This window comes from Humulus lupulus, chromosome 2 (genome assembly GCF_963169125.1).
Source record: "Humulus lupulus chromosome 2, drHumLupu1.1, whole genome shotgun sequence".
NCBI classification, from domain to species: Eukaryota; Viridiplantae; Streptophyta; class Magnoliopsida; order Rosales; family Cannabaceae; genus Humulus; species Humulus lupulus.
The window spans coordinates 169,659,026-169,731,114 of record NC_084794.1 but is presented as its reverse complement, the minus strand read 5'-3'; the positions used below and the strand labels follow the sequence as shown (position 1 = coordinate 169,731,114).

Below are 72,089 nucleotides of genomic sequence, written 5' to 3'. Positions count from 1 at the left end.
ACAGCATCATGTTTTCTTAGGATCAATTTTCCGCCTTATATTTCTCTGGCAGAATTTGTGGAAATGCTGTTATTTGGTGAGAGAAGTGCCAAAGAAAACTACCAAAGAGGCTCAAATAAACAGAAAGCTCCTATTCTATAATTCGGAAACTTCCTTATCGGTTTTACCAAGGAATCGTATCCTTTTGTGCTCATTTAAATACAGCATGTATGCTCATTTTTCCATTTTTAATGTGAATATTCCATACTTATTTGGACTGTTTTATCTTTGCCAATATAGTTTTTTATACTTGATTTTTTATTAACTTGGTGATGATGAATCTTTAAAGAGCAGCCAGTTGTATACTCGTCCATATTTGTTTTTCCTAACTACTACTTGGGGCTTATATAGTTTTACATTATTGAAGACGTTTCTTGCTTCTTTTCACGGGGTTTTAAGCTTGTGCTGCCTTAATCTTATCAGATATACTAAATTCTTTGAAGCCCAACTCTTCTGATTCAATTCTTCTTCTTGAGAGTATCTTTGGCTTATCTGGTACATTGGCAGGTTCTAGCAGAGAACCCTGCTATCAAAATATTGGTCCTTCTCCCTCAGATACTTCTGTATGCCTGTAAGCAGCATACAACACTTTGGATCTCAACTAAATCATGCATTTTATCTGTGATGATTTTATTGTAGCATATTCTACCTTTTGGCTGGTTATTAAAGATTTGTGTTCCTCAGTTGTTTTTTTTTTTTTTGTTCTTTTCACTTTGAAGCATAAGCATTTTCTTGATTTCTATTATGGGGTAATTGAGGCTGGCTGCTCAACAGGATGTTATCAGGGTCTGGATAAATGTATCTTGATTGTGGCTTTTGTTTTTCTTTGGATCAGAAAAGGATAAATTTTTTCTATCCGCTGTCTTAGTTTTTTGTTTGTCTTTGATTTCCAGGTATCACTCACTAACTAAGTTGCTCAAGATTCTTATTCGCAGAGCTCAGAATTGCCAGCACTTGAATTTATTGAATAAACATTGTGTTGTTCCAACATATGACCAAAATGAGATAGAAAGTTCTGAAGACTCCTTTAAGGTTAGAGGCATGCATTTATTTTTCTGATACATGCGATAACTATTTTTTTCCATGACCACTTTTCATATTTTTTATTAGATTAAAGTGATTTTGTGTCATAGAAGGAAAAGAAAAAAGAAAAAAAAAAGTATCCTTGCAGATGCCAAGACAATCTTATCATGTGTAATTTATTTTACTCTTGATAATTCTTATTATTTAATCATCACTGTTCTGCCACAAAAGGAAAAAAAGAAACACTTCATTATGACTTTTGGTTTCAGGAGAGTGAGTCTAAGAACAAGGTACTGAAGAAATCTCATGATCAGAGCAAAAATTCTCTGGAAGCCAATGATCCCAGAGCAATTAAATCTTATTGCCTGAAAAGTCAGGTGGTTTCATTTGTATGGGCTGCTTGTAGGAGTATCATACCTCCTGAATTGCTAGGAACTCCAACTAATTGGAGAATATTAAGGAGAAACATTTCAAAATTTATTCAGCTTCGGAAATTTGAAAGATTTTCTCTAAAACAATGTATGCATAAACTGAAAACATCAGCCTTTCCTTATTTTTTCAATGATCATTCTTTATGCCTTCTGAGTAATCAGGTGCTACAACATGGGGAGGGCCAAATGTTAGAGACTAGTAGATCCAGTGAATTGAATGAAGCTACTTACAGGATTAGAAATTTTTTTTTAGAAAGCTGGATTTATTGGTTCTTTTCATATGTAGTTGTGCCTTTGTTGCAAGCTAATTTCTACGTCACTGAAAGTGAATGTGGGAAACAGGATTTGTTTTACTATAAGAAGTCAGTTTGGGAGAAGGTGAAAAAGATGGCCACTAATTGTTTGAAAGATCAGAACTATGTTGACTTGGACAATGCAACAACTAGAGATATTATAAAGTGTAGAAGATTTGGTTTCTCAAAGCTTAGATTTCTTCCCAAAGAAAATAGAATAAGGTTGCTTGCAAATCTAAAAGCACCGTCAAGAATGCCACAGCAGGAGACTTGCTGGAAAAATAAATCTTCCAGAATCAGTAAAAGGATGCGGTTGGTTCAAAAGACATTTGGTTTTCACCATTTCAAGTCTGTTAATTCTGTTCTTCGTGATACGCATTCTGTTCTGAAAGGTATACAATCGAAAGAGCCTGAAAGGTTAGGATCATCTGTGTTTGATTACAATGATGTCTATAGAAGGTTGTGCTCGTTTCTGATTCAGCTGAAAGGTGGATCATCAAACATACCTGGGGTCTTTATTATTGTTTCAGATGTAGCAAAAGCCTTTGATTCTGTTGAACAGAAGATGCTGCTTTCTGTAATAAAAGATGTCATTAGGGATGAGAAATATACACTAAAACAGTCTTGTGAAGTTTGCTGTACAAAGAGTTCCTTGTGGGTTCATGACCATTATATATTACTGGATCAAATTATCAAATCAAGTGCAACATATTTAATCCCATGCCAGTCAACTAATAGCATTCTTCTTAATCAGGTAATTGTAATTTATTTCATGTTAGGCTATAAAATTCTCTGTTTTTTTTTTAAAAATAAAATAAAATAATAATAGTAAATTATTGAAATTACAACAACTTCATAATATGTGGAACCAAGTCATGCATCTTTTTCAGTTTGGAGAGATGCAAGATATTTGCTTATTTATGTTATGTTGTTGGGCGCATTTTTGTAGTTAATGTCTACAAGTTATGTAGCAAAAACTGCTTTTGTTTTGGTCCTTTATCAAGACTGCAAGAGCAAGTTGATACTAGTTAAAAGTGAGACTTACAACCTGAAATAATAAGAAGTTGATAGGCCTCCTATTAGAATCACTTATTCTCGTACTAAGAATTGTAGTTTGTGAGGTCTCCTAGCTGACAAGTGAGGTCAGGTGCCAAACGTTTTTGGGCAGCTAGTGGGGCAGATGTTATGGAAGTGTGGAGGGAATATAACAAGGGAAGAGTGTGTGTGCGTGTGTGTGTGTGTGTAGGGGTATGTGGGAAATTGTTTTCTGTTTTGAGCTTTGCTCTTGGAGAGAACCAAGTGGGTGTTTCTTATTTCTCTGTTTCAATAAGAAGTGAAAACACTTTTACAAGGTTTTACGGCTGGATCTTTAGACAAAGAGCAAGAGAGAATTCTATGGTTGCTTCATAAATTTATTTGCATTGTTGTAAACTTACTTGAAATTCTTATTCCTTGTTTTCTGAGATTCAAAGTTTGTACTTTGAAAGTTATTTTCTAGTTTGGGGAAGCTCAACTTTATTTTGATTTCTTATCTCTTCTCTCAGGAGTGCAGCAAGACTGTGATGAAGAGTGAGCTCTTATTTGATCTAAATGAGCATATAAAGCGCAATGTGTTGCAATTGGATAAAAAGTTTTATTTGCAACGTGTGGGTATTTCTCAAGGAAGTGTTCTATCTACTCTACTTTGCTCATTATACTACGGCGACATGGACAAGAAGGTCATCTTTCCATTTCTTGAGAGGATAAGTCAAACTGCTATTCAAGATGGATCAAAACAACATAACTGGTCATATGCTTCTGGTGCTCAGATCTACACATCAAACATAAAATATATGCTACTTCGATTCATTGATGATTTCCTTTTTGTATCGACCTCAAAACAGCAGGCTGAAGGCTTCTTCTCAAGGTTGTGGAGAGGATTTCAGGATTATAACTGCTACATGAATGCAGATAAGTTTTCTGTTAATTTTGACGTCGGTCACATAGCAAAGCTTCCATCAAACAGGCTGTGTATTGGTGAAGATGGTGTCTCATTCATACGTTGGAGTGGCTTGCTTATTAATTGTTGCACTTTAGAAGTTCAAGCAGACTACACGAAGTAAATTTCTGTATAAAACTTTTTTTTTTCTTTAAGTTATGGTTTACCATAATAATGATCCTAATTTATTATTATCATTTTCCACATCACTCCAAGAAGGGAAAAAATAAATATTAACACTACAGCACGAATTTACAAGGTAAGCTATGGTTGTGCAACCACAATTATAACTTTATTACTCATTGGTCTTTGAGTTTAGTTAGACTTCTACTGCAAGTTCCATTCAAAGAATAATAGTAAACATAGTCATTGTACTTATTGCATATGGTTATCTTAGGTAAGAAAGTTGATACTATTGCTTGCAAAGAAAACATTGTCATTGTACTTAAGGCACGGTTATCTTAGGGAATAAATGTGTTTTCTGCATTATCAGTTTCTCATTTCATCAAAACTTTCAGGCATTTGAAAAACCATTTAAGTTCAAGCCTGACGGTCTCTTGGCATGACAAACCTGGTTCACGGTTAGAATCGAAGTTGTGCAGCTATATGAGGCCTAAATGTCATCCGTTATTCTACGATTCCAAAATCAACTCAGCAGGTGTTGTCAGACTAAATATATTTCAAGCATTTCTGGTCTGTGCAATGAAGTTTCACTGCTACTTCTGCGACTTATCATACATCTGCAGATTTCACACTGCTTTTTATTGGAGAATTATTAAGAAATCATTCAGGTATGCATATCACCTCTCTGTTATACCACCTTCTCAATATGCCTTGCATCAAAATTGCTTGTCTAATCTTTTACTTGATCATTCTTCATCAATGTTTAAGCAAGTTTAAACTTCTTATATGCGCATTGGCTGGATTTCTTGTTAGGCATATGAATTCCTTAAAATTTGAAGTAAAAAAGTGTAGAAACTTTTATTGTTATAGTTATTACGATGTTGTTGAGCAAATACGTTATTGATTCTAGGTATACGAGTTCTCTGATAAAGAGAAGGATGCATTCCAGGGGCCGTCTTGGTTCTAACATCCGCCCGATTCTACATCTGAAAAACAATGAAGTTGAATGGCTTGGACTGAATGCTTATGTCCAAGTTCTGAAGAGAAAAAAGTCCAAGCAAAAGGAGCTGCTGTCTTTACTAACATCTAAGTTGTTAATGCACAAATTATCAAACAATATCTCCCCTTATCTTAGTTACGCAGTTGATCCTTCGCATTCCTCTTTAATCTGGAAAATCAAGTATTAGAACATTCTTAGAGGTAAATTAACATAACTTAATTGCATTTTATTATCTCATATCTCTTCATTACACAGCGGTTTAATGAGTGATAAACATCTAATCATGTTTTAAAGTTGTACAATTTGCAGGGCACAAGAAACTTTCATGAAGAATTGCTTGGCCTCGTAGCGTAAAATCGGATTATGAAGTGTATACACTAGTTTACATGGCTAAGCTGGTGTCACTTTTTGTCGAATCATTACAAGTTCTTTTTCTATAATTAAAAAAGTCATTTTGGAGGTGTTTTGGGTAAAAAGTAAAATGTATCCTTTTAATTTAGAAATCTTTTTGTGAGAAGCAGTAGTCCCAAAATGACTTTTCAGAAGCTGTTTTTTAAATTAAAATAATTTTCATAATTATTAATTTACTCATAAAAGATTTTTTTATTAATATGAAAATACTTTGAAAAAGAACTTTATATTATAAAATTTTTGAGTAAATATTTATTTGGTACCTTGAGTTTTATCGAAATACAAACTTCATACATTATACTTTCGATAATGATCATTTAGTACTTTGTAATTTGAAATTGTATCCATTTATTACTCAATGTTTTATCGACTTTGTTACCATGAGTTCAAATTTGATCGACAAATTTTGTTAATATGACTAAATTAACCTCCACTATAAATAAATAAGTAACCAAAATTGATTTTAAAAACATATTTGACGTGTCATATTTTTATTAGTCCAACTTGTAATTTTTTTAATTACAAAAGTAATTAAAAATATATTTTAATTACCCATTATGTTATCATGTGTCATATATTTAATTACTTTTGTAATTTTAAAAAATTTATAAGTTGGTCTAATAAAAATATGACACATATCAAAGTTGTCTTTTCAATAAATTTTGATTACTTATTTATTTATAATTGAGGATAATTTAGTCATATTGAAAAAAATTGTTGACCAAATTTGAACTCAGGGTACCAAAATGTGTATTTCGAAAAGCGTAAGGTACCAAATGAGTACGATTTCAAATTACAAGGTACGAGATGATCATTATTGAAAATATAAGGTACCAAGTTTGTATTTTGATAAAACACAGGGTACCAAATGAATATTACTTTTACTTATCTTATACTCTTAGTTATAAGCAAAAGTAATAATTATCCAAACAGAAAAAATGAGCCACAACTTTTATGCAACGCTCTGGATAATCAAGACTATTACACTGTGTGTTTAAAATAGTGCATGACTTGCTAATCAAGTCATTTGAATGAAGATGTGATCTTAAAGTCATAATCAAGTTAGGGTTAAACGATTTTGGTCATAAAAATATAATGTTCATTAAAATAAATGTTTAGCACATGGGATCCCAAAAAAAGGGTTTAAAAGAAAAATTTACAAACTTCCAAAAGTTATATACAATCAAGACCATTCTAATGGAAAAATACACATTTTAGTTTTATGTCCCTGTACAATCCCTCGACTGTGGCGGACGAGCAGCTGACAATGTACAACTCGCCCTCAGAGCTCTCTAACTCATGGTTGATCCATCTTACCCTTGCATTTACCTGCACCACATAGCACTCGTGAGCCAAGACTCATCAAGAAAACCATAACATCATAACATAACCAATGATAATAGTCAAATAATTCACAAGACAATCACCCAAATATTCAACAAGCCATAAGCATCATATTAACAACAGAAGATATATTTATATTCAACAGTTTATCACAATCATCATACAATACTCAGAGTCGATGCCCTTAGGCCGCACCCTCTGTTTAACACATTGACCCCGACTCGCTTAGGCCGAGTCTAGTGTTTATCTAGCTGACCCCAACTCTCAGTGGCCGAGACGCATCCTGTGCGCAAATTATCAGCCCCGGCTCTCTTAGGTCGTTTATTTCATGCTCACATGGCATATCACAATCATACGACATATGTATTCAAATATAGGGAAACTTAGTCCCAACACAGCCACACAAGGGTGCAGTTTTCTTACCTTTAATTCCGAATGAAGAAAGTGAAAGGGTTCCGAGCACGATCCTCAGCCCCGAGCCTTGGCGATAAACCTAGTCACAGTGTCCAATGGGTAGTAGACAGAAGCTAGCCTCCGGGACCTCAATTTCTACTAAACCGGATAGTAGAAATTGTCTCAAGCGCCTAGGTTTGAACCCCCGAGCCTTAACAATTCTACAAACAATTCTAAGGCTAAAATCCCCAGGCGGGTCGCGACTTGGATTAGTGGGTCACGACTTGCCCCCAAGTCAGAGAGCAAGTACCCAAGCCAAAAGGGGAGGCGGGTCGCAACTTGGCCTAGTGAGTCGTGGCGCGCCCCCAAGTCAGAGAGCAACCCATGCCAAACAGGCCACACGCGCTGCAGCGCCCCAGGGCTGGGTCGCGGCGCGCCTCCTTCGAACCTAGAAAATATGGGTTTTCTCCTCCTTCTTCCAAGCCACGAACCTCTAGAATTCAAGCCAAATATACTTCCCATTTCCAACTAAAACACAAGAGCGACCCCAGGACTCTAATCCATAAATTGTAAGCATATTATAACATTCACCAAGAAATCTTAATCAACACACTAAAATTCACATCCCAACTCAACAACAATTTCATCACCCAAATACCCAGAATTATACATGTTCTAAGCTTCACAACTACTTAGATTAAGTTCCATCCTATCAAGCTAAACTCTTCAACAAATTAAAATACTAAAACTTACCTCAACAGTGGCTGAATCCTCCCAAGTTCCAGCTTTAATTCCTAGCTTAAGCACCTCCAATCCCCTTCAAAGAATTCCCAGCCCAACCCTAAGCTTACTGCTCTTTTCTTCCTTGACTTCAAAGCACACCAAATGAGTGAGAGAGATGAGAGAAAACGCGAATGAGATGAGAGAAAGAGATTTCCTTCACTTTCTACCTCTTTCTGCCTTAGTCTCTAATGATTTCTGAGTATACCCCTCAATTTCTAGGCAAAAGACCACTATGCCCTCCTAATCATACTAATCCTTTTATTATTCTAAGGGTAAAATAGCAATTTCCCACAGTTCCCGCTAATTCCTCAAATTTTCCTAATATTTACCCACTAATCACGTCATCCAATTAATTACCAATTATTTATTCAATGTCCAATAATTTCCAAATTATTCTCTAAATTCCCAGAAATACCCTTAGGCCCCTACCAAGCTAGGTATTGAACCCCGCTGTGACTATTTCGCCAATCCGCTCACTAGGACCGTCTCGTGGCATATGCTGCAAATATATCCACAAAATAATGTGGTCTTAACAATTTATCACATATAACCACATTTATGCCCTCAATGGGCCAAAATTACAAATATGCCCTTATAAGCTACAAAGGGCCCACATGCATATCTAATATTCACAACACATGCATGTCACATAGTCATATAATCATATTAATCATGCATGCCACATAATCATGCATTAAACCATTAAATCACACACATACCAATTATGCCCTCCTGACACGCTAATCAAGGCCCTTAAACCTTATTAGCAACTTTGGGTCGCTATAACTATCCCCTCCTACTGAGAATTTCATCCTCGAAATTTACCTGAATAATTTGGGGTATTGATCCCGCATCGCTGACTCAAGCTCTCAGATCGCTTCCTCGACCTTGCTATTCCTCCATAACACTTTAACTAGAGGAATCGTCTTGTTTCGTAGAACCTTGTCTTTCCTGTCTAAGACTTGAACCGGTCGCTCCTCATAAGACAAATCTGTCTGCAATTACAAGTCATCATACTTCAACATATGAGTTTTATCTGAGACATACTTCTGATGCATAGAAATGTGGAATATGTCATGAAATCCTGACAATGATAGTGGCAGTGCCAATCTATAGGCCACCTGCCCGATCCTCTCCAGGATCTCGAAAGGTCCAATGAATCTAGGGCTCAGCTTGCCCATTTTCCCAAACCTTCTCACCCCTCGCAGTGGTGAGACTCGCAGAAACATGTGGTCCCCCACCTGGAACTCCACGTCCCTACGCTTAGGATCAGCGTAGCTTTTCTGTCTACTTTGCGAAGCGAGCATTCGAGCTTGGATCTTCTCGATAGCCTCATTAGTCTTCTGAACCATATCCAGTCCCAAATACTTCCTCTCACCCATCTCATCCCAATGGATGGGCGATCTACACCTCCTCCCATATAACATCTCATATGGAGCTACCCTAATCATTGATTGATAACTGTTGTTGTACGAAAACTCAATCAACGGGAGATACTTACTCCAAGACCCCACAAAGTCTATCACACACTCTCTGAGCATGTCCTCCAATACCTGAGTCATCCTCTCAGACTGTCCGTCAGTATGAGGATGAAAGGTCGTACTGAACTTCAACTGAGTCCCCATAGCCTTCTGCAGTCCACCCCAAAACTTGGAGGTAAAGATAGGATCCCAGTCTGGTACTATAGACTTGGGAACCCCATGAAGACGTACAATCTCCCTAACATACAACTCCACATACTGATCTATAGTAAAATTTGACTTCACTGGTAGAAAGTGAGCTGACTTGGTGTATATGTCGACTATCACCCACACCGAGTCCTGCAGCCCCACTATCCTGGGTAAACCTCCCACAAAATTCATCGTAATGTCCTCCCATTCCCACTCAGGAATACCCAAAGGCTGTAGCAATACCGTTGGCTGCTGATGCTCAGTCTTCACCTGTTGACAAGTTAAACACTTGGCCACGTACTCCACTACATCCTTCTTCATCTCAGGCCACCAATACAACGTCTGTAGATCCTGATACATCGTCGTGGTACCTAGATGGAGTGAGTATGGCATAGTATGGGATTCATCCAATATCTCATGTCTAATCCCCATATCAGTCGGAACACAAATTCGACCCTTATATCGCAATAATCCAGTCTATAGAATAGTCCTTAGCTACTCCAGCTAAGACCTTTCCTCTCACCTCCTGCAACTGTGCATCTACCAACTGACCCTCCTTAATCCGCTCTAGCAGAGTCGATTATAAGGTAATGTTGGCTAACCTCCCCACAACCAACTCTATCCTTGCTCTGGACATCTTCTCAACAAATTCTCTTGATATTTGTGCAGAGCTAAAAAACTATCACGGGCCCCTCCGACTCAACGCATCTGCCACTACATTAGTTTTTCCTGGGTGGTAAAGGATATCACAATCATAGTCCTTCACCAACTCTAGCTAGTGCCTCTGCTTCATGTTCAGATCCTTCTGGGTGAAGAAATACTCCAAGCTCTTGTGATCGGTGTATATCTCGCACTTCTCTCCATACAGATAATGTCGCCACACTTTCAGTGCGAATACCACCGCTGCCAACTCCAGATCATGGGTAGGGTACCGCTGCTCATACTCCTTCAGTTGTCGTGATCCATAAGCTACAACCTTCTCATTCTGCATCAACACACATCCCAAACCCAACCTCGATGCGTCACAATATACCACAAACTTTCCTCCCTCCGAAGGAAGACTCAACACAGGTGTTGTAATCAGTTGTCGCATCAATTCCTGAAAGTTGTTCTCACACTTATCTGACCAGACAAACCTCATATTCTTCTGTGTCAATTTTGTCATCGGTGCAGCAATCTTCGAGAACCCTTCCACAAACCGCTTGTAATAACCTGCTAACCCGAGGAAGCTCCTAACCTCTAAGGCATTCCTTGGCCTCGGCCAATCTCTCACTGCCTCCACCTTAGATGGATCCACCTTAGTCCCATCTTCACCGACAATATGGCCAAGGAATGTCACTTATGGTAGCCAAAACTCACACTTCTTAAATTTGGAATACAACTGATGCTCTCTCAACCTCTGCAAGACCTGTCGGAGATGCTGTTCATGCTCTACCTCTGAACTGGAGTACACCAAAATGTCGTCGATGAAGACAATCATAAACTGATCCAAGAATTCCTTGAACACCCTGTTCATCAAGTCCATGAATGCTGCTGGGGGATTGGTCAAACCAAACGACATGACTAGAAACTCATAATGCCCATACCTTGTTCGGAAGGTCGTCTTCGGTATATCCTCATCCTTGATCCTCAGCTGGTGATAACCAAATCGAAGATCAATCTTCGAGAACACCGTCTTTCCCTGCAGCTGATCAAACAAGTCATCGATCCTTGGTAAGGGGTACTTATTCTTGATGGTCAACTTGTTCAACTCCCTGTAGTCTATACACATCCTCAGAGTCCCGTCCTTCTTCTTTACAAATAAAACTGGAGCACCCCATGGCGAGTAGCTAGGCCTGATAAACCCCAAATCAAGAAGCTCATGTAACTGTATCTTCAATTCCTTCAGTTTTGTCGGAGCCATCCTATATGGTGCCCTTGACACTGGCTCCATCCTCGGTGCTAGCTCAATGACGAAATGAATCTCCCTGTGCGGTGGCAGCCCTGGTAAATCCTCAGGGAACACATCCAAGAACTCACGTACTAATATGGTCTCTCCCGGTCCTGTTGGCAAAACTCTGGTGGTATCCACCACACTAGCTAGGAAACCTATACAACCTCCCTCTAATAGGTCTCTAGCTCTCAACGCTGATATCATGGGTATGCAGGGTCCATGTACCGCACCCACAAAAACAAAGGGATCCTCTCCCTCAGGCTCAAAAGTCACCATCTTCTTCCTGCAATCAATGATAGCCCCATATCTGACTAACCAATCCATCCCAAGAATCATGTCAAAATCCTCCATACCTAACTAAATCAAGTCTAATGATAGCTCCCTACCATCAACCATCACTGGCAGTGCTCTACTCCATCTCCTAGACACCACCAGTTCCCCTGTAGGCAATATAGTCCCGAACCCCGCAGTATAATACTCACTAGGTTTACACAATCTATCAATCACCTTACTAGAAACAAATGAATGTGTAGCACCAGATTCAATCAATACACTAAAAGGAGAGCCAGCGCTAGAAAGTTGACCTGTCACTACCGAAGGACTAGCCTCGGCCTTTGCCTGCGTTAGGGTGAACACTCGAGCTGGAGTCAAGCTGTCCACCTTCCCTGCTTCTTCTTTCTTCCCTGTTGGGCAGTCCTTCTTAAGGTGTCCCACCACCCAGCATACATAGTAGGCCTTAGCCCAACATTCGCCCAGATGGAGTCTTCTGCACCTTGTGCACTCTGGATAGCTTCTCCGCATCTCACCGCCTCCCTGGTGACCACCCTAAGCACCTCGACCCCTGCTCTTAGGGCCAGCATCGATCAAAGTGTTAGGGGTCTTCCTCTTCAGATCACTAGGGCCTCTGCCCCTACCAGACCTTGAATGTGGAGGCACCGTCCTGCGAACCTCTCGTCTTGCAGCGTTCTCCCTCCAAATCTTATTCTCCGCCTCTTCGGCAGTAAGAGCCTTCTCAACAGCCTTGGCATAAGTCGTCCCCCCAGGTACTGTTGTAATTCTCACATCTTGGGCTATCATAGCATTAAGCCCTCTAATAAATCTGTCATGCTTAACTGCATCAGTAGGCACTAGGTCTGGTGCGAACTTTGCATGCCTGTTAAATTTCAGGGCGTATTTTGTAACTATCATGTTGCCCTATACTAACCCCACAAACTCATTCACCTTGGTCGCCCTGACAACAACATTATAGTACTTCTGGCTGCACAAGTTTTTGAACCCATCCCAAGTCAGAGTAGAAATATCCCTGGTCTGTGATGCCACCTCCCACCAAATGCGGGCATCCTCTCTTAGCATATAGGTGGTACAGGCCACCCTGTCATTACCTTCCACCCTCATGAAATCTAGGATAGAAATAATCATACTCATCCACTGTTTGCCCTTCAGTGGATCCGGTCCCCCCTCAAAGATTGGAGGATGCTGCCTCCTAAACCGTTCATACAAGGGCTCCCACCTGTTTCCAATCTCTGGTGCCTGAATAATTAGTGCCACAACAGGTGGAAAAATAGGTGCAACACTCCCTGGCGGAGTATGTTGTCTTAGAAGACGAATCTGCTCTTCTTGACTCTATAACTGAGCTTGCATGTCTGCAAGTATCTGCTGCCAGTTCTCAAGGACTGGCGGATGGTTCTGGCCCTGGTCATCATCTCTAGCCTCAGACCCTCTGCCGGCTAGTCGTATAGATCGCCTTGGACGCATAGCTATCAAAGTTTATTTGCAATCAACGACTCGGCGATCAGACAATAATGACAGGGTAACAATCTTTCCATGATCCACCATTGGAAGTCAGCCAACCACAAGCAATCAAGATGCAAATAATCATTCAAATATTCACTCACACATAACAACAATGCTAATAAGCATGCCTCATTATCATCACATAGCAGTCAAGGGCCAGACCCTTTCAATATCTCATGCTTCCTATTAATCATGCAGTAAAGCATTTATATTTTATTCAAGCACTTAAGCATATAATCACATGTATACAATTACCAAACCCTGATTCGAGCTTATCTTTAGCGGCGAGTGTACATGTTCAGTCAGTCTTCAGGAACCTTTAAACCTAGACCACTCTGATACCAAGTTGTAACGCCTTGGATAACCAAGACTGTTACACTATGTGTTTAAAATAGTGTAGGACTTGCTAATCAAATCATTGGAATAAAGATGTGATCCTAAAGTCATAATCAAGTTAGGGTTAAAAGATTTTGGTCATAAACGGATAATTTTCATTAAAATAAAGGTTTAGTACATGGGATCCCAAAAATAGGGTTTAAAGGAAAAATTTACAAAATTTTAAAAGTTATATACAATCAAGACCATTCTAATGGAAAATACACATTTTAGGTTTTTGTCCCTGTACAATCCCTCGACCGTGGTGGACGAGCAGCTGACAATGTACACCTCACCCCCAGAGCTCTCTAACTCATGATTGATCCATCTTACCATTGCCTTTACCTGCACCACGTAACACCCGTGAGCCAAGGCTCAGCAAGAAAACCATAACATCATAACATAATCAATGATAATAGTCAAATAATTCACAAGACAATCACCCAGATATTCAACAAGCCATAAGCATCAGATTAACAACAGAAGATATATTTATATTCAACAGTTTATCACAATCATCATACAATACTTAGGGTCGACGCCCTTAAGCCGTACCCTCTGTTTAACCCACTGACCCGGCTCGCTTAGGTCGAGTCCAGTGTTTATCTAGCTGACCCCAGCTCTCAGTGGCCGAGCCGCGTCCTGTGTGCAAATTTTCAGCCCCAGCTCTCTTAGGCCGTTTATTTTATGCTCACATGGCATATCACAATCATATGACATATGTATTCAAATATAGGGAAACTCAGTCCAAACACAGCCACACAAGGGTGCAGTTTTCTTACCTTTAATTCTGAACGAAGAAAGTGAAATGGTTCCGAGCACGATCCTCAGCCCTGAGCCTTGGCAATAAACCTAGTCACAGTGTCCAATGGGTAATTGTTAACTTTCAACACAAATAAATACTTAGGAGACAGAAGCTAGCCTCTGGGACCTCAATTTCTACTAAATCGGGTAGTAGAAATTGTCCCGAGCGCCTAGGTTCAAACCCCCAAGCCTTAAAAATTCTAAGGCTAAAATCCCGAGGTGGGTTGCGACTTGGCTTAGTGGGTCGCGACTTGCCCCCAAGTCATAGAGAAAGTACACAAGCCAAAGGGGGAGGAAGGTCGCGACTTGGCCTAGTGAGTCGCGGCGTGCCCCCAAGTCAGAGAGCAACCTAGGCCACACGCGCTGCGGCGCCCCAGGGCTAGGTCGCGGTGCGCCTCCTTCGAACCCAGAAAATCTAGGTTTTCTCCTCCTTCTTCCTAGCCAACAACCTCTAGAATTCAAGCCAAATATACTTCCCATTTCCAACTAAAACACAAGAGCGAGCCTAGGACTCTAATCCCTAAATTCCAAGCATGTTATAATACATAAACTTTATCAAAACAACCAACTATTCACCAAGAAATCTTAATCAACACACTAAAATTCACATCCCAACTCAGCAACAATTTCATCACCCAAACACCCAGAATTATACATGTTCTAAGCTTCACAACTACTCAGCTTAAGTTCCACCCTACCAAGCTAAACTCTTTAACAAATTAAAAGACTAAAACTTACCTCAACAATGGCTGAATCCTCCCAAGTTCCAGCTTTAATTCCTAGCTTAATCACCTCCAATCTCCTTCAAAGAATTCCCAGCCCAACCCTAAGCTTACTACCCTTTTCTTCCTTGACTTCAAAGCACGCCAAATGAGTGAGAGAGATGAGAGAAAATGTGAGTGAGAAGAGAGAAAGAGCTTTCCTTCAGTTTCTACCTCTTTTTGCCTTAGTCTTTAATGATTTCTGAGTATAACCCTTTAATTATTCTAAGGGTAAAATAGTCATTTTCCTCCTGTTCCTGCTAATTCCTCAAATGTTCCTAATATTTACCCACTAATCACGTCATCCAATTAATTACCAATTATTTATTCAACGTCTAATAATTTCCAAATTATTTTCTAAATTCCCAGATATACCCCTAGGCCCCTACCAAGCTGGATATTGAACCCCGCTGTGACTATTTCACCAATCCTCTCACTAGGACCGTCTCGTGACATATGCTGCAAATATATTCACATAATAATGTGGTCTCAACAATTTATCACATATAACCACATTTATGCTCTCAACATGCCAAAATTATAAATATGCGCATATAAGCTACAAATGGCCCACATGCATATCTAATATTCACAAACATGCATGTCACATAGTTATATAATCATATTAATCATGCATGCCACATAATCATGCATTTAACCATTAAATCACACATATACCAATTATACCCTCTCAGCACGCTAATCAAGACCCTTAAGCCTTATTAACAATTTTGGCTCGTTACATTTTACTTATCTTATACTTTTAGTTATAAGCAAAAGTAAAATGGAGCCAATTATATGGCATAATCAAAATCAAACTCATTTGTGGCCACCCAAAAGTTTATGTTGGGATTGATTTCTTCTCATTCGTCATTTTATTTGTGGTGAAAGTTCTCAATTTATTATGTTTGTAACACTTAGATACCTAAGTTATTTTTCTAGCGACGAAAGTACATTCCGTCCATGTTTTGGTGTAGTTTAGTACAACCGTCAATTCTCACCGTTAAGTTTGATTGTGACACGTAGGCGATAGTGCCCAATTAAATTGATATTTGCGGCGAAAGTACCCAATTTAAGAGATATTTGTGGCAAAAGTACCCAAATTATAAGTAAATTTCACGTTATAGTGACAGACTTAACGGCAATACAAACAAATGCACTAAACTGCACCAAAACATAGACGGAAGGTACTTTCGCCGCTAAAAAAATAACTTAGGTGCTTAAGTGCTATAAATAAAATAATTTAGTTAATTTCGTTGCAAATATCCATTTTCTTTTATGTTGGGACAAAAAGCTTCCCCCCAATTATAGTAGTTGTAGACTCTTTCCTTCCGATTTTTTTTGCTTGGCAAAAATACCCCGGAACAATGTAAAATATTGAAAATTGCTCCTTCCACTCAAAATATTAATGGTGTGTCGACGTGACTGTTAAAAAAATATTTTATAATAATTTAAAATTATTTTTTTATTAATTAATTGATTTTAAATTAGAAAAAAAATAAAAATCATTTTCAAAATAAAAATAAATAAAAACAAATTTTTAAAAATTTTAAATTATATAATATAATCCAATAAATAAAAGATCAATAAACATAAATATTTTTTATTTCAAATATATTTTTTAAAAAAAAACACTAAAACTAATATCTATAAACTAAACTAGAAAATATAACCGCGCTCCGCGCAGTCTTTTGTAATTATTAAAACATATATATTTTAAAATATTTTTTTGGGAGATTGTGGGGTGGTGATTCATTTTCACCATACTCGTACAACATGTTCTTTATATAGACATGTGAAGACATCTTGACCATAATTTTTTATTTCATGATGGTGTTCACTGTTATTGTATAGCGAACCTCCTGTAGGTTTTTGAAAAATTATGATAAATTAAAGTACTGAAAACAAAGTTCAAAAAGCTTGTTGTACATTTACTTTTATTTATTATTATTATACGCTTTGCGTAGTTCTTTTTATAAAAAGTCTAAATTATGTATAAGAAAATTTATATTTTGTGTAAGATTTATTTTAGCTAATTACCTGTTTGAAGTCTTTATTTTTAAAAATTAACTTTTAGATCTCGTGTTTTGTCAAAAGAATAAAAATTGGAATTGATAGATTGATTATTTGAACACTGTATTTTTGCTCATTATCCGTTTTGACCCTATATTTTTTAAAATGAACCTTTGGACCATGTATTTATTTAAAATGTTCAAACTTCTTATGAAAATTAAATTATATATTTATATAATTTTTGTTTTCTGTAAGGGTTCACACTATTTTGAACCTTGTATTTTAGTCGATTACCCATTAGAACTTTTATTTTTACAAATTAACTTGTAGACCTCAAGTTTTGTCAAAATATTAAAATAGAAATAGATAAATCGATTATTTGAACACTATATTTTGGCCGATTACTCATTTTGATTGTTTATTTTTAAAAATTAACCTGTGGATCATATATTTATTCAAAAGGTTAAAAATTATTTATAAAAAGTCAATTATATAAATATATATAATTTATGTTTTCTATAAGGGTTCACACCATTTTGAACATTGTATTTTAGTTGATTACCCATTTTGACCATTAATTTTTTTAAAAAATTAACTTGTGGACCTTGTGTTTTGTCGAAAATTCAAAAATAAGAATGTAAAGATAGATTATTTGAACCATGTATAATTTGGTTGATTACCCGTTTGAATATTTTATTGTTAAAAGTTAACATTTGGATCCCGTATTTTGTCAAAAAGTTAAAATATAAATAGATAGATTTATTATTATTATTATTATTATTATTATATGTAGATATTTTTATCTATTATCATTTTTATTAAAATAATTTTTTTTTCAATGATTAAGTAGTTAAGATATTTAAGAAAATTAAATTTTTAATTAAATTAATATGTATATATATTAATATTTTTAATTGTTAAGATATTTTAGAAAATAGAAAATGAATAAAAAAATTAGATTAAATGAGAAAATAGAAAAAGTGTTTTGAATAAATTTTAGAGTCTAACATAATCTCCTCGAAACTCTCTTATGTATAGATATATATATATATATAGATATAGATTTAATATTTACTAAATTACATAGCGAAAAGAAAAATTAAAAATTTGGTACGTGGGTTCTTTAAAATTCATATATACAGTGTAAATCGATATACTCAGAGTTTACTTTCTTTAGTGAAAATAATAATAATTAGAATTTTAAATAAAAATGACATTATCAAGCAATTCAACACCTGATAATAAATTTTAATTCTCATTAATATTAATGTATTATATGTTTTTACGAATATCAAGGTAGTTCTCTTTCTAAGGAAAGGAGCTGCTTGCAAAAACAACATATTATTTTGTAATGCTATACTTTTATGGGTTAAAACTGAAAAAATGAATAAAATATTAAAGAAAATAAAAAATTAGATACTTTAAATTGTAAAATGTTAATTATAAAATGATATAATAATATAATAAAATTTTATTGTGATAATTGTTTAGTTAAACCATATATGACCATTCTCATTGATATCTCTTTCATGTTATTATTAATAGATAACTACTGTTACGTATAACTGTATTAGAATCAATGTATTTATAAGTATGTGTATTAATTTGGTTATTTCTGTTACATTTGTTGAATGGTTGATGTATGTATATATGTATATATATATATATATATTTTTTTTTTTTGACACAATATAAAATTCTCACAAAATAGTAAAAATAGATTGTAAAAATATAGGATGCCACTCATCACTCTTAAACTCTCATCTATATATAGATATAGATATAAATATTTTGTAAAACTATTTACTTTGGAATAAAAAAACATAATTATAATATAATAAGAAAAATAAATATATAGATAATCGAAAATTATTACGTAATTTTTAATTAATTTTTTTTAGTATTTTTTAATAAATAAGTAGTTAAGATATTGATATTTTTAATTCTTAAGATATTTTAGATAATAGATAATGAATAAAAAAATTAGATTAAATGAAAAAATAGAAAGAGTGATTTGAAGAGATTTTAGAGTGCCACATAATCTCCTTGAAGCTCTCCTTTATATATATATATAGATGTTTAGTTAAACCATATATGACCATTCTCATTGATATCTCTTTCATGTTATTATTAATGGATAACTACTGTTACGTATAACTGTATTAGAATCAATGTATTTATAAGTATATGTATTAATTTGGTTATTTCTGTTACATTTGTTGAAGGGTTGATGTATGTATATATGTATATATATATATATATATTTTGACACAATATAAAATTCTCACAAAATAGTAAAAATAGATTGTAAAAAATATAGGATGCCACTCATCACTCTTAAACTCTCATCTATATATAGATATAGATATAAATATTTTGTAAAACTATTTACTTTGGAATAAAAAACATAATTATAATATAATAAGAAAAATAAATATATAGATAATCGAAAATTATTACGTAATTTTTAATTAATTTTTTTTAGTATTTTTTAATAAATAAGTAGTTAAGATATTGATATTTTTAATTCTTAAGATATTTTAGATAATAGATAATGAATAAAAAAATTAGATTAAATGAGAAAATAGAAAGAGTGATTTGAAGAGATTTTAGAGTGCCACATAATCTCCTTGAAGCTCTCATTTATATATATATATATAGATGTTTAGTTAAACCATATATGACCATTCTCATTGATATCTCTTTCATGTTATTATTAATGGATAACTACTGTTACGTATAACTGTATTAGAATCAATGTATTTATAAGTATGTGTATTAATTTGGTTATTTCTGTTACATTTGTTGAAGGGTTGATGTATGTATATATGTATATATATATATATATATTTGACACAATATAAAATTCTCACAAAATAGTAAAAATAGATTGTAAAAAATATAGGATGCCACTCATCACTCTTAAACTCTCATCTATATATAGATATAGATATAAATATTTTGTAAAACTATTTACTTTGGAATAAAAAAACATAATTATAATATAATAAGAAAAATAAATATATAGATAATCGAAATTTATTACGTAATTTTTAATTAATTTTTTTTAGTATTTTTTAATAAATTAGTAGTTAAGATATTGATATTTTTAATTCTTAAGATATTTTAGATAATAGATAATGAATAAAAAAATTAGATTAAATGAAAAAAATAGAAAAAGTGATTTGAAGAGATTTTAGAGTGCCACATAATCTCCTTGAAGCTCTCCTTTATATATATATATATAGATGTTTAGTTAAACCATATATGACCATTCTCATTGATATCTCTTTCATGTTATTATTAATGGATAACTACTGTTACGTATAACTGTATTAGAATCAATGTATTTATAAGTATATGTATTAATTTGGTTATTTCTGTTACATTTGTTGAAGGGTTGATGTATGTATATATGTATATATATATATATATTTTGACACAATATAAAATTCTCACAAAATAGTAAAAATAGATTGTAAAAAATATAGGATGCCACTCATCACTCTTAAACTCTCATCTATATATAAATATAGATATAAATATAAATATTTTGTAAAACTATTTACTTTGGAATAAAAAAACATAATTATAATATAATAAGAAAAATAAATATATAGATAATCGAAAATTATTACGTAATTTTTAATTAATTTTTTTTAGTATTTTTTAATAAATAAGTAGTTAAGATATTGATATTTTTAATTCTTAAGATATTTTAGATAAGATAATGAATAAAAAAATTAGATTAAATGAGAAAATAGAAAGAGTGATTTGAAGAGATTTTAGAGTGCCACATAGTCTCCTTGAAGCTCTCCTTTATAAATATATATATATATAGATATAGATATAAATATAAATATTTTGTAAAACTATTTACTTTGGAATAAAAAAACATAATTATAATATAATAAGAAAAATAAATATATAGATAATCGAAAATTATTACGTAATTTTTAATTAATTTTTTTTAGTATTTTTAATAAATAAGTAGTTAAGATATTGATATTTTTAATTCTTAAGATATTTTAGATAAGATAATGAATAAAAAAATTAGATTAAATGAGAAAATAGAAAGAGTAATTTGAAGAGATTTTAGAGTGCCACATAGTCTCATTGAAGCTCTCCTTTATATATATATATATATAGATTATACTTTGAACTAAACTAAATTAAATTATTTAAACTAAATTAAATTAAATTAAAAACTAAACCAAATCTATATATTTCAAAGTTCAAACGTAGATAATCAATCACATTTAGAAAAAATCAAGCAAAAAATTAAATAAACCCAAAACTAACAATTTGTTCATCTTCTCAATCACTGTTCATCTTCTTCTTATTAACTTCGCCTATATGAACTACTGGGAAGATCATAGCGAAGAAGTCGAGACCTAACAAAATAAGTAAACCTGAAGTGTCGCGAAAGACTGGAATGGGAAACAAAACGGAATGTACCGGATTTTTAGCACGTGCAACCATCAAACCAGAGACCAAAGCTGGGCTCGACAAAACTGAAAGTATCATGGTACGTCATCCTTCCCTGAAATGGAACTTTCATGCTGGAGCAAGAACTAGCATTAAACCCAGAAATAATCCCCAAAAAAAACCATAAATAACAATACTTTCAAACCCATCGAAACTCTTCACATTGAGGAAGATAATACCAAACAAAGGTCAAAATCAACAAAAATATGAAGCACAATACCTTAATCACAGTTCAAGCAGAAAATCAAATCCAAAAATGCTAAACCCAAAAGTTCAAGATCTAAAACCAAAACTAAAATAAAAAATCTCAATTTCTTGAGGGATGATTTACCTATCGCCCAAAACCAACCCACCCAGCAGCGCCCTGCCTTTGAGAAGCTCGTCGCCCATCACACAGGAGAAGAAGAAGCAACTCCATATTCGGCCACCAACTTGTTGTTGCATTTGCCATTACTCAAGTCTATGTCCAAATTTGAGAAGCCCATTAGAAGAAGCCATGGAGATCCGATTCTAGCAAAAGCTATGCGCATGACCACAATGGAAACTCTCTGATCTTTGATTTGTTACCAACTGGAGCTTCTTTTCTCATTGTCGGCCATGGAAGTTCTCTTTGAATCCTACACCATGGAAGATCTCTTCGAATCTTGCACCATGGAAGCTCTGACGCAAAACTTGATCACTCAACAAATTCTGCAATGGAAGCTCTCTCTTTAGGTTTTAGTTTAATTTTAATGGCCATATTTTTTTACTTTGGATTTTATATAATTTAATAAATTTAAAAATAAGTTTTTATTAATTTTTTTTTCTGATTTAAAATCAATTAATTAATAGAAAAATTATTTTAAAATTATCATAAAATATTTTTTAACTACCACATCAACACATTGTTAATTTTTTGGACAAAAGGGGCCATTTTCAACAGTTACATTGTTCGGCGGGTATTTTTTCCAAGCAAAAAAAATTCGGGGGCAAGAGTATACAAGTGTTAGGATTGGTTAAAATACAAAGTCCAAGTGTTATTACACAAGCTAGGTGTAAAATATTAAATGATTTCACATAATGAATATGTGAAATTTAAGTTTTTATCGGAGGCATTTAAGAATTGTATTTTTGGGTCCAAAGTAATACATTGATGTATCTAAGGATGCGCAAAGCTTTTGGGAGCATTTGGAGGTGTTTAAGGTCAATTTTAAGAAGTTTGACCTACCTAGGTGGCATTGCGTCACCACCTTGGTGGCGATGCATCGCCTATAGACGGGCAACGCGTCGCTTGACGTGTTCGTACATACACGTGTTTTAAGTTTCAAATGATGTGTTTAAAAGCTCTAATTCTATTAATTGGACTTAATGACAATACCTACAATATAAAAGGATTCTCTTAGAGTTTTGATAGACTTGATCACTCTTTCAAATCCCTCTCTAACGCCTCTTTCTCTCTAGCTCTCAAGAACATAAGTTTTCTCCAAGAAATTCAGAAAGAAAATGCTTGTCTTTTTGAATTTCAAGGCTTGTTCATCCCAATTCACTTTCCTACTAGAGAAAACCTCAAGCATCCATCAAGGGCTAAGACATAGAGAATTTGGACAATGATACATATAATGTATAAGCCTTGGTTTTGGTTCTCTTCATCAAAGGTTCAAGTGGTGTAAAAATTAGGGCTTAAAGCTTGCAAGAAGATCCAAGAGTTTTGTTCTATAACTAGGGTTTGCATTTCTCTATCTCAATTTTTTGTTAGACTCTGTCAAGAATAATTGTGTGTTGATTCTTATTATTATAGTGGTGTAATCTCAATCTCTCCCAACAATCAAATTCTCTATTATTTGAGATACATTATCATGGAAGAATCATCTTCAATTTTGGCTTTAAAATTTATGACACAAGAATTTTTTAGATTGGATAGATTCGATGGTACTAATTTTGTGCATCGACAAGACAAAATTAGTTTTTGGCTAACTACTCTCAATGTGTTCTACATCCTAGACAAGGATATAAATGCCATAGAACCCGCCAAAGAAGATGACACTCAAGAAGTAATCAAAGAAAGAAAGAAGCATGAAGAAGATGAATTAATATGTAGGGGTCACCTTCGTAATGCTCTCTCGGATTGGTTGTATGATCTCTACACCAACACAAAGACTGCTAAGAAGATTTGGGAAGTAATGGAGAACAAATACAAAGCGAAAGAAGAAGGTACAATGAAATTATGTATTATTCAATATATGGAATTTAAGTTTTATGATGTGGAACCCCTTCTACAAAAAATTCATGAATTACAAATTATTGTAAATAAGATATCTACCCTTAATATTCTATTTTCAGAACAATTTCTTGTTGGGGATATTATAGTCAGGTTGCCTCCATCTTAGATGGGCTATAGAAAGAAAATTCTCCACAAGAATGAGGAGATTTTCTTGGAGGATGTAACATCTGTAATTCTGTTTTATGGATATTTTGGTAATTTTGGCATTTGAGGACAATTTGGTAATTTATACTCTTGAGCGGTATTTTTGTAATTTTATGAAATTACGTGTTATGTGATTAAATGAATATTTTTATGTGATATTAATATATGTGCAATATATTTTATGTTGGAAAATACCGAGGGTGCTCGGGTTATGTATAAAAGTGACGAATCATTGTCTCCTTCAAGTGCTAGGGGCTTTATTGTCAAGAATTGTTGAAATAAGTGTCATAATGGAATAAAGATAACTTACGGAGAATAAGTTAATTATGGATTATGGAAACTAATAGTTTAGTGGGGAATTACTAAAAGGGGTTTAGTGAAATTATTGGAATAGCTTAGATCAAGGGTAGGATGATAATTTGGCGATAATGAGTCATTATAAATAGAAAGTGAGAGACTAGGGTTAGGATTTCACTCACAATTTTAAATTGGTGGTAGCTCTACACATGATCAAATAAGAGAACTCTCTATCACTATCTCTTTCTCTAGACTAGACTACGGTTCAAGATCTAAGGAATAAGGAGAAGAAAGATCTCTTTATATATGTATGGGTCACTAGGCACTCGTGTCAAAACTTGTTTAGGATTCTTTTGAAGATGATTTTCACGGCTTAGGTTATTGTATGTGATCTTGGTAAGAACTTTTCACACTTTTAATGTTTCTTTGATTGTTCTTGAAATTTTGGGTTATTATGTTAATGGTGGTTTTGATTAGAAAACATGATAGGTTGGGATGATTAGTTTTATATGCATGTTAAAGACTAGGATATTGTTTAATTAAGGTTAGAAACATATTAGGAATGAATTAATGAAGATATAATGTTTGATTTTGTGATATATGTTCATAGAATGGGGAAGAAGTTTTGTTGCAAGAGATTGTTGAAATATGGAGTTAGGCATCTCATGAATTTTTTTTTGTATTTTATTTATCTCTAATCATTGTATGATGATATAGAGGGACTGAATATGATAAAAACGTAAAAAAAAAATCATCCAAAATAGATTTAAATTGAGAAATTCATGGTTGTTTGAAGAAGAATCACCATCTGCGATTTCTCCGTCTAGTGCGACCGCGCCCAAGGGGTAGCACGACCGCACCACATGCCCAGAAAATAGAATTTTTTCCTCATTTTGATGGTTTCAGTTGGGGCTTTGATGATATAGTTTAAGGGTTTTCTGATTGGGGATTTTAGGACTTTTCTAAGGGCACTATAAGGGTGATTAGGTCTTAGGAAAAGTAAGATTTGGTTCACGACCTCTGGTTAAGTTTTGAATCTCTAAAAGATATATATATATATATTGTATGTTTTTGGATTTAGGACTCGACAAGATACTTTAAGGGGGTGATTATGTCACTGCTGGACTTGAGGTAAGAAGAGTGGACACTTGCACACAGGGTGTACGCTCGACGTACTTAAATATGATTATGGAAGTATGCTTGAATTATGTTTACGATAGTATGATACGTGTTATGAATGTTACGTTTATGCCATGTTATGAACGTTATGTTATATGTTGAATGTTTTATTAACATGCTTACGTTATGATTAAATGCATGCTTACGATACTCGTGCTTGGTTGCACATTGGCTATAACGACACCGGTAATGTGTTATAATTGGATTATCTTATGCTATGATTATGTTACGCTATGATATGATATATTATGCTATGATTATGTTACGATGCAATATGAATGGTTATGGAACTTGTATGGTAAGGTATAGATTATGAGTAGTATATGGTATCAGTTGTGATAATTTGAGTTAGTATATATTTTATGTTTGTGCTTTGGAGATTGTGTCTTATATAGCTCTTCTTGCTGGGCGTTAGCTTACGGATACTCTGTGTTGCAGGTAGGGGCAAAAATGTAGTTTGTTGAGGCGAGGAGTTGCAGCGAACTCGGTCAGATGTGTGCATGTTGTGATTGGTTGACCTGGGGGTCAAGAGGTTGCTACTTATGTGTCATTTTAAAAGTCTTTAAACTGTGGCTTTTATGTTGAGTCTCAAAACTTGTATTTTTACTTCATTATGCATATAAAAGATGATTTGTTTGAAATACTGAGATCTCAAGTTGCATGTTTTGTTATAGGTGTTCAATTCATGTTTGTTCTTAAAAGGATTTCAATAAAAGTTTTGTTTTCTTAAAAAAGTTCGTGTATATATTGATTTACTTAAATATAGAGTCTTTAGTAAATTGATAGATTAAGTCAGGTCGTTACAGAGGAAATTCTCAAACACTTGAGGAATGAGGAGGAATCCCATTCTAGAGAGTTTAATGGAGAGATTTCTAAGGACAATGTGGTGGCTAAACCTCCCAACAACAACAAAGGAAAATGTATTTGGAAGCCTTGGCAAGGGTTACAAACCCTTTGGACCTAAGAAGAATGAAGGAGCCATAATAATGAGCCAATGATTAATTCAACCGAAGAAGAGTTAGTGGCAACACTAAGTGAGATTAATGTCATACATGGAAAGGTAAAATGTTAATGGTATGATACTTGTACCACTATCCATGTTACATATGATAAATCTCTATTCAAGACCTTTGAGACTCACTATCCATGTTACATATGATACCTTTGAGACTTTAAAGGAAGATCATGAAATCCAAATGGGCAATGAAAAAAAGGTCAAATGTTGGAGGCAAGGGAACAATTGATATATTCTTCACTTCCAGCAAGAATGTTCTACTCACTAATATTTTATATGTACTAGAAATTAATAGAAACCTTGTGAGGGGAAATTTGCTTAGCAAATCGGGAATCAAGGTTGTGATAGATTCCAGCAAGCTTACTTGGTCAAAGGGGAACATTTTTGTGGGGAATGGATGTAAAGACCCAAAAATCCTAATACTAAATTTGCAGAATTAAAATCATTATAACATTTAAAATGTCTAAAAAAATTCAGATTAAAAAAAAACTTTTAAGGTAATGTGTGCACACACTAAAAAAATTTACAATAAACATTAAAATCATTAGAAAGTATGGTGATAATCCAACATAGTTTAAAAACATAAGCAAGAGACTCTCTTTTGAAAGTGCAAACACCCATAGGTCAGGCCACATATATACTTTTAGAGGTAGGCTTCGACATCTCACTAGTTCAGCTTTTCTTGCCCTTACCTACAACAAGAACAACTAGGTAAGGGATAAGGCTTAGTAAGTCAATTTAAAAGCATATAAAAACAAGTAATAGGAACCGATGACCCAGTGGTCATTGCCCTCACAATACAAGCTTACCACACTTAGGATCTCAGATAAATCTGAACCCTAATCAAACAATTCAAGAACGCTAGGCATCCTAGCGGTATAACAATATCTTAATCAAGCAAAGCAGAGTATCAAAATCCTGAAAAAGAATATTCAGGCCAGAGCAGAAACAGAATAATAATAATAATAATAATAATAATAATAATAATAATAAATCACATTGGAGCATAAGCACCCCTAGGATTGTACAGACTCCTAAGTTTACTTGGTATACTTATCTTCTGGCCAAAAATTATGATCGTGAACCGATTTAAAAGAACCCAATATAGTTAAATGGAGCATAAGCACCCCTAAGATCGTTTAGACTCCTAAGTTTACTTGGAATACTTAGCTCTTAGGTCTCGGGCAAAACTCAAACCTCTAATATATAATATCTCACATGGAGCGTAAGCACCCCTAGAAACTGTCTCCAATTAAGCCATCTCTTTCTAACTAGCGTATAAGACCTACTTCTAACAAGCAATACACTAGTTAACTCATGTTGTAGTCACGTAAATCATAAACTGACTTACCAAACGTCCTTAGCTGCACGTGACAAATCTTCTTTTAAAGAGTTCCACTTTGTTAGCCCACTCTTTGACATACAATATATTCAAAATGAATTATGGCATTATAGTAGATAAATACCCTACATTGGCATTAATGCCATAACTAAATACCTACCAAGGGTATTTTTGTCATCACACAATTTTAAGCCATAACAGCCTTTAAAACTTTTGACAAACTTTCCCTTATCAAATCTAAAAATTTGAAAGTCTTCTTTTTACAACATTTCCCACTCCGTTCTCACTAAAAACTTTCAAGCTTAACCGATTTTACCCGTTCTTTGATTTTTACCAACAAACATCACATATTTTTCTAAATAAAATCACTTTATTTATAAACTTTCATAATTAAATTTGAATTAATTAAATAAAAAATAATTTTAATAAATTTTGATTAGTTTTTAGATTAATTAAAAGAAATTGGAATAAAAGTTGATTTTATTTTTAAAAAGATTATTTAATTTAAGTCTTGGAAAAATTTGGGTATTGGACCCCTTTTTAAATTCTCTTAAACCAATTAAATAAAACCTCAATAAAATATTAATTTCCAATATTTAGTTTATTCTTAATTTGTTTAGTGGGTTAAACCTACACTAATAATTGCTATAACTAAAACACATTCTTTTAGTCAAATACTTAGAATAATTTCCATTATTTTTCTTAAGTAAAAACTTTGTAAATTAATGTTATAGGTAACCTAATTTAAAAATTTATATTTTAAAAAATATAACTCTAATGATCTTCAAAATTTTCATAACTAAACTTGACTATTAGAAGAAGTTCCTTGCAAAATATTATTTTAAATTAATCTTTTTTACTTGGTGATAACTATTTTTAAAAACCTTACAATAAATCTGCCTATAGGGAAACCAATATTTTAATAATAAACTTTAAAAGTTAATAAAATATTTTTGGTTTTTTATTTAGGTATGAAATTTACTAGGACTATACTTGGATATGTAAACAATAGATATACCAAAAATTAGGTTATTTGAACCATTTTTAATTAACAAAATGGATTTTCAAACTTGGTTGTCCAGAAACTATTTTTGAGCTTTTCAGAATTTTTGTCTAACTTTAAAAACCCATAAATCTCGGCCTAATCATTATTTTTCTTTGAAATTGTACAAAATGATTTACCAATAACATAATAAGGTTCATTATAAAAATCAGCCAAAAACTCAATTTTTTTCCCGTAGAAAATATCACTCAAAGTCCGCTATTTACCCCTTTTTTTTTTTTGTTTGTAAAAGCCATAACTTTGCCAATAGTTAACAATTTTGGGCATTCTAATACATTATACTCATCTACAATTCCTGAAATACACGAAAAATTCCAAGAAAATCCAGAAACAGAGTAGAATCGAGTTTGCTTGACCTGTTGGAAGTCAAGACTAAAATCTGGCAGCAAGCATTTTTAACAAAACTCTTGGAACTTTGGGTTCCAAGCTTCCAACATCACAAAATTAACATGCATGTATGATCAGATCCTAGAATACTATTAATACAATATCAAGGAAGCTAAATACACAATAAAAATGACAGTCAACTCAGCCAACACCAAGATATAATAATTCAAAGGTAAGGCGACCATTTTTATACCTTTGAAGATCCTCCTTGAGTTTTGGTGGCTCTAGACTTTATCCTCTTTGTTTCTCTCCCTTAGATCTTCACCACACACTCCCCAAATAAACCCAAAGTCAGATTATACTCAGATTTTAAAGTAAAAAGATAAGAAATGAAGACAAGAGTCTAAGTGCTCTTACCTTTCTTTCTTAGAAGCTTTTAGAGCTTTGACTTTTTCTTCAACTTAGAGAACTACCTAGGCATTTTCCTTAGAAAATGAAGAAGGGTTTGAGTGTTTGTGTGAGTTAAGAAAAAGAAAAGCAAAGAAATGAGAGGGTGAAGGGAGGGCTCGGCTAGGGAGGGAGTGAGAGAGAATTGAGAGATTTTCATGTAGTAAAAAAAATGAACAAAATGAATTTGTCTTTTGGCTTTATTATTTTTATACCCAAAATAATGAGATGAAAATCAATTGACCTACTTTACCATTCTCCTCATGACTGGTCACCTAAAGTTATTCTAGTCCAAAAAAATATTTTCCTAACTACACTTAAAATCACTTAATTAACTTACTCATCCAATAATAACTTTTTTTTCTTCCAATTTTTCTTATCGGACCAATTTGATTTCTTAACTTATGGTAATTATGTTAAATACGTATTCCCATTTAATTTAATTGGTCACATTCTAATATTTGTAATTCAAAATAATTTAATTAGCTAAAATCTCATTTTTGGCTTAACTGTGCATTTTCTACAAAAATGCAATTTAAAGATTTTTTTCACAAAAATCAAAATTTTTGACCTTAATATAAATTAATCCAATAATTTAATGCCTAATATTATTTTTCCATAATTATGCTTCTCAAATAACAATTATTCAAGAATTTACCCAGTTACCAAACCGCACATTAAACAATTTAAATTCGGCCCGGGACCGAAATGCTCGGTTTGTCACCAAACCGCACATTAAACACTTAGGCGAACATTTTCAACATGAAATTTTCTTCTCAAGTATATAAATATATATATATAGCGACACTCTTAATGGTTACTACCTATGGATGGTTACTTTAATATTAACCATTAGATTAAGATCAACAGTTGTTAATTAATATTTCTAAGAATAATTTTTGATTTTTTTAAATTTTTGGAAAGGCTACCTGATTACATGGCAGTCACATATTTTATTAAATTAAATAATTAAAAAAAATCTTATTTAAGCATTATATATGAAAATTTGAAATTAATGTAGAAATTTTTTTTTTACCTGTTGGTGACTTGCTATATCAAGTCACTATGTTGCCACATTATCATAATTGTTAGTACCCATCCATGGGTAGCATCCATGGGTAGTAACCATTGAGAAGTCTTCCATATATATATATTATTTTTTATAATAATATCCACATATATCTCACCACCCCATTCCTAGTTGCTAGTAGGATCCCGAAACGCGGGGCGTTACAATGGATAAGCTTGTGATGGCATGTCTAAACTCTGTATCTCTATTGATGACATGAACAATAAAGCTTCTAATTCTTCTTGTTATATTCTTGACTCAAATTCTATTATTTTGTGGCATGTTAGACTTGCACTTATAGGATTTAGCACAATTAAATAAACAATTAAATGTGGATTGATTTATTGTGAAAATGTTGAGCATGATAAGTGTGAACTATGTTTAAAATATAAATTGGTTAAGAAATTTTTTCCAAGTTTTAATAGAAATTCTAAATTGTTGGATTTGAAACATAGTGATTTATGTGAACTTAATGACATGTTGACTAGATGAGGAAGTATATATTTTATTACTTCAATAGATGATTGCTCTATGTTCACATATGTTTGTTTGGTGAAGAACAACGATGAAACATTTAATGTGTTTAAAGCTTATAAAGCGAAAGTTGAAAATCAATTAGAAAGGAAAATTAAAGTGCTTAGAAGTGATAGGGGTGATGAATATTTTTCAAATGATTTTAACTTGTTTTGTGAAGAGCATGGAATAATACATGAATGTACCGCCCCATATACTCCACAACAAAATAGTATAGTAGAAAGGAAAAATAGAACATTTCTTGAGATGAATAATGCTATGCTATTACATTCAAAATTGAGTTTTAATTTGTAGGGTGGAACCTTGTTATCCGCATTTCATATTTTGAATCATATTCCCACGAAGAAAAACAATATATCTCAATAAGAGCTATGGAAATGAAAGAAACCAAATATTGGTTATCTTAAAGTGTGAGGGTGTCTTGCTTATTGCAAGAGCACGTACCCTAAAAGGACTAAGTTGGATCCAAGCACTATAAGATGTGAATTTGTTGTGGGCTATGCCTCAAATAGCAAAACTTATAGAATGTTTGACTTGGAGTCTAATGTGATAATTGAATCAAGAGAGGTTGAGTTCTTTGAGAACATGTCATATGATGACAACAAATCAAAAGAACCTATTCAAATTAGAGATCCTCAAGAGGAGACTCCTAAATTCATTGTTGAGCAACCTTTATTGCCTAGAAGAAGCCAAAGGCTTAAAAACTTGGGATCAAGTGAGAAGTTGTTGACCCTGATTTTGGTCAATGACACGGAGTCTAGGAAACGACAAGAAAATGATATAGAGCTTGAAAATAATCTAATGGAAAGATAAAGAACACAGGGATTTATAGTGGTTCGGCCCCAGTGATTGGTAATGACCTACGTCCACTTGATATTATTATTAATATTGAACTCCCAAGGGATGATCAAAGAACAAGGGTTCCTGAGTTTCACGGACCTTAGAAGAAGAAAACAATACAATGATGAATAATAGTAATATAATTCTCCTAGAAAAAAGAGATCGATCCCCTTCCTTGAGCTATCTCTTCTGTATTTATAGGCTCAGGAAGGGTTACATGAATTAGGAAATAATATCTATCCTTAATGATCAGATCTGCAGGTCATAATGAAGATATATTCTCGGATATCATCACAATTGCACATATTTTTACATAAATGAGCGAATATACGACCAGGCTGGTCGTATATAGGATTTGACCTCTTCGTGCAGAAATAATGCTGGTCGATAGGCGAGCTGTATCTCTGCTACATGTCCGCCACGTGTCAAAAATCATTGCCACGTCATCAGCACTGATTTATGGATAAACATTTGCCCTCCAAGTTTATTTATTGCGACCAACAATAAGTAAACTTAGGAAAATAACTTTTCATATGCCCCACGAAATCTGTCAGAACCCTCGTGCGTTTTTGAAAACACTGACCTAATCACGTCTAATCATGCCTTTTCAGTTTTTAAGAAACCATTCCGACGACTGATACACTCCCCCATGCCTTGAAAAAGGTAACTCATGAATACCCCTTTTCGGCACACATCAGCTCTATAAATAATCCCCACAATCTTCTTTTAACTCTTTACACGCCATCTTTTTGCCAAGAACTCTCAAGAAATATATTTCAGAGCCCCGGACTTTAAGGCTTTCAGACGCTTTGCCGAGAATCTCTCGCCTGCAAACTCAAAGTTCTTCCTTCTCAGAATCTCCAATCTTCACTCAGGTAAACTTTCTTCGACGTTTAACCCTTTGAGATGCCATGCATACTGCTTCTGTGCTCTGAGACTTTTTGTGTTCTTGGGTAGAAATTTGTGAAGATTTTGCATATACCGTTTGATGCTTGATAGGGTAGTGTACTTTTGCTCTATATAAGTTAGGAATCAGTTTGATAGTTAGGATCATGGGTTTAGGGCGTAAAATCGAAGTAAAAATTCGATTTTTAGGCTAGCTGAAAAACTGGGTTTTTCTTGCCCCTTTGGAGTTGAAAAAGCTTTTTCAGAAAAAACTTTTTACTTTCACTTTTTGATCCATTTTTCAAACTGCTCGCATAAAACTTAGTGTTTCGGTTAGAATGTTGCTGGTCGATAGACGCGAACAACATTATTCCAACTTTCAACATACGCTCCCAGGCTGTGCGTCTTATCTCCCCTTTTGTCTGTTTGCAGTTTATATGCAAGACCCGTGGGGAGGAGAAAGACCCATTGACGACGATCTGTTGGCTCAACTGCTTGAGGACGAAGAACAACCCTCGATATTGATACCCGATATTCCTTTTTCTCGTATTATTCCAAACACTTCCCCAGTCTTGACCCAAAACATGGCTTGCACCAAAACTAAGGCCCAGAAAAGAAAAACCCCCAACACTTCTCATCAGCCTGCTGCTGATGCTCCCTCGACCAGTGGTCGAGAGGAAAATGTTCCTGATCCAAACATCTAAAGACATGCCCACCCTCGGCACGCTACTCAGCCTGATGTCGAGTGGTATGTAGTCTCTGAGAGTAGGGTGACGGTCAGAATGATCACCAACTACTTAAGAAAATACAGTCTGACAGGGGTGACCCTAGTCAAGCCCAACCCAGACCAAAGGGCTAATCTGCTTGGAGGCGCCTATAGCACCTGGTCGCGGTTTCATGTTGAAGCAGGGGCCACCTTGCCTCTTCATCCATTCTTTCAGGGGGTGGCCAACTATTTTGGAGTTGCTCCTTTCCAAATTACCCCAAACGGATATAGGATGCTTGTAGCACTCTATATTCTGTACAACCAGAAAAAATGGCCCGTGCCATCGCCTCATAAGGTCAATTACTTGTTCGACCTCAAATCTAACCCCAACCATGAAGGCACGGGGTTCTTCCATCTTTGTCATTAGGAAACTGGGCGCACTTTCCTGACTGACACGACCCACATCTCAACCGTGGGGAGGTATCACCAAGAGTACTTCCTTACGCCTGACCTGGTCGCAGACAACCTCGATTTTGCACGAGGAGGTAAAACTTTTGTATCGCTGGTTGGCTTCTTCACTTAGTGTTTTCCTCCACCATGTCTTAAACTTTTGATGTCTTCCAGGCCCGGGGCTGCGACCAAACCCAACTCTGGGAATGGAGTCAAGATCGGCACTCTTAGCCAGCGTGCCAGATGCTGAGAAGAGGGTCAAGAATCTGGTTATAGAGGCTAACCTTAGGTTGGCTGGCCTCTGGGCCCCTCAATCAAATACGAGGGGGCCTTCGGCAGGGAGTGTTCGTGCCGAAGAGGAACCCGAGCAGCAACCTCAAGAGTCTCCTCCGCGGAGGAGACCGACTGGGGTCACGATCAGGGAACCTGCTAGCACTCCTCGAGCAGAGAGGCCCTCGGCCCCCTTGGGGAAAGGAAAGCAGAAGGCCACCGAGCCTGCCGAACTTTCTGACGACTCTTCGGATGACAACGGTATAGTAATTTCACTTTTAAACAATTTTCCAATTCCCTGTCATCTATTCGACGGGGACGAAAATTTTAAATATGCTCCACACTTTGGGTCAGACTTCTTCGTGTAAAAGAATGAGTGTAAGACTAGTAGAGTCTATAGTGTAGCGACTAGTAATAATAGCTCGGGTATTGGACTTTGCAATCCTTTTTTGTTTCTTTTTCTGATGTAATGTGTTTGGCTATTCATGCTATCTCATGGTTCGACTTTGTTCTTGCTTTTCAGGTATGGACTCCACCAATGTATTCGACCTTTACAGCACCCCAGAGGCTACTGCTGCCCCTCCAAGCAAGAAGAAAACCAGTAAGAGACATACTGGGGAGAGCAGCAAGGCGCCTCAGGCGAAGAAGGCCCAGAATGCAGGCCATTCACAGGATGGGCCCTTTATCACCGCGACTTCGCCTTCCCCCCACGAGCAGCAGACTCCATCTGCTGTGGCCGGGTCAACTCCTTCTCCTGCCGCCCCATCTGACCAAACCCAGCAGGAAGGTCTTGCTTCAACGGGGAACCTGATGGTTGGCCGTTCCTTTAGATTGATCAAGGAAAGGATTACCAAAATTTCCAAGCACGATCGCTGCCGAGCGGCAATGGCGGCTACGGAGACAATGGGCATTGACCCAATTCTGAACCGAGCCCTGAATGAGTTCACCAGTGTAAGTTGTCTCCTTTGTGAAATCAGGTCTTCGGTAATTTACTGTTTGTTTAATATTTGTTCTGAATGCAGGCCATGCTAACCCTTATTGCCAGCCGCATCCCCCTAGGTGCTGTCACCGAGGAGGCCAGGACCTCGGATCAACGACACGAGGAGGAACTCAAAGCTGCTAAGGCCAGACATGCTGATCAGTTGGCGGTGGTGACTGCGGAAAAGGCCCAACTGGCTAAGGAGTTGGAGGAGAAGCTGTGGGAAAAACTCATTGCAGGATCTTTATTTATTTTCATGCAATTTACATATTATCAAACAAACATGCAAATTCCTAGAACAAGCTCCTATGAAATTGATACAAATACAAAGTAAAGTAAAAACTTACATTACGCAGCGGAATTGGAACAACTCCATCCTTCAATCTCTCTAACCCTTGATTCCTTTCTATAGCAGAGTATTATCAAGAGATTGAACAAGATCAGCAACACAGTCTTCCTCACCAAGCCTTTGATCAACCTAGAACTAGTGTGGGCTGGTTCTCAACACATGAAATAGAGATCTAAGAAAGGATTAAAGTGTCTAGGTTTTCACTTACCCAAATCAACTGAGACTGACTTGCTTATCAAAACCCTAGATATCATATTCCTTATATAGGCAACTTAATGGAATTTATTTAAATTTAAATTAATTAAAAATAATAAACAAAAATAAAAGCCTTGGGCTGCCATAAATAGACTTGGGTCCAATCTCTTTGTTTTGAATTTAAATCCCAATTGGGCCTAAATTCAAAACCTTTTATTTATTTATTTATTTTTAATTAATTAATTAAATCCTTATTCAAATTAACTAATTATAATTTGAAACTTGATTTAATATTATTTATTTATATTGATACCAATTTATCAATATTAATAAATTTACCCAAAGATTCTCTTTTATTCTCTAAATCTCATATCTTTGTAAATTTTCCAAAATTGACCTGGTCAACTTTAAAAATCCTAATTGATAATTAAATCAATTAATTGAGACATTCTAGATGATTTACTCAAAGGTGATGCGGGGACCATGGATCCATGAAATCAAGCTCCAACAAGTTACCGTGAATTTATTTACGAATAATTCACTACCTTATTAATTCCTCGTGACTCCACTATAGACTCGAAATTGAACTCTTGAATTCATAGAACGTATTTTCAAAACCATAAATACATTATCCATTGTTATAACCATTACAATCAGTCAATCCTCTATCGATGACTTACTAACGAGCTGGGTGCAAATTACCGTCTTACCCCTCATCAGTATTTTATCCTTAACTCCCACTAAGTTCCTTATAAATGATATTTCCGTGAACTTAATCACAGAAATGAGATCTCAATCATTTAACCTTTTGAACAAAGCAATTAAGGAAATCATCTTTTCACTTCTCATACAGAAGTTATAGATTTCGTATCTATGAATAATACTCCCACTCAATTACACTAATAAATCTCCAAGATGTAAGTATGGGCTAGACCGTAGGGTAAGCTGGTAACGAACAAGTCAAAAGATTTAAATAATATAATTAGCAGAATATTATCACTCAGAATTAAGATCGACTTAATATATGGTCAACGTTGTGACATTGATTAGATTTGATAACAACGATACTTATTTATCAATCAATAATCAATATCGGTCCTAGTCCGATGTAACTAAATACATCCGATCTTATCTACTTGGTCGAAGCCTTGGACAAGACATCATACCCTGAATGTGTAAGGAGATCATATCGTAGATTGCCTAATCAGTGAAAATCCAATGCACTAATCTAATCTTAGGACTCGTTCTTTTGAACATATAATTACAACTATAATCCACTGTGACCTAGTCACTATAATTGTAACTATCCATATGTCCGGGATTTTATAAATGTTTGTATTATTTCAATAATCATGTAATAAAACAAGCAAGCAACACAGTTGTCAAACTAAATGATTTCTACCACTTTTATTGATAATATGAAATCGTGCTACATGTCCGACATGGTTTTATAAGGGCATAAAACCCAAAAGAAGCAGAAGTCTCTGGAGAAAGCCCACGAGCTGAGGGACCAATACAAGGAGTGCAATCGCTCTAACTATAAAGTGGATAAGCAGCTCGAGCTAGACTTGATCGCGAGCAGGCTAGAAACTAGAGACATGTTGGACTGAGTTAAGGACTTGGAGAAGACTAACGCTGCCAACTTAGAGAGGTACAAAAACGACACCCTGAGGTGCTTCTATGATTTCTGGAAGCACAATCAGGGTGCCAATTTTGATTATCTTCCTGAGAACGCAAGGAAAGCTGAGCTGGCTCGTTGCGCGGCTCAACTGGCTGAAGAAAAGGGATCGAGGGTCCCTGCTTCCCCCGAAATCTCACTGGCCGCCGGGATGGAGGGTGTAGATAATGAAGCTGTCGACCAGAACCCTCCCTAGGATCCTCCAGCTCCTCAAGCTCCCTAATTTTTTCCTTTTATATTTCTTTTTTAATTACACGACCTACGGGTCGTGATGTAAAGACAATATAATATTTTGGTTTGCTGCACGGGCAACTTTTACTTTTATTTTAAACAATTACATCCAAGCAGTTACTGCTTGCAGTGTAAAAGGACCGCTTTGATATTACAATATATTTGCATATTATTATAACATCTAATTGTTCGCATGACCGAACTTAGCTTAGCACTTTGGTTTGATTTAACGAAATATCAAAATTTTGAAAAATACTCTAAGTGCCCTAGCATGCTTTCACTTATTTTGCTCATGTGTTTACATACCTTTTAACGATATGCTTTGCTTACTTGTACCTTGTATTCCCCCCAAGTGATCGGGGAGCTTTAGGTCCTTGGTCACTTGCCTTGACCAGAACCTGCCCGAACGTTACTCCTCGTAGCAATGCGATTAGAATTATAATACAGCAAAACAACACACGTAATGAGCAAATACTTGTAATAAATACAATAGTTGGCAAGAAATGACTGGCTGAGCACACTCCCTTTTATTCTTGTAGTAAATGGACTAAACATGTCTTTACGAGTGATCAATAAGATCTTACACAAAACTTGTAAAAAGTAAAATTTATACAAGCCAATTCTTTAAGAAGAATTGCTCATTGATAATACTTGCGAAGGTGTTCTCCATTTCAATATCGAGGAACAAGATTTCCATTTAAGCAGGCAAGTTTATAAGTGCCTGGGTGAAGGACTTCATCAATCTGGTAAGGTCCTTCCCAATTTGGCCCGAGTACTCCAGTAGCTTGGTCGCGGGTGTAAAGAAAAACTCTTCGGAGCACAAGGTCTCCAATATTGAACTTTCTTTCTTGAAATTTGGAGTTGAAATACCGGGCAACCTTTTGCTGGTATGCAGCTACTCGGAGCTGGGCTTGTTCTCGCCTTTCATCAATCGAGTCCAAGGATTCCATGAGTAACTGGCTGTTAGAATCCTGGTCGTATGTTAATTTGCGGTGAGAAGGCGGATCCAACTCAACAGGCAACATGGCCTCATACCCGTATGCCAAGGAAAATGGGGTATGACCTGTTGCTGTTCAGTGGGAAGTTCTGTACGACCAGAGGACTTCAGGCAACTGTTCTGGCCATGCTCCCTTAGCTTCTTCAAGTCTTTTCTTCAGTGTATCCTTCAGCATTTTGTTGACTGCCTCGACTTGTCCATTCTCTTGGGGATGAGCAACTGAAGAAAAGCTTTTAATAATGTCGTGGCGTTTTCAAAAGTCTGTGAATAGATCACTATCGAACTGGGTGCCATTATCTGAGACTATCTTTTTTGGCAATCCATAGCGACAGATGATGTTTTTGACCACGAAGTCAAGCACTTTCTTCGTCGTTATGGTCGCGAGTGGCTCAGCTTCGGCTCATTTGGTGAAGTAGTCGACGGCAACCACTGCGTACTTTACACCACCTTTCCCCGTAGGCAAAGATCCGATTAGATCTATTCCCCAAACCGCAAAGGACCATGGACTCTGCTTCTGCTTTAACTCATTAGGAGCTGCTCGTGGGATCTTGGAAAACCTTTGACACTTGTCACATTTTCATACGAACTCTATGGAGTCTTCATTCATTGTTGGCCAGAAATATCCTTGCCTTAGGATCTTTTTTGACAGGCTTTGCCCCCCAGTGTGTTCCCCGCAAAAACCTTTGTGTACCTCCTTCATCAACTCTTTGGCTTTCTCCTTTGTAATACACCTGAGAAGTGGCAGCGAGTATCCCCTTCCGTACAGAAATCCATCGACCAGGATATACCTAGCAGCCTTCTGCTGAAGGGTCCTAGCTTTGTTTCTATTTGCTGGTAGCACACCGCTTGATAGATACTCTACATATGGCGCCCTCCATGTATCCGCCATTTGGATAACTAGAGAGGTTTCTATTGCTTGGATGCTGGGTGCGGGCAGTCGCTCGACTGGCACTATGTTCAGAGTATCAACATCTTTTGCACTTGCCAACTTTTCCAAAGCGTCTGCATTGGAATTCTGATCACGAGGCACTTGCTGTAGAGTGTATCTGCCGAACTGGGCTAACAGATCCTTTGCTTTGTTCAGATAGGCGACCATTTTTAATCCTCGCGCTTGATACTCTCCCAAGATCTGATTCACGACTAGCTGAGAATCACTATAAATGTCAAGCGCTTTTATGTTCATATCCTTGGCTAACCGCAGTCCAGCGAGCAATGCTTCATATTCAGCCTCATTGTTAGAGGCAGTGAAGTCAAATCTTATTGCACAGTGAAATCGATGCCCTTCCGGCATTACCAATATCACTCCTGCTCCTGCGTGGGATTCGTTAAATGATCCGTCGGTGAAAAATTTCCACGAGGGTGCTTGGGTTTGACATTCAGGCTCGCTAGTCTCCTCGATCTGCTCGCTACTGTGGGCTCTGTGAACTCGGAAATGAAGTCAGCTAAGGCTTGTCCCTTTATCAATGCTCGTGGCAGGTAAGATATGTCGAACTGCCTGAGCTCGACTGCCCACTTTAGTAGTCTTCCAGCAGCCTTTGGTTTTTGCAGAACTTGCCGAAGAGGCTGGTCGGTCAATACCGTAATCAGATGGGCTTGGAAATAAGGCCGCAGCTTCCTTGAGGCCAATACTAAGCAGTAGGCTAACCTTTCAATGGGGGGATATCTTAATTATGCTCCAATCAGCCTTTTGCTTATGTAATAGACAACCTTCTGCACACCTTCTTCTTCTCTCACCAGAACAGCACTAGCAGTGTAATCTGTGATTGCCAGGTAGACGAACAAAGTCTCTTTATCTATTGGCTTCGACAAGATGGGCAGCTGCGCCATATGCGCTTTCAGTGCTTGAAAGGCCTGTTCGCACTCATCTGTCCATTCAAATTTCTTGCTGCCTCTAAGTAGATTAAAAAATGGGACACACTTGTCCGTTGATTTTGAAATAAATCTACTAAGGGCGGCAATTCTCCCAGTCAGACTTTGGACATCCTTAATCTTCACTGGAGACTTCATCTCGATCAAGGCTTTTATCTTCTCGGGATTAGCTTCAATTCCTCTTGAGTTAACTATGAATCCCAAGAACTTTCCTGATCCAACTCCGAAGGAACATTTGAGGGGATTCAGCTTCATCCTATATTTATTAAGGACGTTGAAGCATTCCTGCAAGTCCCTTACATGTCCTTCTGCCTTCTTCGACTTAACTAGCATATCGTCGACATAAAAATCCATGTTTGCCCCGATCAGCTCCTTAAACATGTGGCTGACGAGTCTCTGGTAAGTCGCACCAGCGTTTTTCAAACCAAAGGGCATCACCTTGCAACAGTAGAGCCCTGTATCGGTTCGAAAGCTAGTGTGATCCTCATCAGGGGGATGCATACTAATCTGGTTATACCCAGAGTATGCATCCATAAATGAGAGGATCTCGTGTCCTGCAGTGGCATCGACCATCTGGTCGATCCTCGGGAGTGGGAAGCAGTCTTTAGGGCAGGCTTTATTGAGGTCTGTAAAATCCACGAACGTACGCCACTTGCCATTCGGCTTGGGGACGAGTACAGGATTGGAGACCCATGATGGATAAAACGCCACCCTGATGAACCCATTCTCCTTCAGCTTCTGGACTTCTTCCTTCAAAGCTTTCGATCGGTCTTTGTCAAGCAGCCTTCTTTTCTACTACACAGGTGGAAAGCTTTTGTCAATGTTCAGGACATGGCTGATGATTGCAGGATCTATCCCAACCATGTCTTTATGCGACCAGGCAAAGACGTCCTGGTTCCTTTTTAAGAACTCCACCAGTGCTTGTTTTGTTGTTATCTCTAAGTTTTTACCGACTTTCACAACTCTAGTCGGATTCCCCTCATCGAGTTAGAATTTTTAAGGTCCTCAATGGGGCCTACTTCTTCTTCGAAATCCCCAAAGTGAGGATCGAAGTCTCTATCCTCACTTTGGGCAACGTCCTATTTGGTGAGATTATCACCTGAGCGGGCTTGAACATCAAATGCAATTTGCAACTCTTTTCCGGCGGCATCCCTCGATACACCCTTTTTTGCCTTGGTGATCGAGGCGTTGTAGCATTCTCTCGCCTCTCGCTGGTTTCCCAGTACGCATCCTACTCCTGCGTTTGTTGGGAATTTCATGGCGAGGTGCCATACAAAAGTGATGACTCGAAGGTCAACCAGAATAGGTCTCCCTACCACGGCATTATATGCCGAAGGACAATCAACCACTATAAAAGTGGTGAGTAATGTCCTGTTAGCAGGCGCGGTACCTGCTGTGACTGGGAGTCTAATTGACCTTACTGGGGTGAGCCCTTCTCTGGAAAAACCATAAATGGTTTGGTTGCATGGCTCTAGGTCCTTGATGGACAGTTTCATCCTTTCCAGCGAGGACTTATATAGGATGTTGACTGAACTTCCTGTATCGACCAACACCCTCTTCACCATCATATTTGCGATTTGAACATCCACGACTAGCGGATCGGAGTGTAGGAATCACACATGCTGGGCGTCGTCATCAGAGAAGGTGATCGATTCCTCCTTTGTTCGAGCCTTTTTGGGTGCATGATCCTCGACACTCATCATCTCAATGTCCTGGTCGTGGCGTAGGATTTGAGTGTATTGTTCCCTTGCTTTTCCACTATCTCTTGCAAGATGTGGGCCTCCACAGATGGTGAGTAGGGTACCTGCCACGGGAGCTAGCTGTAAAGGTGGCGAGCGCTGGCATGCAGGCGCCGACTCGTTGCCACCTTGAGCCTCTCACTGAGAACCTCCCGCGGCTCGTACATATCTTCTTAAGTGTCCTTGTCTTATCAGGAACTCAATCTTTTCCTTTAGCTGGTTACACTCATTGGTGTCGTGCCCGTAGTCGTTATGATAGCGACAGAACTTTGTCGAATCTCTCTTGGAGATATCCTTTCTTATAGTCGCGGGTCGTCTGTAGGGCACGCTCGAGCTGGTCGCTTGGAACACCTCGGCTCGTCTTTCGACAAGGGCTGTGTAATTGGTGAGTTTCGGTTCATACCAATTATTTTTGGGGCGTTTACTCTCGGAGGTCGAGGGTTCGCCATTCTCCCACTTTCCACCATTTTTACCGTTGCCATTCCCGTTGCCTTTGTCGTTGCCATTGGGCTTAGACCCGTTGGCGGCTTTGGCGGGTTCTTCTTTGGGCCCCTTGTCCTTTGCTGGAGATTTACCTTCATTGGCAATCGCGTCCTCGAGCTTGATGTACTGATCAGCTCGATCTAAAAACTCCTGGGTAGTGTTAACCCCATGCTTCCTGAGGCTAATCCAGAGAGGAGAATGACGCCTAACCCCAGCGGTTAGGGCCATCATTTTGCCTTCATCGCCCACAGTCTTGGCTCCTACTGCGGCTCGCATGAAGCGCTGAACATACTCCTTCAAAGGCTCCCCATCTTTTTGGCGTATCTCGACCAGTTGGTTTGCCTCAGTGGGGTGCACACGACCCGCATAGAACTGTCCGTAAAACTCCTTCATGAACATTTCCCAGGATATTATACTTGCAGGAGGGAACTTAGAGAACCACTCCTGAGCGGCATCAGAAAGGGTCGCTGGGAAGATCATGCAACGAGCATCTTCAGAGACTTTCTGAATGTCCATTGGTATCTAAAATTTGTTTACATGAGACACCGGGTCTTCGTACCCATCAAAGTTTGGTAGAGTTAGCATCTTGAACTTACTGGGGGTTTCTGCCACAGCAATCCTTTGTATGAAAGGGGTACCTCTCCTCCGATCGTACTCGATATGCGATGTCCACCCCCCGACCAGCTGCTACACAGCCTGGTTCAGGGCATCGATTTGAGCTTGAACGACTTCAGGAATTAATGGGGCCTCTGGTGCCGGGGGAATGTACTCATCGTGCCTTTCTCGGCAGTCGTTGAGTACATCCCTCAAGTCGTCGTCTCTTCGCCGCTGCTCGCTGGCTCCGAGCCGGCTAAAGACGTTGTTTTGTCTGGGCTGCCCCCAACATTATGTCCTCCTTGTTGGTCTTCTCTAGGTGGTGGGCTTCTGCCTCCACCTCTCTCCTCGTTTCACCGACCAACATTCCCTCTGACTGAGTCGGCCTCATTGTAGCCGTGGTCATCTCTGAACCTTGACTGGCTATGGTGGGACCGACTGTTTCCTCTGTTGCCTCCTTGGGCCGGAACTTCCCGAGCATTAGGGGGAGGCCTGCGCTGGTCGGTGGGTCCCCGTGCATTGTCATGCCGTGGAGGGCCCCTGATCGCAGAGCCTGTCTCTGATTTCCTTCTGTTGTCAGAAGGACGTTGCCCCCTGCTCAGTGGGTGCGTCTCTTCACCCCCTGGGCGTCTAGGGATTCGGGGCTGTTGCCCGGCCCTATTCTGCCTGGGACGCGGGGGATTGCCTCGACCAGCCTGGGATGGAGGCTGCGTCTCAGGCTCCCTAGGTGGGACATCATCCTGAGGCATTGGTGGTTGCTCCGGCCTTTGAGGGCTTGTCGGCTGGAGCGGAGGGCTAGGATTGGGACCTCTTTGAGGTGGTCCACTCGGGGGTTGATCAGGCTACGAGGCAGGTGGAGCCCGATTCCTAGCCAATTGGAGGGCTGCTTCAAGGGCTGCAATGGCATCCCTCTGACGACGGTCCATCTCCACCTGTCTCTTGCTCAGCTCTTGGCGCTGGCGCTCTATCTCCCTCTGCTGTGATGCCATTATCTCGATGGCACTCTCTTAATTGGCCCTCAGAGCGGCCTGTTCATCTTGCAACACCCCCAATGTTGTCTTCAGGGCCTCAGAGTCTACTTCCTCCTCATCGAACTCCAAATGAGGTTCGTCTTCAGCCATGTTTGGTGGAGGAGGCTGGGATGGAGCGGCAACAGCTTGTCTAGTTTTCTTGGTAGTCTTTGCCATTAGATTTTCTTGAGTTAAACTCTCAACGAAAGCACTAGAATGTTGACCTTGATTTTGGTCAACGACACACAGTCTAGGAAACGACAAGAAAATGATATAGAGCTTGAAAATAATCTAATGGAAAGATAAAGAACACAATGATTTATAGTGGTTCGGCCCCAGTGATTGGTAATGACCTACGTCCACTTGATACTATTATTAATATTGAACTTCCAAGGGGTGATCAAAGAACAAGGGTTCCTGAGTTTCACGGACCTTAGAAGAAGAAAACAATACAATGATGAATAATATTAATATAATTCTCCTAGAAAACAATACATGAATTAGGAAATAATATCTATCCTTAATGATCAGATCTGCAGGTCATAATGAAGAGATATTCTCGGATATCATCACAACTGTACATATTTTTACATAAATGAGCGTATATACGACCAGGCTGGTCGTATATAGGATTTGATCTCTTCGTGCAGAAATAATGCTGGTCGATAGGCGAGCTGTATCTCTGCTACGTGTCCGCCACGTGTCAAAAATCCTTGCCACGTCATCAACAACTGATTTATGGATAAACAGAAGTGCTTTCAAGTAGAGACACTATATCTTGTAGAAGGAAATAATAAGGAAGTTACAGGAAAATATATGTTATAACAATTTTTGGGGCATGATGACGTGTTAAAAGAATAGCAATGGTTATGATCTTAGACCTTGGGGCATGAAGACGTGTCAAATAATAGCAATGATTAAGATCTCAGACATGGTCATTATTTCTCTCATAGGAAAAATGATAAGAACTTGTGGCTATCCTGTTCTCACAAAGTAAGCAACCCCACGCTAATAAAAGAACCTTGTTCCCCCATAACCTATGCAAGACCATTCATGTTTGCTCAGAACAAGCGATCATGTGCTAACAGAGAAGTCTGATCATCCACGCATGGTCTTCTATTTCTGTTCTTACAAGACAAGCTATCACATGCTAACACTAGGATTTTGGTCACCCAGTAACACTCTTTTATCCCTGTTCATTCATAAGTGCCTGTTGGATGCTAACAGAGATGCTTGGCTACGTACCTTTGTTAGCATATGCCTGTTCATTCAAGACAGGCTATCTACACTAACAAAATTTGCAACGGATGACAAAGTCTCCATTTATTGAAGTAAAATTGTATTCATGTAATTATAATGTTGTAATGTATTATTTATGGGACAAACCCAATAGCTTAGGCCCACAATTTAAATGTAAGCCTAACATCCTCACTATAAATAAGAGGAGTTGGGATCCCAATGGGGGGAAACACATAATGCCGAAACCCCATTCTTGTACAAACCAGTCCTTATGTAATAATCAAAGTGAAGGAGGACTATAGAATAACCGGTAACACAAGTTTGTCGGAAACTATGGTTCTTCAAGCTTAAATATCAATAAAAGTGACTAAGTGGACGTAAGTCATCGTTTTTGGGCTGAACCACTATAAACATGGTGTTCTTTATTTATTTTAAATCTCAATTCTTGAATCCATGCTCTAAGATCTCAAATTTTACAAAAAATTGAGTCAGCAGTTTGGTGCTTTTATTGAGAGAGCAGAATCAAGAGGAAGATATTCAATTTGATGAAATCTACAAATGAAATATTTGATGAAATCATCTCCGAAGAACCCCCAACTTCGACAAGGATTGGGCAAATACATCTGTTCGTTTGTACCTAAGACATCTATGGTTAAATTGCTAATCGTAAGCAAACACCAGATTCATCCAAGACAAATCATGGATCTGCATGAGGAATTATTTTACCCCAAGTGTGTTCAAGCCAATGTTAAAATTAAAATTCCATTGATTCTGTTGTATCATGTGGAACGACCACGACGACGAAAGGAGAAGACCACCTATGGCGGCGTCTCATTCAAGCTATTAAGAGTGATAAATCAACTATTTGGAACCTTAATCACATAAATTTTTTTATGGAAGAAATGGGTATCAAAATGAAGCTTGTAAACCTTGAAAAATTGTATGTTCACTCATACGTAACAAACACGAACATAAAAAACACAATGACGATGGAGCCTACAATAAGAAGAATTGTTCGCATTATATCAAACAAATGCAATCTATTCGCCTATGTGTATACACTTGGTGAGAACACAATCAAAACAAAGGCTACACTAACACATGTATAACCTGGTCGCTCATGTATGCCTACAAGGAATGACAAGGATTAAAAATGAAGAAAATCAAGATTCTGCTCTTTCAAATGTTGTTTCAAGCTCTCATTCCCAAGAGGAAACTTGTTCACTCATCTATGCATATATAGTATGAACAAGAATCCTGTTCGCCCATCTCCATAGGAAAAAAAGAACAACACAAAGGAAATAATGCAATTGTGAGCTGACTTATACGACCCGTTAGGGACAACTTGCAAGAATCATCACACCCATTTCAAATTCAAGCTCTCGCATCAAGGAGATACATGTTCGCTCGTTGAAGTGCATTTAAAATGAATAGGACTAAATGTAGCTTCAAACAGCAGAAAATAATCTTGCTCTACCATGCATGCTTGCAAAGAGCGAACAAAGATCAAGATGGCACTTGCGGGACTGAACAAAGCTTCAAACAAAAAAAATAATACTACTTGCCCATGTATGTGTTGAACCCCAAAAACACGGGCTAAATTACTTAGCACGGGGTACAGCTGGCAGACAACCATATGAAGAAAATGTACGTATAAAGAGTATCTTGTTAACTTTGGAGTGAGTAGCTCAAGCTTACTTGATAGCCTACGACAACCAGAGTCTCCATGTAACGACCCAAAATCACTAATAAGGCTTAAGGGCCTTGATTAGCGTGCTGGGAGGGCATAATTGGTTTATGTGTGATTTAAATGATTAAATGCATGATTATATGATTATATGGATATGTGGAATGCATGTTTATGAGTATTAATATGCATGTGGGCCTTGTTTAGCTTATAGGGGCATATTTGTAAGTTTGGCCCGTTGAGGGCATAAATGTGATTATATGTGATAAATTGTTGAGACCACATTATTATGTGGATATATTTGTAGCATATGGCTCGAGACGGTCTTAGTGGGCGGATTGGCGAAATAGTCACGGCGGGGATTTATACCCGGCTTAGGGGAGCCTCGGGGTATTTTTGGAAATTTAGAAATTATATCGGGGGTGATTAGACATTGGGTAAATAATTGGTGATTAATTGGATGATGGGATTTAAGTGGTAAATATTAGGAACATTTGGGGAATTAGCGAGAATTGGGAACAATGACTATTTTACCCCTGGATTTAGTTAAGGGTTAGTTTTATTTGGAAGGGTAACATGGTCTTTTTGATATTAGAGGATATAACCAGATTTTATTTTAGAATACAGGAGAAGGCTGTGGAAATTACTGAAGGAAAGAAAGAAACAGAAATATTTTGTCTCTCTACTCTCACGATTTCTCCTTACTCTCTCTCCCTTGGTGTTTGATTTTTGGGGCTGTTGAAGGAGGTTAGAAGCTTGAAGACTTGAGGAATATAAGGTGTTAACTCAGGGAATTCAGCTAAGAAGCTTGAAGGTCTAAAGCTGGGGAAATTGGGCTGCAATAGGAGGCAAAAATTCTGACTGAATTCTTTGGTTTGCTGAGTTTAAGTATTAAGATTGAGGTATGTGTGAGTGTGGTATTAGATTGGGTATTGGGTAGGAATTTCATTGGGTATTGCTGTGATTATTATGTCTGAATTGAAGTATGATTTCTATGTTAATTATTGAGAATTATTGGATGAAAATAAGTGAATATGGGTCTAAATTCGTAGTGGATTGGTGTTTAATTGGGGAGGTTTTGAGGGAAAATTATGGGTAGAACTTGGGTATTCTCGGCTGGGAAAAGGAGGAGAAAACCCAGGTTTTCTCTAGGTTTGTAGGGCGTGCCGCGACCTAGCCTGGGGGCGCCGCGGCAAATGTGGCCCTTTTGGCCTGGGATGCTCTCTGACTTGGGGCAAGTTGCGACTTGCTGAGCCAAGTCGCGACCCGCTTGAGAATTTTGGCTTTGGAAGTGTTTTAAGAATTGTTAGGGCTCAGGGGTTCGAACCTAGGTGCTCCGGACAATTTCTACTACTCGATTTAGTAGAAATTGAGGTCATGGAGGCTAGTTTATGTCTCCTAGGTATTTTATTTCCTGATTGGAAGTTGATAGAAATAAATGGCCTTTGTGACTAGGTTTATCGCCAAGGCTCAAGGCTAAGGACCGTGCTCGGAACCAGTTCACATTCTCCGCTCGGAATTAAAGGTAAGAAAACTGCATCCATTTGTGTGGCTATGTTGGGACTGAGGTTCCCTATATTTGAATATAAATTCTATATGATCACGATATGCCATGTGAGCATGAAATAAATGGCCTAAGAGTGCCAAAATTGATATTTGCGCACAGGACGTGGCTCGACCATTGGTAGCTGAGGTTAGTTAAATAATCACTGGGCTCGGCCTACGCGAGCCGGAGATAGTTGGTTAAATAGAGGGTGCGGCCTAAGGGCGTCGACCTTGAGTATTGAATGATATGTTTACTGTTGTTAATCTGGTGATTATTGCATGTTGAATACCTAGATGATAGATTGTTGATTTGTCGATTGTTATAATTGATTATGTGAATGCTATGACTTGCTGAATATCTGGTTAATGTCTTGTGGATTATTTGACTATCGTTATTGTTTATGCTCTGTATTATGGTTTTCTTGCTGGGCTCTGTATTATGGTTTTCTTGCTGGGCCTTGGCTCATGGGTGCTACGTGGTGCAGGTAAAAGCAAGAGTAAGGTGAATCAACCCTGAGTTGGAGAGCTCTGGGGGCGGAATGTACATAGTCAGCTGCTCGGTCGCCATGACCGAGGGATGGTACAGGGACAGGAGAACCTAAAATGCCTATTTTGCCATTAGAGTGGCTTGTGATTTAAACCCTATTTTTGAAATTTTTGAAATTTTGTACACTGTTCTTTAAACCCTATTTTTGGGATCCCATGGATTAAACATTTATTTAAATGCAATTTATCTATTTATGACCAAAATCTTTTAAGCCTAACTCAATTATGGCTCTAGTGTCACATTTTTAACTAAACGACTTGATTTGCGAGTTTTGCACCTTTATAAACACACAGTGTAACACTCTTGGTTGCCCATGGCGTTACAACTTGGTATCAGAGTGGTCTAGGTTGAAGTGTTCCTGGAGACTAGCTGGACATGTACATTCGCCGCTAAAGACAAGCTCGACTCAGGGTTTGGTATTTGTATATTCGTGTTTCTATGCTTAATTGTGTGAAAGGAATATGAATGCTTTAATCTGTTTGATTAAAAGGGAGCATGAGATACTAATAGGGCCTGACCCTTGACTGTTGTGTGATGATATTGAGGCATGCTTATTAGCATTGCTGTTGCATGTGGATGAATATTTGTATAAACCTCTATATTTTGATTACTTGTGATTGGTTGTGTTCCAATGATGGATTATGGAAAGATTGTTACCCTGTCATCATAGTCTGACCGCCGAGTCATTGATTGCAGATTAACTTGGTAGCCATGCGTCCAAGGCGATCTATACGACTAGCCAGAACTGGGTCTGAGGCTAGAGATGATGACTAGGGCCAGAACCCTCTGCCAGTCCCTGAGAACTGGAAACAGATTATGGCAGACATGCAAGCACGACTTCAAAGCCAGGAAGAGCAGATTCATCTTCTAAGATAGCAGGCTCCGTCAAGGAGTGCTGCATCTATTTTGCCACATGCAGTGGCACCAATTGTTCAGGCATTGGAAGTTGGGAATAGGTGGGAGCCGTTGTATAAACGGTTAAGGAGATAGCATCTTCCAAATTTTGAGGGGGGACCAGATCCACTAAAGGCCGAACAATGGATGAGTATGATTACAGCTATCCTGGACTTCATATAAAGGGTCAATGGTCATGACAGGGTGGCCTGTGCCACATATATGCTGAGAGAGGATGCACGCATTTGGTGGGAAGTGGCATCACAGACTAGAGATGTTACTACTCTGGGTTGGGATGGATTCAAGGACTTGTTCAGTCAGAAGTATTATAACGTTGCCGTCAGGGCAGCGAAGGTGAATGTATTTATGGGATTGGTACAAGGCAACATGAGAGTTACAGAGTATGCCCTGAAATTCAATAGACTTGCGAAGTTCACACCAGACCTTGTGCCTACTGATGCAGCTAGGTGTCACGGGCCGCCAACTTCGATAATCGAATTGACGGAACGTGCGGCACTTGTTAGCGCTCTTAACTAGCAAGTCAGCCTAGAATTCACACCTGCGATAAGCAAACTCAATGGTTAGCCGCATTACAAGTCTCACACAAGTAAGGGCAATTATGAAGCGGGAGCAAGCACGAGGCAAGCAATCCAGAGACAACATCCCACACAACAATCAGAGCATACAACACATTTAAGTGGCACGCAATGGCCCAACGAAGGCAACAAACAAGCAACACATAGGCTGTAAAGAAAGCATACACATAGGGACATGGCAAAGCATTGTTTTATTCATATAAGGCCTTGATAGGGCAAGGGAGTACACAGCTTAAGCCCCTATCTACTGGTGGCCATGGTGCTTCCTTAAGTCACTAGGTCACCCCCCCCCCCCCCCCTGAGGAGCATGCTAAGGAAATGAAGTCTTCCCAGGAACATATATGATTTTTGTCTAGGAGACATATGCATAATTACAAAAGTGCCATTCCCTACCCCTGAGGTTACTTGGTGCAAGACTTGACTAATGATCAAGCACCAAGGCATGCTCATAAATACAAAATGGCCCCCTGGAGATGTGTCATGACGCAGCACGTCACACTCTCCCCCACTTAAATCTTCGGCGTCCTCGATGAACCTGCCCCTTGCTGATCTTTAATCTTCTGCGTATGCTTGTGCAAGTCCTCCGCCCTTTCCCAACAAATTTCTTCATCTCCGAGCCCTTTCCACTTCACCAGAAACTCTTTCTTCTTCTTTCTGTCCACAACCACGGTCCTCTCTGCTAGAATTTCTTCAGGTTGTCTACTGCTTCGTGGCTTGACGCTGACTCCTTCTCTGGTAGACTGGTTACGTGCTGGATCTTCTGGATCTTCTAGATCTTCGTGATACGGTTTGAGGTTGCTGACGTGCAAGACCGGGTGTATCATCATCCATTCTGGTAAGCTGACTTTGTAGGAGGTCAGGCCCACTTTCGAGATGACTGGAACAGGACCCTCGTATTTGTGGACGAGTCTGATGTCCTTATTCCCTCGGAATCTCAATTGTTTGGGCCTCAGCTTGATCATCACTAAGTCGCCTGCTTTGAATTCCAGCGGTCGTCTCTTCTGATCTGCCCACTTCTTCATTCTCTTTGATGCCTTCTCCAGGTAGGCTCGGGCAATCTCGGTGGTTTTCTTCCAGTCTTTCGTGAAATTAAAGGCTCTCGGATATCTTCCGCGATACTCATCCACTGTGTGGGGTAACAACGGTTGTTGACCATTAACAACTTCAAAAGCGCTCTTGTTTGATGAAGAACTCTTCTGAGAGTTTAAACAAAATTGAGCTACGTCTAGTAGTTGCGGCCAATCCTTTTGGTTGGCACTAAGGAAATGCCGAAAGTACTCTTCCAGCATCCCATTGAATCTTTCAGTTTTTCCGTCTGTTCGAGGATGGTAGCTTGAGGAAATATTTAGTTGTGACCCCAAAAGGTTGAATAACTCTGACCAAAAGGCCCCTGTGAATCTTCCATCACGGTCACTAACTATATTTTGGGGTACTCCCCAATACTTAACTACATACTTGAAGAAAAGTCTCGCTATCTCTTCTGCCGAGCAATATTTCGACACCGGTATGAAGGTTGCATACTTTAAAAATCTGTCCACGATCACCAAGATCGCACTCAAGTCTCCCGTCTTCGGTAAACTAGTAATGAAGTCAAGCGACACACTCTCCCATGGTCGGCTTGGGACTAACAAAGGCTCCAACAACCCTGGCGTCTTGTGTCTCTCTACTTTGTCTTGCTGGCAGGTGAGACAGGTTTTGGTGTACTCCACAATATCATCGCGCATTTGTGGCCAGTAGTACCCCTGCTTCAATAGGGCATGAGTTCTCTGCCACCCTGGATGACCTGCCCACAAGGTGTCGTGACACTCACTCATTAGTGTCCTCCACAAATCTCCCGTCTTTGGAACATATAAGCGGCCACCTTTGGCCCACAAAAGATCATCTTCTACCCAAAATTGGCGAGTCTTACCCTCTTTTGCGAGATTCATGATGGTCTTCACCACCGGGTCTTTCACCAGGTTCTCCTTAATGCGCTCTCGGAGTGGAGTGGTCACCATGCTAGCTGACATATTTGCCAGCAATTTTAGAGCCGCTAACTCAGCTTTGCGACTCAGGGCATCAGCTGCCTGGTTTAGACGGCCTTCCTTGTGTTCGAAATGAAAGTCGAATTCTGTTATAAACTCCTGCCATCGTGCTTGTTTAGGGGTTAGCTTTGGCAGGGTGAGGAAATGACTCACCGCGGCATTATTTGTTTTCACCATAAACTTCGACCCCAATAAGTAGTGCCTCCACACTCGTAGACAATGAATTACTGTGAGAAGCTCCTTCTCTTGGGCATTGTACCGCCTCTCTACCTCCGTGAGTTTGCGACTTTCATAAGCTACGGGGTGGCCCTCTTGTACAAGCACTCCTCCCAAGGAAAAATCAGACGCATCTGTCTGCACTTCAAAGGGCCTACCAACATCTGGTAAGGCTAGGATAGGATCTTGCATCATGGCTTCCTTCAGACTCTTAAATGCTTCGACACACCTATCGGTCCACGTCCAAGTTACACCCTTCTTCAACAACTCGGTCAAGGGTGTCACCCTTCTTGAATAGCCCTCCACAAATCTTCGATAATAGTTGGCTAAACCAAGGAAGGAGCGTAATTCCTTAAAATTGGTGGGGGCCTTCCAGTCTTGAATGGCCCGCACCTTCTCTAGATCCATGCGGATCCGACCACGTTCTACTATGTGGCCTAGGAACTTGATTCTCTCTTGTGTGAAGGAGCACTTTTCTCGCTTCACATAGAGTTGGTTGTCTCTCAATTTCTGAAACACTTGAGATAAGTGCCGTTGATGTTCTTCTATTGTGGAGCTATAGACCACAATGTCATTCAAGTAGACTACCATGAACTTGTCTAGGTATTCATGGAAAACTTGGTTCATCAACGTACAGAATGTGGCTAGTGCGTTTTTCAACCCAAACGGCATGACTCGGAACTCGTATGCTCCATATCGAGTCACACACATTGTCTTTGGCTCATCCTCTTCTGCTATCCGCACTTGATAGTAGCCTGATCTCAAGTCCAGTTTCCTAAAGAATTTCACTCCACTCAACTGGTCGAATAAGTCAGCGATCAAGGGGATGAGGTACGTATTACGCACTGTCACCTTATTGAGAGCCCGATAATCAATACATAGTCTCAAGCTCCCGTCGTGCTTTTTCTGAAATAGCACGGGTGCACCATATGGTGCCTTCGATGGTCTGATGAAGCCTGCCTCTAGTAAATCCTTCAACTGCTTCCTTAGTTCTGCTAGTTTAGGGGATGCCATCCTATAGGCCGCCTTTGCAGGTGGTTTGGCTCCCGGCACCAGCTCAATCTGGTGATCAATCCCTCTTCTAGGTGGTAAGGCTCAGGGGAGTTGGTCCGGCATAACATCCCCATACTTCTTCAAGACCATTCGAATTTCTGGTGGGATGACTTCATCCACCGTATCCTCGTATATTGTGGGTAGGATAATATATGTGGGCTCTTGTCTTCTCACACCCTTCTTCAATTGTAAGGTTGACAACAGCTTGGTTTCTGGGGGTTGCTCTACTTTAGCAGGCACCACTGCAGGTGTCTCCCCCATTATGAGTAAGCTTCCCGTAGCTGGGATGGGAATGGCTCCCTTTTCCGTAAGGAAGTCCATACCCAATATCAAATCAAAGTCGTCCATTCTCACGACTACCAAGTCAGTCTGTCCTTCCCATGAGCTGATCTTCATGTTCACCTTTTTAGCCACGCCGGGTGTGGCCAAGGCTTCTAAGTTAACCGCTTTCATGCGGCCATGGTCCTTCTCCCATTTCAGTCCCAGACGTTTAGCTTCGATCTCTAAAATGAAGTTGTGAGTGGCGCCCGTGTTGATCATCACACTTCCGACCATCTTACCATTTAGAGCGGCGTCCACATACATTAGTCCCTTTCCGAGGGTCTTCTTCACTTTCGCACCGTGTTTCTTGAGAGCATTCTGCATCCGGAGGGCACCCATGTGCGTAAACTCCTCCTTCTCCTCTTCGTTGGTTTGTTCTCCTTGAGCAAATGTCGCCTGGAGGGCACTCATCTTGGATCTATGAGGACACTCTGTCGACTTATGAGGTCCGGTACATATCCAACATGTAAGAGGCTTCTTGAACGGGGGGTTGCTACCTTTGCTAGGAGAGTTAGACTCCACACTCCTTTTCTCTCCTCCCCCACTCTTGCTTTGCCAAGACTTCCCAAACTTTTTACTCCCAACATTACTTCCACTAGTCGACGGATTGGTCTTCTTGGATTGAATGTTCTCTGAAGAGTAATCAGTCAGTCGTTCGGCAGTAGCTTGAGCAGTGGCTAGGTCAGCCACTCGTTGTCTCTCGAGCTCTTGCTTTGCCTAAGGCTTCAGACCTTCTAAGAACGCAAAGAGTTTGTCCACTTCGTACATGTCTTTGATATCCAACATCAACCCGGAGAATTTCTTCACGTATTCTCGGATTTTTCCGGTGTGCTTCAGCTCTCTCAAATGGCATCGAGCTATGTAGGCAACATTCTCAGGGAGAAACTGTGTCTTCAACTCTCTCTTGAGATCTTCCCATGTTGTTATGGTGCATCTGCTGTTCTGAATATCGTCGTACTTCGTCCTCCACCACACTTTGGCATCTGCAGACAAGTACATCGTTGCCATGGCGACCTTGCCTTCCTCTGATTCAGCTCTCACAGCTCTAAAGTAATGCTCCATATCAAAGAGGAAGTTCTCTAAGTCCTTCGCGTCTCTAGCCCCCCCACAGGGCCTCGGCTCAGGGACTTTTACTCTCCCATATTCCATGCCAATGGGTCCAGTTGCAGGCTGACTCCCAACTGCCCTCATGGTGAGGTTCAGCTTGGTGTTCATCTCCAGCATTTCATCCTTCATTGCCTCAACTGACTCCCTACAATTCTCTACGAGGTCATTTAATGTTTCTTGTAGGTCCTTCACCGCTCGTTCCACTGCCTCAATATGTTCCTCCCTCGAAGGAGTATTGGATGTGCTTGAAAGGTTTTCTCTCCGCTCGATTGCCGTTATGTGGGCTAGTAGATTGGTCGTATCCCGCTCCAACGTAACCACACGGTTTAGTGCATTAGTCATCTCCGGTTCCAGCCTGACAGAGCCAAGATCCCTGACTCTTTCGTCCAGGCCATCTAGCTCTCCAACGCGCCTCTCCAGCGCTTCAATCCTTTGAGTGTTGCTCACCATCCTGCAGGGTCACCAAGCTTTCTCAAACTTAGCTTTGATACCAATGTCACGGGCTGCCAACTTCGATACTCGAATTGACGGAACGTGCAGCACTTGTTAGCGCTCTTAACTAGCAAGTCAGCCTAGAATTAACACCTGCGGCAAGCACACTCAATGGTTAGCCGCATTACAAGTCTCACACAAGTAAGGGAAATTATGAAGCGGGAGTAAGCACAAGGCAAGCAATCTAGAGACAACATCCCACACAAAAATCAGAGCACACAACACATTTAAGTGGCACGCAATGGCCCAACGAAGGCAAAAAACAAGCAACACATAGACCGTAAAGAAAGCATACACAAAGGGACATGGCAAGGCATTGTTTTATTCATATAAGGCCTTGATAGGGCAAGGGAGTACACAGCTTAAGCCCCTATCTGCTGGTGGCCATGGTGCTTCCTTAAGTCACTAGGTCACCCCGCCCCCCCTGAGGAGCATTCTAAGGAAATGAAGTCTTCCCAGGAACATATATGATTTTTGTTTGGGAGACATATGCATAATTACAAAAGTTCCATTCCCTACCCCTGAGGTTACTTGGTGCAAGACTTGACTAATGATCAAGCACCAAGGCATGCTCATACATACAAAATGGCCCCCTGGAGATGTGTCATGACGCAGCACGTCACACTAGGCAGGATAGATTTATCAGAGGGCTTAATGCTATGATAGTCCGAGATGTAAGAATTACAACAGTACCTGGGGGACGACTTATGCCAAGGCTTTTGAGAAGGCTCTTAACACTGAGGAAGCGGAGAACAATATTTGGAGGGAGAACACTGCGAGACGGGAGGTCCCACCATATTCAGGATTTGGTAGGGGCGGAGTCCCCATTGATCTGAAGAGGAAGACCCCTGACACTTCGACTGCTGCTGGTCCTGATAGGAGGGGTCGGGGTGTTCAGGGTGGTCGCCAGGGAGGTGGTGACACATGGAGGAGCTACCTAGAGTGCACGAGGTGCAGAAGACGCCATCCGGGCGAATGTCGGGCCAAGGCCTATTATGTGTGTGGGGTGGTGGGACACCTCAAGAAAGATTGCCCAACAGTAAAGAAAGGGGAAGCAGGGAAGGTGGACAGCTTGACTCCAGCCTGAGTGTTCACCTTGACATGGGCAGAGGCCGAGGCTAGTCCCTTGATGGTGAAAGGTCAGCTTTCTAGCGCTGGCTCTTCTTTTACTGTATTGATTGACTCTGATGCTAAACATTCATTTATTTATAGTAAGGTGATTGATAGGTTGTGTAGACCTAGTGAGTACTATACTGCAGGGTTCATGACTATATTGCCTATAGGGGAAGTGGTAGTTTCTAAGAGGTGGATTAGAGCACTGCCAGTGATGGTTGATGGTAGGGAGTTATCGGTAGATTTGATTGAATTAGGTATGGAGGACTTTGACATGATTTTGGGGATGGATTGGCTGGTCAGATATGGGGCTACTATTGATTGTAGGAAGAAGATGGTGACCTTTGAGCCTGAGGGAGAGGATCCCTCTGTTTTAGTGGGTGCGATATGTGGACCCCGCATACCCATGATATCAGCGCTGAGAGCTAGGGACCTATTACAGGGAGGATGTATAGGTTTCCTGGCCAGTGTGGTGGATACTACTAGAGTGTTGCCAATAAGGCCGGGAGAGACTAGATTGGTTCGTGAATTCTTGGATGTATTCCCTGAGGATCTACCAGGGTTGCTGCCACACAGGGAGATTCAATTTGTCATTGAGTTGGCACTGGGGACAGAGCCACCGTCGAGAGCACCATATAGAATGGCACCGACAGAACTGAAAGAATTGAAGATACATCTATAGGAGCTTCTGGATTTGGGGTTTATTAGGCCTAGCTACTCGCTATGGGGTGCTCCGGTTTTGTTTGTGAAGAAGAAGGATGGGACTCTGAGGATGTGTATAGACTACAGAGAATTGAACAAGTTGACTTTTAAGAATAAGTACCCTCTACCAAGGATTGACGACTTGTTTGATCAGCTGCAGGGAAAGACAGTATTCTCGAAGATAAATCTTCGATCTGGTTATCACCAGCTGAGGATCAAGGGTGAGGATATACCGAAGACGACCTTCCGAACGAGGTATGGGCACTATTAGTTTCTGGTCATGTCATTCGGTTTGACCAATGCCCCAGCAGCCTTCATGGACTTAATGAACAAGATGTTCAAGGACTTCTTAGACTAGTTTGTGATTGTCTTCATCAATGACATCTTAGTGTATTCCAGTTCAGAGGCAGAGCACGAGCAACATCTTTGACAGGTCTTGCAGAGATTCAGAGAGCACCGATTGTACGCCAAATTTAAGAAGTGTGAGTTTTGGCTACCAGAAGTGACATTCCTTGGACATATAGTTGGTGAAGATGGAATCAAGGTGGATCCATCTAAAGTGGAGGCAGTTAGAGATTGGTCGAGGTCAAGGAATGCCGCAGAGGTTAGAAGTTTCCTCGAGTTAGTAGGTTACTACAGGCAGTTTGTGGAAGGGTTTTCGAAGATTGTTGCACCAATGACAGAATTGACACAGAAGAATTTGAAGCTCGTCTGGTCAGACAAGTGTGAGAACAATTTTCAAGAATTGAAGTGACGACTTATTACTACACCTGTGCTGAGTCTTCCTTTGGAGGAAGGAAATTTTGTGGTATATTGTGATGTGTCGAGGTTGGGTTTGGGCTGTGTGTTGATGCAGAATGGGAAGGTTATAACTTATGCATCATTGCAGCTGAAGGAGTATGAGTAGCGGTACCCTACCCATGATTTAGAATTGGCAGCGGTGGTATTCGCATTGAAGGTTTGGCGACATTATCTGTATGGAGAGAAATGCAAAATATAAACTGATCACAAGAGTTTGAAGTACTTCTTCACCCAGAAGGACCTAAACATGAGGCAGAGGCATTGGCTGGAGCTAGTAAAGGACTATGACTGTGATATTCTTTACCACCCAAGGAAAGCCAATGTATTGGCAGATGCATTTAGTTGGAGGGGCACGGGGCAGTTATTTAGTTCTACTCAGATATCAAGGGAGTTGGCTGGTGAGATGTCTAGAGCGAGGATAGGGTTGGTGGTGGGCCGATTAGCCAACATTACTTTGCAGTCGACCCTACTAGAGCGGATTAAGGAATGTCAGTTGGTAGATGCACAATTACAGGAGGTTAGAGAGAATGTCTTAGTGAGAGCAGCTAAGGAGTATTCTATTTCTGAGGTTGGTTTGCTATTGTATCAGGGTTTAATTTGTGTTTCGACTGATGTGGGGATTATACGAGAGATATTAGATGAATCGCATACTACACCATACTCACTTCATCCAGGCACCACGAATATGTATTAGGATCTACGGACGTTGTATTGGTGGCCTGGGATGAAGAAGGATGTGGTGGAGTAAGTGGCCAGGTGTTTGACCTGTCAGCAGGTGAAAGTTGAGCATCAACGACCAGCGGGGTTGCTTTAGCCTTTGGGTATCCCCGAGTGGAAATGGGAGGATATTATGATGGACTTTGTGGGAGGTTTACCCAGGACAATGGGGCTTCATGACTCAGTGTGGGTGATAGTAGATAGATACACTAAGTCAGCTCACTTTCTACCTATGAGGATGACTTATACTGTGGATCAGTATGCAGAGTTGTCTGTGAAGGAGATTGTACGTCTCCATGGGGTTCCCAAGTCTATAGTGTCACATCAGGATTCTATCTTCACCTCCAAGTTTTGGAGTGGATTGCAGAAGGCTATGGGGACTTAGTTGAAGTTCAGCACGACCTTTCATCCTCAGACTAATGGACAGTTTGAGAGGACGATTCAAGTGTTGGAGGATATGCTTAGGGCATGCATGATTGACTTTGAGGGATCTTGGAGTAAGTATCTCCCGTTGATTGAGTTTTCATACAACAACAGTTATCAATCAACAATTGGAGTAGCTCCATTTGAGATGTTATATGGGAGGAGATGTAGATCGCCCATTCATTGGGATGAGATGGGTGAGAGGAAATATTTAGGACTGGACATTATTTAGAAGACTAATGAGGCTATTGAGAAGATTCGAGCTTGAACGCTTGCTTCACAGACCAGACAAAAAAGCTACGCTGATCCTAAGCGTAGGGACGTGGAGTTTCAGGTTGGGGACCACGTGATTCTGTGAGTTTCATCACTATGAGGGGTGAGAAGGTTTGGGAAGAAGGGCAAGCTGAGCTCTAGATTCATTGGACCTTTTGAAATCTTGGAAAGGATCGGACAAGTGGCTTACAGGTGCCACTGTCGTTGTTGGGAGTTCATGACGTATTCCATGTTTCTATGCTTCGAAAGTACATCTCAGTTACAACACATGTGTTGAAGTATGAAGACTTGGAATTATAGACAGATTTTTCTTATGAGGAGCGACTGATTCAGGTCTTGGATAGGAAAGATAAGGTTCTACAGAACAAGACAATTCCTATAGTTAAAGTGTTATGGAGGAATATCAGGGTCGAGGAAGCGACCTGGGAGCTTGACATAGCAATGCGGATCAGTATCCTGAGCTATTCAGGTAAATTTCGAGGACGAAATTCTCAGTAGGAGGGGATAGTTGTAACGACCCAAAATCACTAATAAGGCTTAAGGGCCTTGATTAGTGTGTCGGGAGGGCATAATTGGTTTATGTATGATTTAAATGATTAAATGCATGATTATATGATTATATGGATATGTGAAATGCATGTTTATGAGTATTAATATGCATGTGGGCCCTGTTTAGCTTATAGAGGCATATTTGTAATATTTGCCCGTTGAGGGAATAAATGTGATTATATGTGATAAATTGTTGAGACCACATTATTATGTGGATACATTTTCAACACATGCTCTGAGATGGTCCTAGTGGGTAGATTGGCGAAATAGTCATGACGAGGATTTATACCCGGCTCAGGGGAGCCTGGGGGTATTCGCGAATTTAGAAATTATATCGGGGGTTATTAGACACTGGATAAATAATTGGTGATTAATTGGATGATGGGATTTATGTGGTAAATATTAGGAACATTTAATGAATTAGCGGGAATTGGGAACAATGACTATTTTACCCCTAGATTGAGTTAAGGGTTAGTTTTATTTGGAAGGGTAACGTGGTCTTTTTATTATTAGAGGATATAACCAGATTTTATTTTAGAATATATGATAAGATTGTGGAAATTACTGAAGACAAGAAAGAAGCATAAATATTCAGTCTCTCTACTCTCACAATTTCTCCTCACTCTCTCTCCCTTGGAGTTTGATTTTTGGGGCTGTTGAAGGAGGTTAGAAGCTTGAAGACTTGAGGAATTTAAGGTGTTAACTAAGGGAATTCAGCTAAGAAGCTTGAAGGTCTAAAGCTGGGGAAATTGGGTTGCAATAGGAGGTAAAAATTATGACTGAATTCTTTGGTTTGATGAGTTTAAGTATGAAGATTGAGGTATGCATGAGTGTTGTATTAGACTGGGTAGTGGGTAGGAATTTCATTGGGTATTACTGTGATTATTATGTCTGAATTGAAGTGTGATTTTTGTGTTAATTATTGAGAATTATTGGATGAAAATAAGTGAATATGGGTCTAAATTCATAGTGGATTGGTGTTTAATTGGGGAGGTTTTGAGGGAAAATTCTAGGTAGAACTTGGGTATTCTTGGCTGGGAAAAGGAGGAGAAAACCCAGGTTTTCTCTAGGTTCGTAGGGCGTGCCGCGACCCAGCTTGGGGGCGTCGTGGTGCGTGTGGCCCTTCTAGCCTGGGATGTTCTCTGACTTGGGGAAAATCACGACTTGCTGAGCCAAGTCGTGACCCGCCTTGGAATTTTGGCTTTGGAAGTGTTTTAAGAATTGTTAGGGCTCGGGGGTCGAACCTAGGTGCTCGGGACAATTTCTACTACTTGGTTTAGTAGAAATTGAGGCCTCGGAGGCTAGTTTCTATCTCCTAGGTATTTTATTTTATGATTGGAAGTTGATAGAAATCAATGGCCATTGTGACTAGGTTTATCGCCAAGGCTCAAGGCTAAGGACTTTGCTCAGAACCAGTTGACCTTCTCCGCTCAGAATTAAAGGAAAGAAAATTGCACCCATTTGTTTGCCTATGTTGGGACTAAGGTTCCCTATATTTGAATATAAATGCTATATGATTACGATATGCCATGTGAGCATGAAATAAATGGCCTAAGAGTGCCGGAATTGATATTTATGCGCAGGATGCAGCTCGACCATTGGTAGCTGAGGTTAGTTAAATAATCACTGGGCTCGACCTACGCGAGCCGGAGACAATTAGGTTAAACAGAGGGTCCGACCTAAGGGCGTCGATCCTGAGTATTGAATGATATGTTTGCTATTGTTAATCTGATGATTATTGCATGTTGAATACCTGGATGATAGATTGTTGATTTGTCGATTGTTATCACTGATTATGTGAATGCTATGGCTTGCTGAATATCTAGTTAATGACTAGGGGATTATTTGATTATTGTTATTGTTGATGCTTTGTATTATGGTTTTCGTGCTGGGCCTTGGCTCACAGGTGCTACATGGTGCAGGTAAAAGCAAGTGTAAGGTGGATCAACCCTGAGTTGGAGAGCTCTGGGGGCGGAATGTACATAGTCAGCTGCTCGACCGCCACGACTGAGGGATGGTACAGGGACAGGAGAACCTAAAATGCTTATTTTTCCATTAGAGTGGCTTGTGATTGCACACAACTTTTGAAATTTTGTAAACTGTTCTAAACCCTGTTTTTGGGATCCCATGTATTAAACGTTTATTTAAATGAAATTTATCTATTTATGACCAATTTTTTTTAACTCTAACTCGATTATGGCTCTAGTGTTACATTTTTAACTAAATGACTTGATTAGCGAGTCCTGCACCTTTATAAACACACAGTGTAGCGGTCTTGGTTACCTAGGGCGTTACACTCCAGATCGCCTATTACGCCAACAACTTAATTAGAGGTACACATCGCCCAGATCACCCTCGTGAAACTTCGAACATGACCCGCATTAGTTTGCATTTGTCCAACAACACCCAGCTCGAGGAGTGTGTCCAGCTCATGAGAGCCTAACTATGACGCACAATGAAGTATCTCAAAAGACTCAGAGATTCCTTGTATGCCTAATAAATGCCTAGATTTTATTATGTATTTATTACCCAATATAATGGCTATAGAATTAATAGGCAATTATGTCTTTATGTAAATGGCAAGTTACCCAAATTTGTAAGTTACCATTGGAGTTGTAAATGTGGGCCGGCTCGGCCCGACATGGCCTATTGGGGTTTTATGCCCTAATTAAAACTCAATTCCTTTGTAATATCATTTTATTATCAATAAAAGAATAGAAATCATTTTTTTACTTAGTCAATCACTTTGCTCACATGGTTTTTTTCATGACTATTTGTTTAATATAAACTTCTATTAAATCCCGAGCATATTACTAATCATATTTATAGTGACGTAATCACAATGGATTATAAATATGATTATATATTCAAAAATAAGTTAGTCCTAAGATTGGTCAGTACACAGGATTTACACTGACTTTCCAATCTACGATATGATCTACTTATACATTGTAGTTTTATGTTCTTTCCAGAACATTAGCAAAGTAGATCAAATTAGATGTATTTGTTACATCAGACTTGACCGATATTGAATTTAGATAGATAAATAAATGTACCGTTATTATCTAAAACAATCATATCATAAAGTTGACCATAGGTCAATTCAATTTCAATTCTAAGTGGTTAGTATTCTAATTGATTGTATTATTCAAGTCCTATGATTTGTTCTTTACTAGCATACCCTACGGACTAGCCCATACTTACATCTTGGGGACATGTTAGTATAATTGAGTGGGAGTGTTAATCATAGATATGAACATCTATAGCTTCTAGGTAGAAGTAAAATGATGATCACCTTATAGCTTGGTTCAACGCGTTAAATGATTGAGTACTCATTTCTGTGATTTAAGATTCACAGAAATATCATTTACAAGGAACTTAGTGGTATTTAAGGATAAAATACAATGAGGGGTAAAACAATAATTTGTACCCAACTCAGTTGTAGATCATTTATAGAGGATTAAATGACAAAGTATGGTTGTAACAATAGATAACATATTTAGTGGAGTCACGGGGAATTAATAAGGCAGTGAAATTATTCCATAATAATTTTACGGTAACTTATTTGAGTTTGAATTCATGGGTCAATGGTCCCCACAATACCTTTGATAAAGTCATCTAGATAGTCTTAATTAATTGATTTCATTATCAATTAGGATCGTCAAAATTGTTTTGTATCAATTTTTGACAATTTCACTAAGATGTGGAATTTAGTAAAAAAAAAAAAAAAAAAAGAGAAGAGAGATTTGGGAAAATTTATTAATTATGACAAATTGGTGTCAAATTGATAAATAGTGTTGACCCTCGATTTGGTCAACGACACAGAGTCAAGTAAAATGATAGAAATGAGAAGAAATCAAGATAAAAGATAAACGACACCAAAGATTTAAGTGGTTCGGCCCCAGAAAATGGTAACAACCTACGTCCACTTAGTGTTCTTATTGATGTAGAATCCCAAGAACTGTGATCAATGAACTAGAGTTCACGAGTTTCACAAGCCTCGGGATGAATACAAGTATGGTGGATAAAAACACTATGATTCTCTCTCAGAATTCCGAAGTTTAAAAAGTCCCCTCCCTTGAGCCCTTTGATTCTTATTTATAGGCTCAAGGAGTTCTACATGGGCCGATGGGCCTTAATTACATTTAATACAGGCGTATCTAAATAATAATGGAAATCACAATTATTACATAAATGCAAAATTACATATCTGAAGGAAATATATGAAATGCTGCGACCAGACTGGTCGCCCATAAAATATGATGTCTGCTAAGTGAATTATCTTCTGGTCGATGGTCGAACAGATCATACTCACTTAAACGGTCACATGTATCCCACGTGTATGTTAATTCTACCACGTCATTAGGTAGTCCTTTTTTGGGTAAACATTTGCCCCCCAGTTTATTTTAGTATGACCAACATATAATAAACTTAATCTACCAACCTTCCGTTTGACTTGTCACATCTGTCAGCGCCTTTTCAAAAAAGTAGCTAATCATGGCTGTTGTCGTTTCCAATAAGCATTCTAACGACTAACACGATTCCCCACGTTTCAAAAATTTACCCCCATCATTACCCTTCTAACTGTGCCACGATCTATATAAATAACCCAATCTTCTCATTTTTTTAACTTTTACCAAACTTCCCTTTTTCAAGAACTCAGAAGATAAAACCAGAAAAGCCTAGAAAATTTCGGTGATCCGAGGCGTGTTCCTCCAGTCCCAAGCACCAACGTTCATGACTCTTTTGCAATCTGTAATTCAAGTAAGTTTCGTGATCTCCTTGTCTCTGCTATACCATGCAACATATATTTCTCGAGTTTTTGGGTATTCGGGTTTGAGTTTTTGCATGTTCTTGAGAAAAAATGCTTTCGAGGTAATCGAGTTCGTAGGTAGTAACACGATAGGATAAAAGTTTTAATTAGTAAAAACACTAAGTGAGGCTTAGAAATTGGCGTGGGAAGTAGGAATACTGATTTAGGGACCAAAATCGAAGTAAAAATTTGATTGTTATGCTTTCGGAAAAATCTGAGTTTTTCCCGCCCATTTTCAGAGTCGAAAAGTTTCCCTGAAAAAACTTTTCACTTCCGCTTTTTAATCTGTTTTTCCAAACTGTTCGCATGCTTTTAGTGTTTACGTTAGAATGTTGCTGGTCGTATAAAAGCTTAACTTTTATACACGAGCAACATTATCCCAACGTTTCCACTTCTTTTATCTGTTGGTCGTAGATTCTCATCTCCCCTTTTCCGCTCTCAGATATTCATGCATGATCCTTGGGGAGGTGAGAGGCCAATTGACAATGATCTTCTTGCACTGCTGTTTGAGGATCAAGAACAACCGTCACTGCCATTTTCAGAAATACCATTTTCACAACAGCACCCAGCAACCAGCCCTCCGACCAGTCAAACAAATATGGGTCGCGTGAAATATACTGCTCGTAGAAAAAAGAAAAAAACCAACCCTTCTTCTAACCAGCCTGCCCCTCATACTGAGGACCCTTCTACTAACCCTCAACATATAAACACTTCACCACCAGAAATCCAACCCCATGCTGGGCCTCGCGACGGCCTTCGACCAGAAGTGGACTGGTACATGGCTCCTCCTAGCGTCATATCGACTAGGATGGTGACTAATTATCTCAAGAAGTATGGTATTCCTGAGATAACCCTAGTCAAACCTTCACCCGACCAGAGGGAAAACGTGCCCGGGGGTGCCTTCAGTGCTTGGTCAAGGTACCACATCGAGGTAGGGGCAATCTTGCCCCTGCACGAATTTTTCCAAGGGGTGGCCAATTATTTTGAGGTCGCTTCCTTTCAAATGACTCCCAACAGATATAGAGTACTATCTGCAATCTATATCCTTTATAACCATAAGAAGTGGCCTGTACTCCCACCACACGAGATCAACTATCTGTTCGATCTCAAATCCAACCCCAACTAGAACAACACGAGGTTTTTCCATTTCTGTCACTAGGAGTCTACTTGCATATTCCTGAGTGACGTCACCTATAAATCCAACTTGGGAAAGTATTTTCAGGAGTACTTTCTTACAACAAACCTGGTCGCTGACAACCTGGCCTTCACCCGAGGAGGTAAATCTCTTAATTTCTGGTCGTTTAATTTCTTCTAGCTTTTCTATACTGTCCTTAGAACCTTGATATTGTTTAGGTCCATGGTATCGACCAGACCCCACTCCAGAGATGGAGATAATGGCCGCTGCCTTGGCCAGCATGACAAACATTGAGAATAGCATCAAGGAGCTGGTCACTAAAAGCAACTTAAGGCTGGTTGACCTCTTGGCTCCTCACCAAGAAGTGAGGGAGTCCACCACGGGGAGTGCTATTGGAGAAGCAGTCCTCGAGCAGCAACAGGATGTGTCACAACTCCCGAGATGGTGGGCAACAGGAGTGACCATCAGAGAACCTTCCAGCATCCCACGGGCTGCTGCTGCTCCTACCCAACATGGGAAGGGAAAGAAAAAACTTCCAGAGTACGCCGAGCCTGTACTCGAGTCTTTTGACGAGAACAATACTGACTTCTCACTTTTAGACAACTTGCCCATTCCCTGTCATTTATTTGACGGGGACGGAAACTTTAAATTTGCGATCAATAGTTTAAATTCAGACTTCTTCGAGGCAGAGAGTAAGTGTAGCAGTAGTTCCATAAATAATGCATCGACCAATAATAATAGCTTGGGTATATTACTTAGAATTTCCTTTGCTCTTATTCCCTTTCTTTTTTGAATAACTTAATTTATATTGTCTGATCGTTTGTTTCCATCCTGCAGTCATGCCTTCTAGAGAAGCCTTTGACTTGTACAACAACATCAATGTCGAAGCTCCTGCGAGTAGGAAGAGAGGAAGCAGGCGACACCGTGGGGAAAGCAGTAGCGACCCCTCCAAGAAAAGGGCTCGGACTAAGGATCCTCCTGCACCACCATCTTTCAAGGACACGACCCCTCCTCCGGCTCCCCTCAACCCGACTCCTCCAGCTCCCCTCCACTCGAATCCTCTAGCTCCTCGCAACCCAAGTCCTCCTAATCAGTCAGGAAAGACTCAGGCTGAGGCTATCCTGAACACAGCATACAACTTGGCTAACGACAAGCTGAAGAAACTATCAAGACACCGGCGTAGCCAGGAAGCCTTCAGAAATGTCTCCTCCATGAAGATCTACCAAATTTTTAGCCACGCGCTAAATGAAGTACTCATTGTTTGTTGCCATTTTTGCTTTGCTTTAGTTGTCTATCTTGCCCTTTTACTCATACTAACAATGTTACTTCTTCTTTGATCGTAGGGAGTTATGACCATGAATATTGGTTGGTGTCCCTTGGAGGAGATTGTTGCCAAGCATGCTGAAGAGATCAAGACAGTCAAGGAAAGACTCGTCGAGCAGCTGAAGGTGGTCGAGGTCAGACACGCCGAGCAGCTTAAGGTGGTTGAGGCCAAACATGCCGAGCAGCTGAGAGCAGCTGAGGAGAAAGCTGCTAAATTAGGCAAGAAGCTGAAGCAACACCAGGAGGCCTTGGTTAAAATCACTGAGGCCAAAGAGAAATATAAGGAGGCTTCGGTGCTGAATTTCAAAGAGGCCTCCAAACTTCAGAATGACTTGGTGATTAGTAGAAAAGAAACTACCGAGCAGGAAGAGCGCATCAAACTACTAGAAGAAACCAACGCTCGCAACCTGGAGAAGTTCAAGGGAGCAACGTTCAACTGCTTCTACATGTTCAGGAAAAGCAACCTCGAGGCAAACTTTGCTATCTCCCAGAGCATATGAAGCAGGCTATGCTGGAAAATTGCACTGCTCACCTGGAAGAGGAGAGGAAAGCTCAGGAATCCCCTGAGATCTCTTTGGCGACAGGCATTGAAGGCGTCGAAGAGGATGATGGGACCACAGTCGACCAGCAGCCCCAGCAAGATTCTCCAGCTGCTCCTGCTGCTCAATAACTTTATTTATTTATTTTGATTTGTAACTAGGACATACGAACCATGGTCTATGATGTCAAGACAATTTTTTGCTGCGTAGGGAAGCTTCCTTTTAATTAATAGTTACATCCAAGCAGCAAATGCTGGCGGTGTAACACATTTCTATTTTGACATTATAATATTTGAAATTTATTATAATGTCTGTTTGCATGACCGAACTTAGCATAGCACTTTGTTTTGATTTGATAAAATTTAAACAAAATTTTGAAAAATACTCTAAGTACCGCAGTATGCTTTCCTTTATTTTGCTCATGTGTTTACATATGCCTGTTGATATGCTTTGCTTGCTTAGTACCTTATATGCCCCCAAGTGATTGAGGTGCTTAAGGTCCTTGGTCACTTGCCATGACCAGACCTGTTCGAACATTACTGCTCATAATAAATACTTATAAAAATGATAATATAGCAAAACAATACACGTAATGAGAAAATACTTGCAATAAATACAATAATTGGCAAGAATAACTGGCTGCGCACAGTTCCTTTTTATTTCTCGTAATAAATGGACAATTGTGTCTGTACGAGTGATCAAAAATTGATCTTACACTTATAAGCGACTAGTCATATGACTGACTAACCCTTGTTCATAAACTTGTAAAAAGTGAAATTAATACAAGCCAATTCTTTAAAAAGAACTATTTATTGATAATACTTGCACATGTGTTCTCCATTCCAATAGCGAGGAATGAGATCTCCATTCAAGCGAGCAAGTTTATAGGTGCCTGGTTGGAGGACTTTTTTAATTTGATACAGACCCTCCCAGTTAGGTCAGAGCACTTCGGCAGCTTGATCGCGGGTGTTAAGAAAACTCTTCTAAGTACCAAATCTCCCACCTTAGATTTTCTCTTACGTACTTTAGAGTTGAAATACTGAGCGACCTTTTGTTGGTAAGCTGCAACTCGAAGTTGAGCTTGCTCACGTCTTTCATCGACCAAATCCAAAGATTCCATCAATAACTGACTATTAACACTATGATCATATGCCAACCTTCTATGTGATGGTGGGTCTAATTCTACAGGCAACATGGCTTCATATCCATAGGCCAAAGAAAGTGAAGTATGGCCCATTCCTATTCGATGGGTCGTTCTATACGACCAAAGGACTTCTGGTAGATGTTCTGGCCATGCTCCCTTTGCTTCTTCAAGCCTTTTCTTCAGGGTGTCCTTCAAGGTCTTGTTGACAGCTTCAACCTGTTCGTTTGCTTGCGGATGAGCTATCAATGAAAAACTCTTGATAATCCCGTGCCTCTCGCAAAAATCTGTGAACAGATCACTGTCAAATTGTGTGCCATTATCTGAGACAACCTTTCTTGGTAACCCATACCGACACACGATGTTCTTGACCACAAAATCCAGCACCTTCTTGGTCGTTATTGTTGCAAGTGGCTCAGCTTCGACCCATTTTGTAAAGTAGTTAACAACAACTACTGCATACTTGACATTTCCTTTTCCTGTGGGTAAAGACCTGATCAAATCTATCCCCCATACCGCGAATGGCCACGGGCTTTGCATCTGTTTGAGCTCATTAGGGGTTGCTCGTGGTATCTTGGAGAACCTTTGGCACTTGTCACATTTCCGAACAAAATCCACAGAGTCCTCATTCATTGTAGGCCAGAAGTATCCTTGCCTTAGGATCTTTTTTGATAAACTCTGCCCCCAGCATGATCTCTGCAAAAATCATCATGGACTTCTCGCATTAGTTCCTTGGTCTTTTCCTTTGAAACACACCTTAAAAGTGGCATCGAGTACCCTTTCCTGTATAAAACTCCATCAACTAGAATGAATCGAGCCGACTACCTCTGGAGGGTTCTTGCTTTGTTTTTGTCCACCGGCAGCACTCCTTGCTCTAGGTATTTAACGAAGGGTGTCATTCATGTGTCTGTCGCTTGGATTACCAGGGAAGATTCTTCTACTTGAATGCTTGGTGTGGACAAATGTTCAACTGGTACTATGTTCAGGGTGTCAGCATCCTTCGCGCTTCCTAACTTGGCTAAGGCATGGCATTTGAATTCTGATCGCGAGGTACTTGCAAGAGGGTATACTTTTTGAATTGTGCTAATAAGTCCTTTGCTTTGTTCATATAAGCAACCATCTTAAGACCTCGGGCTTGGTACTCTCCAATAATTTTATCAACCACCAGCTGGGAGTCACTGTAGATCTCAAGCGATTTTATATCCATGTCTTTGGCTAATCTTAATCCTGCGAGCAGCGCTTCGTATTCGGCTTCGTTATTGGACGCTATAAAATCGAATTTGATTGCACAGTGGAATCGATGTACTTCAGGTGTGATTAAGATCAACCCTGCTCCAGCATTGTGCTTGTTGGAAGAGCCATCCACGAACAATTTCCACACAGGAGTTTTACTTTGGAGTTCGGGCTCATCTATCGGCTCGGTATCCTGGATTCCAGTGAATTTTGTGACAAAGTCTGCTAGAACCTGTCCCTTCATAGCTGCTCGTGGAGAATAGGAGATACCAAATTGCCCAAATTCGACTGCCCACTTTAATAATCGACCAGCGGCTTCTGGTTTCTGCAGGACTTTCCGTAATGGATAGTCGGTAAGTACCACGATGGGGTGAGCTTGAAAGTACATTCATAGTTTTCTGGAGGCCAGAATCAGGCAATAGGCTAATTTCTCAATGGGCGAATACTGAAACTCTGCTCCTACCAGCCTCTTGCTTATATAATACACAACTTTTTGGACATGGCCCTCCTCTCTAATCAAAATTGTGCTAGCAGCATATTCTGCAGGCGTCTTTCCTTCATTGGCAATGGCCTTTTGAGCTTGATGTACTTGTCCGCTCGGTCCATAAATGCTTGGGTGCTTTTTACTCTATTCTTCTGCAAGCTATTCCAGAGGGATGAATGACACCGTACTCTAGTAGTAAGTGCCATCATCTTTCCTTCATCACCAACTGTCTTAGCCCCAACAACGGCTCGCATAAAACGTTGGACATACCCCTTCAAGGTTTCTCCCTTCTTCTGGCGTATCTCGACCAGCTGGTTTATCTCAGTTGGATGTACTCGACCAGTATAAAACTGTCCGTAAAACTGTTAGAAGCTGAAGGAAAGAAAAGGAAGAAAGAAAGAAGAAAAACAGAGAGACTACTTTTTCTCTCCCTATCGATCCCTTCCTCTCTCACTCTCCTTGAGGATTTTTGAAGCTGTAACTCCAAGGAAACTTAGGCTAGATCTTGGGGCAT

General features: G+C 39.1%; 2 protein-coding genes and 1 long non-coding RNA gene across 4 annotated transcripts in view; 2 read left to right on the top strand and 1 right to left on the bottom strand.

Annotated features, from left to right (window-relative positions):
* The window catches only part of LOC133818706 (telomerase reverse transcriptase), a 7,551-nt gene extending 2,121 nt beyond the window's left edge, over positions 1-5,430 (top strand). The window contains exons 5-12 of one of the 2 annotated variants that reach the window (XM_062251738.1): positions 53-176; positions 463-610; positions 933-1,071; positions 1,332-2,540; positions 3,331-3,884; positions 4,283-4,555; positions 4,798-5,087; positions 5,197-5,430. In XM_062251738.1, the coding sequence (XP_062107722.1) occupies positions 53-176; positions 463-610; positions 933-1,071; positions 1,332-2,540; positions 3,331-3,884; positions 4,283-4,555; positions 4,798-5,074 (2,724 nt within the window). In that variant the 3' untranslated portion in view covers positions 5,075-5,087; positions 5,197-5,430. Of the gene's footprint in view, positions 1-52; positions 177-462; positions 611-932; positions 1,072-1,331; positions 2,541-3,330; positions 3,885-3,983; positions 4,174-4,282; positions 4,556-4,797; positions 5,088-5,196 lie in introns of those variants that run through there. The other variant, XM_062251739.1, reaches the window with a different exon arrangement.
* Positions 5,431-27,011: 21,581 nt separating this feature from the next.
* Positions 27,012-29,890, bottom strand: LOC133818705 (uncharacterized). The gene is made up of 4 exons (XR_009886060.1): positions 29,701-29,890; positions 29,537-29,602; positions 27,903-27,964; positions 27,012-27,243 (listed from the first exon to the last, which is right to left on the bottom strand). It is a non-coding gene; the product is annotated as an uncharacterized LOC133818705 (long non-coding RNA).
* A 37,804-nt stretch (positions 29,891-67,694) lies between these two features.
* On the top strand, positions 67,695-68,848 carry LOC133814922 (uncharacterized). The gene is made up of 3 exons (XM_062247824.1): positions 67,695-68,114; positions 68,199-68,513; positions 68,633-68,848. Exons 1-3 carry the CDS (start codon positions 67,695-67,697, stop codon positions 68,846-68,848), a joined length of 951 nt encoding a protein of 316 aa, XP_062103808.1.
* Positions 68,849-72,089: the final 3,241 nt, after the last annotated feature.

Bases quoted from the DNA above. Each gene is read 5' to 3' on its own strand.
- LOC133814922 (XM_062247824.1), top strand. From the start codon at position 67,695: ATGCCTTCTAGAGAAGCCTTTGACTTGTACAACAACATCAATGTCGAA. The intron at 68,115-68,198 runs GTTTGTTGCCAT...CTTTGATCGTAG, and splicing joins CGCTAAATGAAGTACTCATT to GGAGTTATGACCATGAATAT. The intron at 68,514-68,632 runs GTGATTAGTAGA...CTACATGTTCAG, and splicing joins CCAAACTTCAGAATGACTTG to GAAAAGCAACCTCGAGGCAA.